The sequence below is a fragment of the Talpa europaea genome (genome assembly GCF_964194135.1).
Source record: "Talpa europaea genome assembly, chromosome: 8".
Classification (NCBI taxonomy): domain Eukaryota; kingdom Metazoa; phylum Chordata; class Mammalia; order Eulipotyphla; family Talpidae; genus Talpa; species Talpa europaea.
Genome location: NC_140075.1, coordinates 39836859 through 39908947, shown reverse-complemented (window position 1 = coordinate 39908947; position 72089 = coordinate 39836859). Strand labels below are relative to the sequence as shown.

The window sequence follows — 72089 nt, the reverse complement described above, 5'->3', positions numbered from 1 at the left end:
CCCCCCCAGGGGCGCACAGAATACCACACCGCCTTAGAGGGCCTCAGTGGGGTGGTATGCTTGGGAGGTCAGGACGAGTTTGGGCAGGAAAGCTGGGTAAGGTGTAGGACAAGTGGCCAGAGATGAGACAGGAAAGGTAGATGAAATGGGACTTTATATACCAAATTTAACTACTCAGATGTCTGACTGACTGCATGTTATTCTTGTAAAGTGGGTGACACACTCCTACATCCTTTCGAGTAATTAGTTGTTGATGTACTTTAAAGTGATTCTTCCAAGGGTTTCAGAAACCATGACCTGGAAGCCGTGCCCATCACATCTAGGAGGTCTTGATCTCTCTACAAAAAAGTATCCAAGTCAACAGTGGTTGAATTCATTTGAGTCTATTAAGTAACCCCAACATCACCACAGATGTCACCAAGCCTTCCTGCACACCAGAACTGCTTTCTGCCTGCCCTCCCCGACTCCAGCTCTCATTCCTCACTTGCCCAGACTCCATCAAACTCTTCTTTCCCAATCATCTTTCTGACTATCCCTTCTTTGTTTTTGCTGACCCATAACAACCCTGTTTTCGTGTCTGTTTTAATCACAGATCTCCCCAATGTCCGAGTGGGAGGATGTGGTTGGTATGCTCATGGGTGCTACCTCTGGACCATTATTCCTTTTTTCACTCAAAAACTGAAACCTTCTTAGGGTTCACACCATCAACCCACTTACTTTGTCTTTCTCCACCCCAACGTCCTAAGATAAATGTCTCTGTTGACTGTTCTAAGCAACACCCAGCTAGAGAGTTCCACAATGGCTGCACCCTCAGTGATCCTCTCCCTCCACCTGTGCCCATCTATGTGATGGGCACGGCTTCCAGGTCACGGTTTCTGAAACCCTTGGAAGAATCACTTTAAAGTACATCGACAACTAATTACTCGAAAGGATGTAGGAGTGTGTCACCTCCCAAGGGCATAGCTGGGACCTTGTGATTACTAGAAGATGCACCTCCTCTGAAATCTCATTCTCACCACCACCTTCCGACCAGATCTGCAATGGTCCCTCCACTTTCTCTATCCATGAACCGCCTCCGATCTTTTCTTCCTTCTGTATCTAACCTAGATGTCACAGTTCTTCCCACTGGGCTCTAAAAATAGTACTAGATCAATTGTGACTTCATGACTGTCCTGCCTGCAAAGCCCCCATGTCTTCATGTCTGTGCCTGAGTTATTCAAGACTAGAGAGTCTGACACATGGGACACGCTGGCATGCCTCAAACTTCTCCAACTTCGTTTGGCCCAGAAGTTTGACCTCCCACCGTGTTCTTGACAATCACAATTGCATTTCCTCTTCTGCAAGCATCCACTCTTATCTCCTTTCCATTCTGGCCTTTTACTTCACTTTGCAGAAACTGTTCTTGAAGGGGTTATGAAGAGTTTCCTTGTTTCATCCAATATAAAAATTTTGCCTTCATCTGACCTGAACTCTGTGCAGCCTTTAACACAGGTAACCGTATCCTCCTTCTTGAAACGTTCTCCTCTTGACCTTGGTGAGATATGCTATTGTAACCTCCTGTATGTATGCCTTCTGACTATTCTGTCTTAGGTTCTTTTGGCCATCACTTCTCCCAAATTCTAAATTCTTGAGTGTTTCTGGAACCACTCTCACACTGCCTTCTCTCTCCCTTGGCAATTTCAGTTTCTCCAAAGGCTTAAATACCATCTCTACCCTGGTGTGACCTTTCTGGAAATCTTAACCTTTTCTGTCATACAACCGTAATCAAGTATTTTGGGGGGTGGTACCTGTATATTGTATATTTTGGGTGGCACCCGCTAGAATAAATTCTATGATGCTGAGCAATGTCTTCTTTTTCACCACTTTCATAAGCCGCCGAGTCAGCCTACAAAAAAACATGACCAAGCGTCAACGCCCTGAGTTGCTCCGTAAGCCCACCCACCACCTGCCTAAGGAGAGCTGGAGCAGCTGCCTGCACAGGCTTATCGAATAATTCAAACTTGTCATCACAGTCGTTTCTCCAGATTCAAATACACAGCCATCTTTTCTTTGTTGCAAAACAGTAAGCCCAGCTATTTCTTTGATCAAAATGGGGGATCCTGTATTATTAATAATGCAACTAGCACTAAGGGGTGAATTCCATATTTTCTAAGCAGAGGAATAAGGTAAGCTGTGTATTTTGGAAAGCTGTCAGCAGTGAAGAATAGATAGATGTAAGGAGAGAATAGTGGCAGGGACAGTCATGTGATTCTGTTTTAGGAGCGTGCTGATAAAAGCCTTAGCTCACAGGTGGCAAGGAGAAGCTATAGCAAGCGGGAGAGATGAGCATTTCAGAGATAAGACAACTGAATGTGCAGGGAGGATGGTGGGCACTGAGTAGAGGATTTAGTACTTGGCCCATCTTCCTCTTCCGTGGCCCCCACATTCTGTTCTCTCTCCCCAGGACTGCCCCATACTGAGCTGCTGAGGATGCTATCCCTCCATCAAATTCTCTCTAGAACCCTCCTTGATTACTCAGGAAGAACAATTACTTGCTCACAGAATGCTGTTCCCTGGGGCAACGTGACTGCCAGATGTACACACACACACACACACACACACACAGGAGCTCAAGTAGTGACTTTATCAGGGTATTGTGTCAACAATGATGAAGAGGCTAGAACAGTTGGAAAAAACCATAATTGAAAGATTGAAAGAAATGTACTTACTGCCGTTACTGCCTTGACTTGTAATTAGTCAAAAGCATCTTTTTTTTTTTTTTTCTTTAGCAAAGGCCTGGTGGGGCGGGTTATTATTTTATTCTGGTAAGATTTATAGGGGGATTGTGGGTGATCCTGGCCTGCCCCTTCTATTAGTTTTGGGAGGAAACAATCTCTTAACTCTGGAGTAGTCGGAGACACCACCTCTGAGCTTCTAAATGATACTTACATCCTGAAAACCTATGATGGTCACACTCCAGCTCAGCTGGCTCCGGCTAACCTCTTCCCAGGCTGTGTGCTCAAGAATCGACCATGTAGCTTTATTCTTAGCCCACTGAAGGGCCTAATCCAAAAGGGCATTCTAGCGGGGCAACGAGGTGAAGGGTGGGCTGGGGTGGAGAGGAGGGGGCGCTGGAGGCTTACCAGCAAATCTTTGAGCTTTTTCTCCGGGCTCTCCCTGGCGTTCTCTCGTGGTCTTACCTCGTCTGTAGTCACGTGTCCTCCCAAAGCCACCTTTTTATCCCCGCCCCCTAGGCACAGCTGTGCGCACTGCACATGCGCACACACCCATGTCCAGGTGTCCACAATCAGGTGCTCATGCCCCACACCCTCGTACCTTACACATTGACAAGATCATGGCCACAGGTGATAGCCACGGAGGCCAATGGCATGAAAGGCTGAGCACCTTCTTTTACCCGACAGGTGAACTCATACACGCTCCTGGTGGACTTACACTGACTTCTTCATATTTAAGTACTCTTAAAATTTCCCAGCATTCCTGAAGTTAGCAGTGTTTTAGAACCAAAGGCTTCTTGAGTGAAAATACTCAAAACACTGAGCTCATGTCCTACACCATCACCAGGAGCCCTCTGCCATTCCGTCCCAGCAGAATCCTACTGAGGCCATGAGACCAGAAAGCCTACCTCCTTGGGAGACAGTGTCTGACTCCCATGTCCCGCCTCTGAGTTGTCAGCCCCTTTGTTGGGTCACCTTTATAATAGAATATGGGTGCATATTCTTCCTGTGGAGTTTTTAACATGAAGTCTTGATATTTTTATCTGTATTCATGCCTTTGTCTCTACCTGCATCATAAGCTCCTTAAAGGCTTATCTCCCTACCCCTTTTGCCCCCTGAACCCATGCTGGAACCCAAACACTGTGCTTTGTACTTAGGCGGTGTTTAGGGCTCTTGAAAAGTTAGTGAAGGGCCTCCCTGGTGGTGCAGCGGTTGAGTGCTGGGTTGCAATGCTGCCCGCAGCCTCTGCAGCGCCTGTTCGACCCCCGGCTGCTCCCCGGCCACCAGAGGAGGGTCCCACATGGCGCGCAGACCTCTCCTGCCACCCGCTGCTCCCCTCAGCAGTGTGCTTCGGTCCTTCTGCCTGCTCTGCTCCCCGCTCTGGCTCTGGTGAATTCTCTCACCCTCCCGCGCTTCTGACTGTACCCAGTGCCTGTATAAATAAATAAATAAATCTTTAAAAAAAAAGAAAAGTTAGTGAAGGAACGATAAACATAATTTGAGTCACTTGTCCCATGAGACTCGAGTCACCTGCCTTTGCCCAAATTTCAAGTCCTCACCCTCTTCTCTGCCCACTCCTGCTGGCTTCCTAGTATGGGGGTCAACCTCTAAAGAATTTTCTGATCTGCTGCCACCCTGGCACCTGCACCATCACTCCCTCCTTTGGTGCATTTTTAAAGCTGCTTAATGAGACTGGTTTTATTTGCTGACACTTCACTCAGAGAGCTGTCCTATCACGCTGCTGTTATCAGGGTGTCTCCATCCCCACCCCTAGCCCATAACAACTCTGTTAGAAAGCCTTAACACAGTCCTTTGGTGAAGGAGCTGTTTGTCCTGAACTAAAAGCAGTTATGTGCAGTGTCCAGTTCATGCCCTAAAATATCAAAATTGAGGACTAGAACACCCTGTGTTCTTACACCATCTATCTTTTCATGCAGATAGCTAGAATGCTGCAGCTACCTCCAGATTCAGAAACTCAAATCCACAAACTGACAGTCGTACAACACATATTGGAGACAGTAAACCTAAACCCTAACTCTTACTAGCAAGATTCTCTGGGTGCTTTCCCCACCCACCACCCCCTCTACTGACTGCACTCTGCTCTGAATGGTGGGACAGCAACACCATTAGCCCCATTTTACAGATGCACAATCTGGGGCTGGGAGAGAGATTTTGTGATTTTCCTAAACTGCCACAGCTTGTAAATGGTCGGGGCTGGTGAGGTATTTAACCCACAGCTTCCTAAGACCTTCCCACTTCCTTAAGCTTTTGTCAAATCTGTCATAAGCAGTTGCTTGCTGCAGTCCATACTGGTTCCTTGGACATTTAGTCACCCACTTAAATTGGATCCCCTATTTTTTTAATTTAAACTTTTCTAATTGAGTAAATCAGATTTACAGTTGAAAGAGAAAACTATTCTTATAGTCCCCTCAGTTTTTCTAAATCTTTGTAACAATGTCAATAGACCCAACTTTAGAGCCAATAGATTCTAGATACATATTGAACTCCTCCTCTGTTAGCCCTTCTGCTAGACACAGTGAATCGTGCGTGTGTGTGTGTGTGTGTGTGTGTGTGTGTGTGTAGATAGTGGGGAAGGAAGGTGGCAGGAGGACCTGGGATCCAGCCCCGGCTCTACTGAAGGGCCACCTTTTGCAGAGTTTATCCTGCCAAAGTGGGAGGCTTTTTAAAAATAATTCAAAGGTGTTGCACAGACTAACAGGGGTCCTCTTGGGAGGAAGATGGGGAGAGAGGGAGGAGAGCTTACAGTCTAAGTGGAGAGTTAAGCCACACGCTTGAAAAGCACCTGAATTGCACTAGAATCAAGATGTGCAGGAAATGTCCAAGTGCTGATTGTGATCCTGGGTGATAAAGGAAAACAAGAGCAAGGCGAGAGAGTAACTTGGAAGGCATGCAATCTGAGCTAACAGGAGGGAAACATAGTCCCATTCCCCAAAAGGGCCCCGGAGTCCTACCTAATGCCTACTCAGGGAGCTTCCAGTCCCTGGGAAGCAGGTAGACAATAAAATGTGAGCTACCCACCACAAAGGCGAGGAGATAGAGGAGAGCAAGAAGCACCAGAGAGGAGAAGCATTTCCCAGCCTGGATCTGAGTCCTGTCCTGTTCCACCACTCAGTAGCTGAGTAAATTACGCTCAAAGTGTTTAGAACAGTGCTTGACACAGAGTAAGTGCTCAATAAATGTTAGCTGTTATTATGATCACACAGACACAAGTTTATGTGTAGATTGACTGATATGTACACATATGTATGCAAGAAATGCCTACTGTGAGCCAAAGTACTATTAGAATCCACAGAATGATAGTTGGTATAATCTAAATGACACCAAGAAAAATCGGGGAAAGAGGACTTGACCTTCCTGCATTGCTGCTGTTTTCACAAGGATTAGCACCTGAAACAACATTTGGAGAAAAACGTTGCCATGAAAACACAACAGTTTGGGACTGACTTCATGCCCTGGCTCAGGCCAAGGCCTGTATGGATTCCTCATGCCATGACATGGAGACAAAGTTTCTATTAGCCACCAGCCTGAGCACCAACAGTCCTGGAACTTTTGGGCTGCCCAGAGGGGTTTGTGGTCCAGGCCCTGGGACTCATGGGTGATTAGTTTCATTGCTAAGGAAAATGTGCAGAGTGCCTCTCTTCAGCCTTGAAGAATCACCATCTGCTTTTCCCTACCATAGATTGAAGGGGACACACAGAGAGGGCAGCTATTAGGTCTGGCCCTGAAATGTAGTAAATTGGGGCTATCTTCACATTCCATACATGGTGAAATCTGGCCTCTCTGACAAGTTACTCAATCTCTCCAAGCCATATCTGTAAACTGGAGATAAGAATAAAATCTTTATGACACTGATTATGAGGTTTACATGTAATAAGGTCAAGCTTGGCATTCAGTAAGAGGTAGCCATCATGGTTGTGAATAGCTGAACTTCTGCAGCATTAATGCCACAGGCAGAGAAAATGGGGTGGCAGCTGCTAAAAACATACCTGAGACTTAAAACATAATCAAAGTGACTTGAAAATTTATTGTTCAAACCAGGGCACGTTTAAGAACAAAAAGAATGCTACTGATAATGGTGCTGAGACACCAGGTATAAAGGAGGGTTGTTTTGAGAAAATCAATGCCTGAGTCTCTACCAACAGCCCCCCCGCCGCTCCCTGCTCCCTGCATCTGTATGGCCAAACTGTTTGACTGCATCTCTTCAGAACGTAGTTCCAGTGGAATATTTTTCTCCTTCTTGACACCTTTGTCCTTTGAAGGCTATTTTTATTCCCATTAAAGCGAGCTAACACTTACTGGGGAATGAATGTGTTTGCCATTGTACTAGGTGTCCCAAAGGAAGTGAGCTCTAAAATCCTCCCAATAGTCTTGGGAAGTAGGTGCTACCTTCATTAAGCAGCTATGGAATCTGAGGCTCAGGGAGGTTAAGTAACTCGCCTGGTCAAGGTTACAGCATAATTGAGATTTATCATGTAGACCAAAGCCTATGACCTCCTTGGATTAAAATGCTAGCAGTAAACCATGGAAGATTTATGTGGAGCCCTCACTCCCACCCTCACTTGCTGGCCTTATGGGGTGGGTGCTAAGCGGCACATCTCCATGTACACACATACCAGATCCCAAACCCTAAGGTCAGAACTGGGATGAATAATCAGTAACCAGCTGCCCTTTGGTTCTCACAGAAACAGGTCGCTACACCCATTCCTGGTTTCTTTCTAAATGGAATCTTGAGTCGTCTTTCTAAGACTTAAAGATTGTGCAGTCGGTGCGGGGAGGGGGCTTGCAGATTTTATCCTTTTTCCTTTTCAGATCCTCCTAGGGTGGGGGTGGGGGGACTTGGAGAACAAGATCTCCTCCTGGATCAGCAGCACAGAAACACTTAATTGCAGGAGTGCTCACTTCCAAGTGAGCACTGCCAGGTGATACAGACACACAGTGCTTGAACTGCGAGGGTCTGTTGGTGGAAAACATGATCTCTGAATGTCCGGTTCCATGTGAGCCAAGCTAGGACTGCTATAAAACTTGGGGATCCAGTAAAAAGAAAAAAACAAAACTTGGGGGTGACTCAGAATTCAGCTGAACTATTTGGGCAACTTCATCATTTCTGGGGCCACAGGTTTCAGGAGGGTGGTTCGCACAGTATAAGAAAATCACTGTTCCCCATAGCAGGGCATGAGTTTGAGAGACTTCACACTTTACTCATCCACTGCTAGATCCATCAGATCTGTTACCTCCAGGGTGCTTGTCCACAAGTAATCTGCTTACTTACATCATCCTATGCAAGAGGAACAAGTGGAAGGTTTCCTCTTGCACAGCCTGACTGATTTCCTATGATTCTGGTGACAGCTTCTGTGTAGAACTTGGGATCAAGGGCAGGCAAGTCACAGCTTGCATGTTAACTAAACTTGGGTCCCGGGGACAGTTTCCACCAGGGAAGGTTAAGGACTTCCAAACTTTCAATAGTGAGGCTGATGCCAGTCCTGAGGAGTAGGAACTCCAGAAAGTCTTCCCACTTGCAGGCATAACAAACTGAAAAGGAAATCTCAAATACTCTGCAAAGATTCCTTTGAGTTACTTTAGTTGGGTTTTGTGGGGGAAAAAAAATGTCCTGTGTCATAATTGGCTTTACTAAGAAATTGGGGAGAACCCAAATGCACATGGGGCAAGAACCTCTTTTTACTCCCCCAACAGTGAGTCATGTGAAAGTTACAGGCTGGCTGCTCCAGGGAAATTCAGGACAAATAATGTCTGCCCCCAAAGATGGGAGGAATGATTGCACTCCCTCCCATATCTACTCCCTGGCCTAGAAAACACCTGCTGACTTTAACACTCAGCTTAAAGGACCCCTGACCTCATCAGAGTGATGTGGAAGCGGCTTTCTGTTACATTCTCCCACAGGATTCCACATATCCCTTTGATAAATCTGGACCCATTTTCATACTTACTAATTCAAGGCCTGCTTCGCTACTAGGTCATGAGCTCAGAGCACACTAGACTGTATATTTCCATTTTGTTCCTAAAATCCAGGGGCGTTAGAAGGGAACTCAGGCAGTAGTGCCTGCCATTTGTATCACATTAGAAAATTTCACAGATATTTGAGCTAAGTTATCTCAGGTTACTATTCTCTCCATTTTACTGGTGAGGAAACCGAAGGCTTAGAGTGGTGTAGTAACTTGCCCCAAGTCACAGAGTATTTTCAGAGCTGGAAAGGGAATTATTCCCCACTCTGATGCCACTACACTAACAACATAATGCCAGAAAAACTACAATAACGCTAATTATGTCTCCCAATTTCCAGTTGATCGCAAATCATTCAGAGCCTTTTCTGAAGAATACACCCATCGCCTCTTGTTAGTTTGCCCTGCCATGTAGAAATTTTAATTATTTTATGAGAATTCTTATACAGTCTCCCATGTTCTCCTCCACCCAGTCTCTGAGAAGCCATTTTTATTGCATTTGCTTCTTTTTCCTCCAGTTGGGTCACTGACTGCCATATTTAGCCAATATTACTTCTCCTGGGATCTCTTGTCAACATCTATCCCCTGATGCCTCCTTTGTTTATCATATCCAACACTGGGCCCATCCTTTGGGGAGTTCTAGAGCACCTCTGACATCCATGATGCTGCTTTATATCATATGACCAAACAGATGGCTTTCTCTGCCATCTAACTGCTCCCAGGTCAATGATAGCACCAAAATAGAGTCCTTTCTTTGGAGTTGCTTTCAGAAAACCTATGGCCCCTTATTTTTAATATCTTCAGTAAATTTCAGGTTGAAGATGGTGGATGAAACACATGTTACTGCCTATGTTACTCCAAACCTCTGGAATTGATCGAAAAGATCTAAGAAAAAGTCCAGCTATAAAAAAAAGAGGGGAGCTCTCCTTTGGCCAGAAATGCTGGTAGAAACTGATTATATCAGTGTGATAAAGGAAATAAAATGCACACAGGACAAATGAGCAGCACTAGAAAGGCAAGATGGAATCCAACAGGGCTCCACGCTTGGGAACACAGGATTAGGTGAGTAGGAGGAGACCCGGGCGACCAGCAGACTGGGGAACTTCAGGAGTCTCTATACATCTTCTTTCTCTTTCCACCAAGCAGCAACTGAAGTGGGGGTTCTACCCAAAGAAACTACTAGAGTTGAAGATGCAGCATGCACCCAAGCCCAAAAGTCTAACTGCTCCGATATTTTGACTTGCTGAGTGTCTTGCCTCTTCCCCGTTCTTACTGAAAACAGATGGAAGTACAGGCTGCAGCAGAGCATCATGCCTCTTCCTCCCCACAAAAGGCCAGCTGACTAGCAGGGAACTTCAGTCACAAAAATGAGCACGTAATTCAGATTTCCCAAACATCTGATGAATGCCAATACCATGGGAGGGCATCAGAAACTAAACAGAAGAGTTTACACCTGAGGAAATAGACTTCGCTGATGAATCAAAACAAGATGCTAAAGTACGTTGAATTAGCAGCAGTAGATGTGGCATCCATTAGAAAATTAAGACAACAGACATTAATATTTTGATTTTTGAAATAAATCTGTATGGATAGACTGAAAAACCAAATAACCGTTGAAGACCTGGGCGTTTCAGTCAAGGAGCGATCTCAGATGCAGCACAAAAAGATAAGCTACGGGAATATGAAGAAGCAGGCAAGAAAGATTAAGGATGAATCATAAAACCCAATATTTGTCTAAATGGTCATCAAGGAGGCAAAAAAAGAATGGAAGGGAGGTCATATTCAAAGACCTATTTGCCAAGAATACCCCAGACCTACAGAGGGCTGCCTGAATTCTCGACAACATAAAAAAGGCACAAGCAGATATCTCAGTGGGGCCAACTCTCCATGCACAAGACACACTTGATGTGGAAAGAAGTGATGGGTCGTCTGAAGCCAGGGGTGGTAGAAAAGACAGGATCAAATTCTGTTCTTATTGGCAATGAGATGTAAGTTAAATTATCAATAGATGTAAGTTTAAAAACATCATTTTTTTTTTTTTGGCCTCTACTGGCAGTTTAGTTAGTGGGATTTTCCATTTTCTCAAAACTTCTTTTGATTTCACTATATAGGAGAATATGTATGCTAGCTTCCTAGCACAGGAGCACACAGATTAGAAGCCAGGGGGTCAGAGAGCAAAGTGTGTCCTATGTGCTCCCTCATCACCTCCAACCATGCTTACAGTTCCATTCGCAGATATTCCTGGTTCCCAGTGGGACTTTTTGACATCTTCAGTCTCATTTTTCCCCAGTAACCTTACTCATTCCCACCAAGTGCTATGAAAGTCCTCTCCTCACCATCAAAACCTCAGCCACACTTCAAGGCCCCCAAAGTCCTTTCCCATGAAGGCTTCCTTGGCCATATCTCTATCCTGATCTCTTTGCACTCATCGACAGTATCTTATATACTGGTTTTTCTCTCCTGCCAGACTGCAGGCTCCCACAGAGCTGAGAGAGTGCCAAGCATTTCTTTCATGCCCTCCAAAGAACTGCCCCAGACACCTGTTAAAATATCCCCAGAAGGGAGAACGTGTTGAAGGATTAGCCCCTAGAGACTGACTAAATTTTTGGTGAGACAATTTTCTCTGGGGAGAAGAAAATGGATAAATAGGAAATGTGGGGAAATGACACAGAAAAGGAAGTGTGGGTGAAGAGGGCACTAGATGAACATGTCAACTATTCCATAATTCTGTGCAGGCCCCCTCAGCTCTCTCCCATGAACCCATATTCCCATGACAAAGGCTCAGAATCACTGACCTGCAGACCACCACAGGAGCTTTGAGATTACCCTGTTCTCTGTCCCCCTCAGAATACCCAAGAGGCATGGTGATGTTCCCAAAACACTTAACTCCCGAGCAACCCTGAGGGCACTGTTCCAGGCCAGAGAGGAGCCTCTGTTCCACCAGCTACTCCCAGAACTGCCCCTTCCACCTACACCCTTGTTTGGAGACAGATGAAAGACTAATAACATGTGTCTATGACATTTTTTCCTCATCGTTACCACATCACATAACGACACTATAGTTGACTGTTTTTCTGCTGAAGACAATGAGTTAGAGTTGCAGCAGTGACCATGCATGCACATGCATATGTGTGCACGCACACACACACACACAGTGATCTTGATGCCAAGAAAACAAAAGGGTGTGGGGAAGATGCAGGTGCAACTTTTCATTTCCCCTGTCCATTCTTTGCTCATTTGCTCAACGTGTAATGCCTCTCCCTCAACTCGATACCTGATAGAATAACGTGTCTTCTTTAAGACCTGCTGATGAAGCCACCCCCACTTTCCAGAATAATCACTTTCTACTCTCTTCCCATGGTTGTTTAGGGCTCTCGCTGAATACTTGTTACTGGACTTTTATTATTGTAACATGGTGCCACCTTCCAAACTAACTCCTTGAGGGCAAGGATCTCCTTTATTCATTGCTATATTCCTAGCGCCTAGAACAGTGGTTAGGACATTGCAGATACTAAATTTTTGGAGTGAACACATTAGCCTGCACATATCTGTGCTCTCTATGGTGGAAACCCTGAGAGCCCACGAGCCTAAATGTCCACTGGAGGGTTGAAAGGTAGCCACAGGCAGTGTGGTATGAGGTGGGCAGCAGATAGATTTCAGGGTGTCAGACATGTCTTTTGCTCTTCCTTTAAATTTTTCTCACTGTTTCCATTGGCTGCTTATCAATCCCCTTACCCTCAAGCCTTCACCTGTAGTTTTGGGATCCAGGTAATATGAAAAATGTCCAAAGGAAAATTCTTTTACTTTGAGCCGGGGAAGCACATTCTAATGGTCGGTGAAGGTGACTTTGGTCTGGAAAGAGCCTCTGGGACACTAGGAAAGTGAAGCCGAAGACGGAGAAAGGAACTGCACCCAGGAGTTAATTTGAGGTCTGCGATGAGCTGTATGGGGTAAAGAACCGAGAACTGTCTTTAAAGCAGAGCACGTTGATTCCAGAGTGTGCTTCTCCAGAGTGAGTTTCCATAAGGTTCTCAGAATGGGTCTGGGGCTCTACAGAGAATGAGAAGAGCTAGAAAGGTTGATGGAAGCTGGTCAATTACATTCCAGGCTCTCTGTCATCCCAATTTAGCCCTGGGCTTCTGGGCCTATCCACAGCACAAGCTTCCCTAAGGCAATAGTGCAGAAGTAAAGAAAGAGAAAAATGAAGACAAAAGGGAGGGAGAGGGCCAGAGGAATCACCACAATAAAAGGTGGGAATGCTGGACATCCGACATAGACTAGAGGAGTCATGTGCTCATGGTCCTTGTTTTTAGATAAGGAAATATGGGTCTAGAGAGGTTAAGTAACCCCAACATATGGGTCAATTAGTAGTCCTCTTGCAAGAGACTGGTCCTGCCCTAGGACATCTCTGTGACCTCATAGTTTGTTCATTAAACAACAGATAAGAAAGGCCAGTAATGTTGCTGTTATCTGACTGTTTGGGTGGTGGCTATGGGCTACTGCATTGCTGGGACTTGGCATTGGAACCACAGATAGGATGAGGAAAACATTTCTCTGGGGGTATGTGAAGGCAGGTCTGATATGCTTAACATGCTAACTTCATTCCTTCACTTCACCACTTACTGAGCACTTACTAGGGACAAGGCACAGCAGCCTCCATGGGACTACAGAGAGTAGTGACAGTGAGTCTTTGCAGTGGAGAACTTGAGCTGTGGTAATGATGAAAGACAGTTTCACTACAGAGGTAGTAGGTATTTGTGCAGGAGGCAGTCTTGTTACTGCCCTTACAAGAGCTTATCACACCTAGAGGAATGTGCCAAAGCAAGATCACTTGAGATAGCAGTGTTGTAGATCTTGGATGCCAAGGATCCAATGTATGGATGTGACTCTGCACTTTGCCACATGAAAGAGGTTCTGGCTGGTGGCATAAGGGATACCCCAAACAGCCCCACTTGGGCACTTTGCATCGCTGCTCCCCAAAGTCAAGGAATCACACAACTCTTGGTGCCACAGAGACTTTAAAGCCTGAGGAGCAACAGCCAATACACAGTATGTGGCTCCTGAGGTTTCACTGTGGTCCTCACCTCACCCCCGAGGTGGAGAAAACCCAAACCCCAGCCAGGGCTCAGGGAGGTCACAGGGCTCATTCGCCACAGAGCTGAGACTTAAACTCAGGTCCTCAAACCCAAGTCCAACTCCTGTGATGCTGTCATTTCTGCCTCTTCCTTCCTCAGGTGAAAAGTCAAAATTGGACTGAACCGTTCCACTAGTTTATTTCCCTCAGAGACCAAACAACATGTTAGGTCTTGTTAGATTGACCAGTGAAATGGCAGGAAACCTCTCAGAGAAAAGACTGCTATGTGAGAATGTTTGCCTGTGGGGCCCTTTGTCTCCTCCATGACATAAACCCAGCGTGTGAGTGAGAAAAACTGCCTGGGGTGTCTGGCAGTCCCTCTGCAGGAGGGGCCCTGGCACCACAGCACCCACACCCACTTTATCTGAACGGCCTCTAAGTGATCAAGATTCAGAAGGTTTGTCAGGGGATCACTGCTGACTGTACATTAAAGCAAACACTTGAAAGAGGTTATCAGATGGAGCCCGAATTGGAAAAACAATGGATTAGGTCTCTGAGGCACAGCAGGGACACGCGGATGAAGGTTGAGGTTAAAGGGAACCTACGTGTACTGGTGGTTGACCATTAAGCTACTGTGGAGAAGCATTTCTACAAACATGCACAGAAGTCATGCGACCTCAGTGATGAACAAGAGAAATCTTAGCCCTGTCTGATGCCCAAGAGGCTTGGGTGTGCATGCTCAGGCCAACTACAGTGTGGGTTTTGGCAGCCTGTGCACTGAAGAGGAGAACACGCCTTTAATATCTTCCCTGTCCCACTGGGTTGCTAGCAGCTGAGGTCTCTGGTGGCGCCCCAAAGGGGAGTCCAGGCCAATCACACAGTGTTTATCCCTTGGGTTCCTATTGGTTCCTATTGCGTCTCCAGACCCAGAATAAGAGAGTTCCCAGGACTCACTTGGAAGTGAGTGAGAGAACTCAGGGAAGGAAGGAAAGGGGTGCAAAGATCTCTCCCCAGAGGCTGCAGGGTAGACGTTGCTAAGGTGGGGAGCCAGGGGGACATGAGAGAGGAGGACTCAGCAGGCAGGCTATGAGCCAGGCGTCAGAGAGTGGGTGGAGAGTCAAGAAATGAGGCTGGAAGAGGATGAACTTGGAAGACCTGCAGTCAAGTGGAAGCAAAGAAGGGTTTTAGAAGGCTGATGTGAGAAAAGCTGGGTGGGAAAACAACCTGGCAGGGGTGTGCAGGATGAACTAAGAGACAGACTGAGAGCAATGGTCTCATTGAGGTGACAATGGGGAATAAAATCAGACAAATGTGAAAACTGTGCAAACCGGGCAACATGTTTGCAGAAAGCACCCAGAGAAAAGACCTGGATGCTGTTTTAGGAGCAGGATATAGTCACAAAGGAGACAGATACAGATCCCTGGCCTTGGGGAACTCACCTTCTAGAAGGGTAGGAAACAGAAGCAAGGAGAAGACTTTGAAGAATGAATGCCCCATCTTATTCTGGAAGAGACTTGAGGAAACTTACAAAAAATACATCCAACTCAGGAAAAGTAAATATAAATGATTTTATCTATGGTCCTGACAACACCTCTTTAGAGACAACAGTGATCCAGCTGTGGAGGGCTCAGAGTCACTCAGAGTCGTCTTCTGGCTTGGCACCAGAGCTCAACCACGCAGAGGCAGTTGCAGAAAGGACAGAGCTGGGTCCTTGAAGGTCGTGCCACTTGGTCCAGAACCTGAGTTAAAGCTGCAGATGGGCTGGACTCCAGAGTATGGCCACAACTATTTGTCTGCCTGACACTGTGAGAGGAGGGCTGTTGTCTCCTGTGAGCAACCAGTCCACCCACCCCTTCCACATTCAGGTCTCCGGGGCAGGATCCGAGCTTGGACTACCAAGAGTAAGGATCCGAGCTTGGACTACCAAGAGTGGGCCGTGGGCACTGCAGGAGTCCCCACTGGATTTCTGTGAGTTGTGAAACTCTACTGTGAAACAAACGTTCCTCGACTTTTGAAAACACTTGAATTTTAAGTGTTTGAGGTGATCTGGGCACCAGCATCTAGAAGGCACGTTTAAATTTGCCCTCCACTGACCACTGAGAATAAGCTTTGATCACAAGAGAGCAGAGTTCACAGTTACAGACGGTGAGGAAAATTAAGACATGGACCAGAAGATAAAGAAAACTCAGGGAACTAACTCCAAGGACAAAACATGCTTAAGGATTATCCCTAAAGCTCTGTGACTGGAATGGGGGATGGATCTGGTTAAGAAAGTAAGGGCAAGAAGTTAAACTGATTTAACACCAAGATTTTGAAGTGTAATGACTGGGGTAAAGAGGTGTAAGAAGGGTGAGGGGGAAGGAGGAGGAAGTGGATGGATTTGGTTTTAGACATCAATGAAGAGTGACAGAGAGACATGTATTTTTTTTAAAATATATGTATTTTTAAGATTATTTATTTATGCAAGCACTGGGTACAGTCAGAAGCGTGGGAGGGTGAGAGAATTCACCAGAGCAGGGAGCAGAACAGACAGACTGACAAAATACACTGCTGAGGGGAGCAGCGGGCGGCAGAAGAGGTCTGCGCGCCATGTGGGGGACCCTCGCCGGCAGCCAGGGATCGAACCGGCACTGCAGAGGCTGCGGGCAGCTTTGCAACCCAGCGCTCAACCGCTGCGCCACCGGGGATGCCCCGGTGAGACATTTAAATGGTGAAGTTCACTAGGCACTTGGGGCTTCAGAGACAAAGTTAGAGAGACCGGGACCAAGAAAAGAACAGCGGCCGAAGCACATAGGCTGCTGTTTGCAGCGGGACTTGAAGTTTCTCCCTCTATGCCTGACAAGCCATGAAACCCTCTGCTGTTCTTCCACTCCCAAGATCATTCCCCTTTATGTTCTTCTCAATGCAGCCAGAGAGATTTCAATTGTCAAAATGCAAATATGATTTTACTGACCCCTTGCTTAAAGTCCCTCGGTGGCTTCTTATTTCCATGAGGACAAATTCTGACATCTTTAATGTGTCCCTAAGGACTCTGCACAAATGTCCTCTCCCACCATCTCCAGCCCAGTGCACCCCACGCGCTGTTGAGCCCTCGGTCACTAGTCTCCTTTCTGTTCCTTGCTGATCTTTTCTGCCTGGCTTCATGTTCACCCCTGCCAACTCCTACCACCACAACCCCAATCCCAATAAGCAGCTGGGATATGCTGCTCCCTAGCCACAAGACTTCCTGCCCTCAACTGGAGGTTCATACCTCTTGCACAACCCTTCAATAAGGCAGTACCTAAATCCGGTGTATCAGTCCCTGAGGGCTGAGGTGACATCTATCAACAACCGCCAGAGGCAGCCTCCTCTGTGGGGTCCAATAGGAAGATTAGAAAAGAGAACCTAGCTGGGTGAGTCTTGTTTCTCCTGGAGTGGGGGTGTGACAGAGAGATAGGTCAGATGTGTAGAAAGGAATAAAGAGGGAGATAGAGTTTTGCATTTGGCTCTCTGACACAAGGTCATCTCTGCTGGACGGAAGACCCCATGCTGCAAGGTAGGATTTGGCACCTTCTGGCCAGGTCAGACTGTACTTCTATTGTCCCAGCCTGCAGAAGGTCATCCCTCCTGGCACTGTCCTCTAGGTCCCGAGGGGTCTGCTATGACCCTAGTGGGCTTGGTCTCAGTCCAGACTGGGTACTCTAAGGAGGACTGGCATTTCCTTACCCTCAGATTAGTGGAGGTGTCAGAATGCTTGTGTCTCCACACTGCACAGGAGCATAAGCCTCGTTCCAGGTGGCCCAAGTCCTATTGGGTCCCAGGCCCACAGGGGGATATCCCAGCAAGTTGTGAGTGGAGAGCAGCCTGCAAATAAGTACCTGGAGACTCAGGCATTTAAAATGGCTTTTGAAGACAGTTTGAGGGCCATGGGTGTGCACAGGTGTATTTGTGAGTGAAGGAAGAGTCTTCCTGATACAGAGGCTATATAAGCAACCACTATGAAGTTCTAGGGCCTTCCTACATTCTCATACCATATGTAAAGGCCTCTTTTCACCCCGTTAATGTGGCCCACCAGAGTATTCTACTGACAGGAAAAGCAACGCAAAAGGAAGAGAGACTAATTCAAAAGATCTTTCCAGCTGTGGCATTCAGAAACCTGAGTAGCTTATTTCTTTAAAGGAAATAATCTGAAGAGCCTAGGAATGAACAGACATGACTGAAATACTCCTAAATACAGGACCAAATGAATCCATAAAAAAAGCAGTTAAGTGGCAGAATTAAGAGCATGGGCTTCAGGGCCTCCCCAGTGGTGCAGCTGGTTGAGTGCCATGCTATGAAGCTGGCCGCAGCCTCAGGATTCAATCCAGGCCAGCGAGAATCCCACATGGTGCCGCAGACCTCTCCTGTTGCGCCCACTACTCCCCTCAGCAGTGTATTTCTGTCGTCTGCCTGTTCTGCTCCCCACTCTGTCTCTGGTGAGTCCTCTCACCCTCCCGCACCTCTGGCCTATGCCCCAGCTCTTCTATCAAAATGAGTTAATCTTTAAGAAAAAAAAAAAGAGCATGGGCTTCAGCAACAGAGCACGTGGACTACAACAAACAAGCTGGGACACCTAGGGCAAGCCACATACCTGTAACAGGGTGGTCCCCAGGAAAGGGGGAGGTTTCAGGTTCCCTGCCCCAACCAAATGGAGGGTGGAGCTGAGCAGGGTGAGAAGAAGCTGCAGAGGAGACTGAGGAAGGAAGGAAGCAGGATGGAGCCAGAGGGAGACCTGGAAGAGGTGCATGGAGCCTAGAGACACGTGAAGAAACTGAGCTTGTCTTTTGGTCCACCCGTGGGGAGGTGACAATGGCAGCTTTTATCTTGATGTTGATTTTGCTCTTTTCCTTCTGGGCTTGTCTGGTTGATTCTGACCCTTTTCTGTGTGTGCTTTAGACTTGGGGCAGGCTTTGGTCTGGAGTGGGGGTGGAGTCCACAAAGCCTGTATGGAATTAGCTTTAGGACATCCTTTTCCCCCTAACATCCCCACACTTCAGTTTCCCCATCTGTAAAAGAGGGATAATCATACTTAGCTTATAGGATGAATGGCTTAATATTTCTAAAGTTTGAAACAATGTCTGACACATCACAAATACCTTGATAAGTGTTTAAAAAAATTCTCATCCTATTGGGACCTTAAAGGGTGCTTTGGGGGGGTCTCTAGAACATATTTCTGAGGAAGATCAGGAACCAGGCTTCTTAGTGCCTTTAAGCATTTAGACATGCCGGCAGCCTTCCCTCTGCACTGTGGTGCAGGACCTTGAAAATGACTATGCAAGCTGAAACTGCACAGCAATTTTAAAAATCAAGAGAAAGTTACAACTGCTTCATGACTTTTAAAATTTTGGTCAAAACATTAAACATTTCCTCGCTGTTTTAATTGTAAGAGGTTTTTGTAAAATAGTAAGATAGGTAATCTCATCTACTATAATTTGAAACACTAGAAACACTGCAATTCTTTAAGTGTTTTCCTTCTTTGCAAAAAACATCAAGTATTTAAACAGTTAGGGTCTGCATATAACTTACCTTTCGGAAGCAGAGACTTCTCTGTGCTGTGGAGGGTGGTCGTGCGCCTTCATAAATGTGTGTCAGCTTCTAATATTTTATCCTTTGTGTTTTCAATGTTGGGAAATGTTTCATATGAAGTTTTTCGTTGGCATCACTTCCTCTGGAACATCTTCCTTTGTAAATTTCTTCATTTATGCTTTTAACAGTGGTTGCAGGTTTCATCAACAGAAACAGAAACCTCGAGGGTCCTTTCTGTCAGAGTCACAAAGAACTGATTCGGCTCGGCCTGTTCAAAGCAGCAGTTACTGACTAGAGTAACTGGAGGAGCTAGGAGATAAAAGACACACTGATGACACTTCCGTTTCAAACTTTATATATAAAAAACATGTTTTATATGTATGTATATTTAAATGCCTAAAAATCAGGCATTTTCAGTGCCTTGAATTCAACTGTTCATAGTTACTCAAATTGGTAGAACAGTAGAGTGAATCAGGCAACTGCATGAATTCACTTATATTGTAAAATTTCTGCAGTTGCCCAAAATGGATCTTTAGTACCAAGTCAGACCCAGTCAAGGTCTATTTCAGAACTCTGCGAGTCCTAGAAACTTGGGGTGCTTTCCATGGGAAGGTACCCCGGGGAGTTAGCAGTCAGCTGCCCCTGGGAACTGCATTCGATGGGCTGCTCTCTGCTCAGTTTACAAGTCTTTTCAATCCAGGTCTCCTCAACAAATCACCATCCCGGAAACTCTCTCGTGAGGGTGCAGGCATTACAAAACCTTACTGAAAAAAACAGACTCAACATTACATGGTGGTGAAAAACGTCAACAGAACCAGCAAATCAAACTGAAATTGTCTTGCGCGGGAGGTTGGCTGCTGTGGGGAGTGAAGCTGCTGGAGGGCACCTGAGACCAATGCGAGTGGCTTTCTTGGTCCTCTCTTCTCTGTACCTTCCCCATCCCTTGCCTTTCTTTTCTCCCTCTAGTCTTTCTCGCCTGATCTACTTCTGATGCTGACCCCTATGGTCACTGCTTACTCCAGTCCAAGTCCAAGAGATTTTAGAACCTCAATCAATAAAAAATAATTGTCCTGGGTGAGTTGCATTGAATTTAGTAGACAACCTAATGGGAGATTGAGAGTGACTCAACAATGCACAAAGAACACCTTGCTGGAGAAGCTTGTTATTTTGGGGGAAGTAATTTTGAGCAAGAAAGCTGGTTGGGGATTGCATTTTTTAAAAATTGATTGGACTTCAGGGGGGAAAAAAAAATGCCTAAACAAAATATTCTGATGAAGTCATGAAACGACTCCACCTCTGGAATGTGCTTCATTTTCTTGTATTTTGGTAAGAAATCTGGCTCTTAATTGGGAATTCAGTCACTCTACCCACTCAAGGGCAAGATGATAAGGTTCTATCAGACCAAGAGTCTAAACGAACCTGAGACTCTACCAAGGTCAGAAATGCTGCACTTCAGGCCAAAAGATTTCTCTTGGGCTTGCTTGTTTTGACTTGTAACCACAAATTTGTCTTGTCATTGTGGCCAATCACAGTACAAAATGAAGCACCAATCACTACAGAAAGCATCCTCTGAAGCAAGAGGAGTCCCTGATGTAGCTATGAGAGGATGCGCTCATTCTTCCTGCCCCTTTGATTTCCACAGGACTTTACATTTCTTTCCCTGGAATCCAAGATTACAAGATGGTTTTGGAAATGCTGAACCCAACTCACTATAACATCACCAGCATGGTGCCCGAAGTCATGCCGGCGGCCACTATGCCCATCCTGCTGCTCACCGGCTTTCTCCTCCTGGTTTGGAATTATGAGGGCACATCCTCAATACCAGGTGAGTCAGTATTTAGTCCTAGGAGGTTGCTGACTTACGCATCTGGTCCATGAGGGTAAAGAATAACATTGCGATGGCAATATAGCATTTGCTACAACTAAAATTTTTATACCAATTCTCTGCCCACTTTATTTTATTTTTTTTAAGATTTATTTATTCATACATAAAAGAACCAGGGTACAGGCCAGAGGTGTGGGAGGGTGAGAGGATTCACCAGAGACAGAGTGGGGAAAAGAACAGGCAGGCTGAGTGAAATACACTGCTGAGGGGAGCAGTGGGCAAGACAGGAGAGGTCTGCTGTGCCATGTGGGATTCTTTTTTTTTTTTTAAAGATTTGTTTATTTATTTATACAAGCACTGGGTACAAGCACAAGTATACAAGCACAAGTATACAAGCACAAGAGGGTGAGAGAATTCAGCAGAGCCAGAGCGGGGAGCAGAGCAGGCAGAAGGACCGAAGTACACTGCTGAGGGGAGCAGCGGGCAGCCGGAGAGGTCTGCGCGCCATGTGGGATCCTCCTCCGATGGCCGGGGAGCAGCCGGGGATCGAACCAGCGCAGCAAAGGCTGCGGGCAGCTTCGCAACCCAGCGCTCAACCGCTGCGCCACCGGGGAGGCCCCCCATGTGGGATTCTTGCCGGCCAGCCAGGATCGAACCTGCTCTGCAGAGGCTGCGGACAGCTTCACAGCGCAGAGCTCAACTGCCTGCGCCACCAAGGGAGGCCCTCTCTGCCCACTTTAAATGAGAGTATTTTAAAACTAGCTTAGATAATCCCTTCCAATCTGCATTTAACTTCGTTAGACTTGACATAAATACCCTTTAAAGTAAACCTGAGGTGGGATGGAGTAAGGTGAAATTCCAGGAGGGTTTTATGATTATTATTCAAATTCATTTCAATTTTGCTCTGAAGGTGAGAATGTCTCAGAAATGCCTTCTATACTCCTTTTCTTCTTCCTTCCATGTTTCCTCATCCATGCCTGCTCCCTTTCTTGAACTTATATTTATTGTCCTTATTCTACTCTTCTTTTATTCTTGAGGGAACCACCATAAGGGCTGGATGAGACCTGGGCTGTGGAAGAAGAAGGGGGAACACTAAGGTTCCCTTTGACTATCACCCCCTGACAGGATCTTCAGTGTGGTCTGTGGGTGAAAAAATGTAGAATAGAATTATACAGTTAATTCCAGCAGAAATCACTTGCCACTCTATGACTATCAGATTAATTCAGAATTATCGGAAATACGCGACTGTTCCTTTAGTTTCTTGTAGTTTAGTTTCAGTTTGAATTCCTCAAGGCAAGTTTCTGTCCCCAGTCTGCCCCCGTAAGGCTTTATTTCAAGAGCATAGTCATTATATACTTTAAGTTTTGTGAGCCCATCACAACTTGGGAGGGGGGTGGCGGGGGAGAGTGGGGCTGATAAAAAATGCCCAGTCTGGATCTTTTAAAATTTTCCCGAGAATTACCTGCCTCTCTGTCTGATTCAGTCTTGAATTTTAGGTTACTTTAATGTGCAATTTAAGGAAATTTTAGATATTTTTGTTCCCTATTCCTTCAGAGGGCTGATGGAAGACTCTTCCACGGTCTTCACCTTGACCCCTTCCCCACCACTACCTCTTCTTCACCAGGTTTCTCCTGCACCTAGCAGGTTCCCAGGTCACCAGCCATGAATGCTGGGGTGCTTTGAACAAGTCCCCCCAGATGTCTGTGTTGCAAGTGGTGGTAAAACTCTACTAAGCCCTGGAGTGAGGAGGTCAGCCTACAGGGGCAAGTGTGAGAACTGGAACCCTGGAGCTCTGCATTAGGGGGCTAGCTGGCAGGCCACTGTGCCTACCACTCCTGGGCTGGGTACATCATCATGCTGTCACTCACTGATGGATAGATCACATGGCACAGTGGTTCTCAGCCCTGTCCATATGGGAACCCCATCATGTAGGTTGGTTTTTGGTTTTTTTTTTTTTTTTCAAATCTCCCCAGATGCTATTTCATGGCAACTAGGGCTGAGAGGCACAGATAGGAACCCAACTGCTTGTTTGGCAGAAAGGGAAACTGAGCATGAGATGGATGATCTGTGTTGCCAGGCAAACCATGATGCCAAGTTTGAGAAACCATGGAGTTCAACTCTTCATTTGACAGAGAAGGGAAATGGCTTGTGAGCTCCCCAGCTGTGCGGTGTGTGTGTGTGTGTGTCTATAGCAACCAGGAAATTGTACCTCTTAACTTGGTGGTCATCTTGCTTCCCAGGGAGTTTCCAGTTCCACGTTTTCCCCCTGAAAATGTGAGTTCTGGTCAGAGTGGTACAGACTCTGAGACCCTATGAGTCCTGGTTGGAGAAGGGACTGTGAAGAAATGGATCTCGTGGAGAGGCTCTTACTGACCAGTGCATCTGTATTCCTTTTGAATAATCTGAGGGAATAGAGTACTCAGTTCACTTCTCTGAGTTCTGAGTTCTCAGTGTTACAGGTTTGGGGATGCTAAGAGGCAGTAGAAGCTGAAGGGAGCTAAGAAATGTATGACTTAAAGCCCTGAAGTAAGTTATAATTTACAAAGCACTTTCATCAGTATTGTCTCTGAACCTCTCTGGTAGGTGTGTTTATGCTTGTCTTGCAAGGGAAGAACTGAGATTTAAAGAGGGTAGACATACCACAGCTCATAAGTGATGAACTTGGCCTCAGATCCTAAACTTCCTCAACCCCTATTTCCTGAGAGGCCCTGCTCTATCATGTGCGAGGGGGCTGTGGAAGGGATGTGCAAAGAAGACATACATTCGTAGATGACTTAGCACACGGAGGACTCTTAAGAGGCAGTGGGAGGAAGGACTCATCCTGGCTTCTGCAGTCTGCAGTTCCAGGACAGTGGCCCAAGTTCACTGTTCTTCCTCCAGGCAGTTACCTGGCCCTTGGTAGCGTTCCCTACACAAGGACACACGCCGCCCCCAACCGCTCTCCCAGAGCCTCACCTCTGCCTGGGCATCATTCCCTGACAGGGTGGCAGTGTGAAAAGAACTTGAGATCACATGTAGGGTTAAATATTACACAGAACAGTGTACAAAGATGTCATCGCCTTCCATGATGACAGAGTGCGAGCAGTGTTCCCAGATGCCTCTGTGTCTTTTCACACTTGATCTTAGCCAGAAAGCCCAGAAGCAACCCTCCTCTGTGCCTTTTCAACTATACCCAACTATATCTCTCTTCTTTCTATGTGAACTCTCTTCTGGATTTGGTGACAATTACTTCCCTGCCTTTTCATTGTTTAACCACCTAATTTCACATCCCCAAATAATACAGTTTAATTTTTGTCTGGTTTTAAACATTTTAGCAAGCGAATCCTACATTACTCTTCTATCTAGTCTCTTTTGGTAAGTAGTATAGTTTTAAGCTTCATCCACACTGAAGCTGCAGTTCAGATGATACTCAGTTATATGAACGGCTCGTGGTTTCACTGTCAATTCTACCGTTGACAAACTGGGTGTCTCCAGTTTGGGGCTATGGTGAACAGCGTTGCTATGAACATTCTTGTGCACAGGTTTCTCAGTACCGAGCATGGACTGCAACAGCTTCCTGATTAGCACAGCTGTTGAAGCATCCCAGCTGCTTGGCTTCAGGGAAGGCTGTATCTGCACAAAAAATGCAGTGAAGTATTTACTGTTCTTCTTAGGGTGTGAAAGAGGCTCCTGCGATCACTGCATGCCTAGATAAGCATTCTCAAATCTGAGAAGCAGAGACAACTTAATGCTTTTGCAACCAAAACATTTTTCTAATATGCTATCAAAGAGTTCCCCTCCTAGAGTATTCATCTGTCCAGCTGGACTCTTAGGGGATCTGGTTGTGGTTATCATACCATCTCCAATCTTAACTTGGAGCTAGTCTCTCAATTAGGATCTCTGTGTTAGAGAGATAAAGCTGACATAACAATCGCTAAAGACCTGAAACTGATTCGGCTCTGCTCCGGCTAGGACACCCAGGTTCTTTGTATGTCTCTCTTTCGCATGGGCCTTGCACATTGAGTAAGTGCTGAACTGGGGAGAAAAACTGGATTTCACTGACTTTATGCTCCTTACAATTATACCATCTGTACAAGCAAAAACATGAATGTTTTCCAGTAAACCTACATTACTGGACTCAAACTCGGGCTGGACACTAACCAGATTCATGGTCTAATTCCCTACTTCTTAGCTTTATTTTGCCCAGTGAAAATTAGCTTAAGATTCTTTTCTTAAACTGAGTCCTTTTTAAAAGAAAAAAAGGGATGCTACTTACACGAAGGTGGACATTGACCTTGCAGATGTTTCTCTCAGTTAAAAAGACACTAACACTGTGCTCTTAATTCTAACCCACCCACACTGTCAAGCAGCACTTCAAACCAAAGTTTTCAGACAAAGCTAGGCAGCCAAACAGATCTGTCAGCTGGTCACTTGTGCTGGTATACATTCTTTTTATCAGATGATGTGAAAAACTGGATTTTGAGGCTTACTGACATTGTTTAACATGGCAAGACATATATCCTGGTTTATTCGGACTGGAAAGGTCCAGACCAAATGGAACAAGTGTGGTGCGCATTCTGAACTAACTTTTGCTCAAAGAGGAGTGAAGAGCCTCATGTTAAGCTTGTTGGGTTTTTCAAAAATCATTTTTAAGAGTTTTACCGCTATGTAACAGCTATAAAAGAACTTTTACATATAAAAGGACAAGAACAGGGATAACTCAGAGCAGTCGCTCTTTTTGTGTGGCTAAAATGCTGATTGTGATTCAATGACTGACTTCCCTAGGTCCTGGCTATTGCATGGGAATTGGGCCCCTCATTTCCCACGGCAGGTTCCTGTGGATGGGGATTGGCAGTGCCTGCAACTACTACAACCAGATGTACGGAGAATTCATGAGAGTCTGGATAAGAGGAGAGGAAACACTCATTATCAGCAAGTGAGTCTGTTCCTAACCAGAGACCTATTTTTAAAATCAAGGCTGGGGGATTTCCTTTAAAAATAAACTTACGTAGATGTCTTTATTTCTCAGGCAATATTTTTACTACTTAAATGAAAGCGAGTGATTCCCAGGTAAAAATCTAACACTACAGACAAGTGTTAGAAAATTGGGCTTTGCTTGAAGCCAAAGATAACTAGATAAAAGATTCTGGAAGGTGGGGAAAGTATTCAAAATCTGAGCAGTGAATGTGGAAAGTCAGAATCCAGATGATTTGGTATAAGTAAAATGTACTTCAGAAGCATTATCTTTTCTGCTTTCCCAAGATTTTCGTTTTATCCCACAAGCATTAAAAAAATAATAATAATAATTTAAAAAAAGGGAAAAAAAGAAGAGGGTCTCCCCTAAGCGCAGGTGGTTGAGCGCAGCGCTGTGAAGCTTTACGCAGCCTCTGCAGCGCCGGTTCGATTCCAGCCGGCCAGTGAGGGTCCCACATAGCGCGCAGACCTCTCCTGCTGCCCGCTGCTCCCCTCAGCAGTGTATTTTGTTCTGATATTCTGTATTTTGTTCTGTTCTGATCCCTGCTCTATCTCTGGTGAATCCTCTCACCGTCCCGCGCATCTGGCCTGTACCCTGGTTCTTGTATAAATAAATAAATAAATAAATCTTAAAAAAAAAAAAAAAGAAGAAGAAACAACCTCTTGAGACAAAGAAATCTGACTGTACCAACTTATTAATGTGCTTCCAAGGCCAGGCTGGAGGGTGCTTCTTGTGGGTGGACTGCAGAAGCAGTACCCATTCACAGACCCGGGAGCTATGTCTGACTGGGTGCCAGGGTCCCTGCTGGGTGATACAAAATAAGTCAGCAGCAATATTGCCTGTTAAAAGAAATGATGCCTGCCTCCCCTGCCACATCCTCTGCAGTGCTGGAGTTTCTGAATAACTTTAGCAGACTGAAGTTCCTCAGGGTTAACCAATTATGCCTCTACTGAGAATTAACTGTGTGAAACTGTAGTTTTCTTTTTTATTGATCATAAAAAGTTGAGAATTTCAAAAACAGCCTATCTACACTAGACTTCCAGCTATCTTTACTAGATTTTTAGCAAAGCTATCTGCCAGTACTACGTCACTAATGAGTTTTAATATTCATAACCCCCGACAGGGTTTCACCTACAAGGACTGATCAAAGTGTTTACTGAGTAGAATTTTTCATTCAAATACACAGATTATTGTCCAGAAGTTAGTGAAGCATTATTGGAAACTACACTGATTTTTTTTAAGCCAAGATTATACATACTATTTCATGAAATCCTATGTATCCTCAGAGTGCAGTTCTTTGAACTAAACACCTAGAAGAAGAGAGTGGGGTAGAAAAATGTATTATCTTTCTAAATATTTTAAACTATCCTATAATGTTATTTTGGACCAATCTAGTACCTTAATTTCTGAGTGGGCTTTTTACTGTTTCATCCAGTTCGGTGTTGTAGCAACTGTAAGAGTAGTTAGGAATAGTTAGGGCATGCCATGTTTATACAACTAAGCATAAGTAGCTCCTGGTGGAAATGTCATTTCACTAAGTTTGTCCTAAAACCACTCTAGTGCAGTGGTCCTCAAAATTTGGTCCCCTGGCCAGCAGCATCAGCGTACCTGGGAACTGGTTAAAACCATACCCTTGAGTCTTACCCTGGCCTACTAAACAAGAAAGTCTGGGGCCTCCCTGGTGGCACAAGGGGTTAAGCACCTCACTATGAAGCTGTCCACAGCCTCTGCAGCTCGAGTTCAATCTCCAGCCGGCTAGGGAGCATCCCACATGGCGAGACAGACCTCTCCTGACGCGCCTGCTGCTGCTCCCCTCAGCAGTGTATTTCAGTCAATCTGCCTGTTCTGTTCCCCACTCTGTCTCTGGTGGATCCTACTCCCTCCCTCCTACCCACCCCCACCCCCACATCTCTTGTATGCATAAATAAATAAATCTTTAAAAAAAAAAGAAAAGAAAGTCTGGACGCAGGGTCTGATGAGCTGTCAAAGGAACTCTCAGATGATTGTGATGCACACTCAAATTTGAGAACCATGGCTAGACTGTAATTATTCTTTGACTTTACTTCTCCTGGTCTGTTTAGCTCTGATCAGTCAAATCTAAATCACTTTGATTTGTTCTCATTTTAAAACTCAATATTTTGCTTGTTTTTGCAACTAACTGCAGTCTTAAAAATGACCTGGATTTATGACTTTTGAGCCTGGGACACTTGGACATTTGTTCCTGCTCTCTTACCCTCTCTCATTCACCCCAACAGAGCAAGGTAGTACCTTCCAGCCCTCCACAGTTAAACATCTGCCTTCCCTGCCACCTATTTCCCTTAGTAGACAGGTGAGGGATGAGGAGGAAGTGACCCCAAAGAGTAACTGCAGTTCAAGATGTAGAGCAGTGCTTCACTCTGCAGCTACACATTAAATATACCCAAGAAGATTTAAAAACCCCCAGTACCCAAGCCACACCTCAACTTCTAGAGTCTCTAGCAGGGACCACAGCATCAGTAGTGTTTAGAGCTCCCCAGGTATCTCCAAATGTGCAGAGCTCCAGAGAGAAGGGGGGCTTTTCCCTGGGGCAAGAGAAACAGCCAGTGGTTGTGTCTTACTGTCTTACCCTGAAGTCTAACTCCAGTGGCGGCAGCACCCCGTGATGGCTGGAGCATGTAAAAGAGGCCCAAACCTGAAACTTCCCGGAGATATGAGACACTTAGATCACCAGACAGAGTCTCTGGGAGCTTAAAGCCTACTTCATGGTCCTCATGATGGTGAGCGGTGGCTGCTGGCCTCTGCACTTAATTGGGAGAGTGAATTGAGCCACCAGGGCCAGATCAGGCACTGATTCACCCAGAAGACATGGACTTAAGAGACAGCTGTCCCTCCCCCCAGCTCCGCAAGTTGTTTTCTTGTCCTGGCCTCACAGGCTTTCTCCGGTTGGAGTCTTTGTGTTCTCTTTAATTGCCTCCCAGCCACTCAATTTTGTTGTTAAGGGCTGAGCTCCCTGGGAATAGGACATGTTTGTCCCCATTTCCTTCCCTTGTCTGCTCTTCAGGTACCTTCCAGAACTGCCCGTTCCTCTTGAAAAGACCCCACTGGACCTCAGAAAGCTTTTTATTTCTTATTTGAATTATTTACCAGATTTTTTTTTTCTTTTGAAATTTTGAGATCTGTAGTCATCACAGCTGTGTAGAGATTATAGCCCAACTTTTCCAACTCGCTGATTCCTGAAGTGGTGGGGGCTGCAGAACTTGAAGGGAAGGAAAGGAGGCCTGCGTGCCACATAGGGCTGAAGCCTAAACCAGCTGGGCCTTCGGGGAAGGTCTGTCTGGTTGTCTGTGATGAAGCATGTATAGCTTCCTGGGCAGGACATGCTGAACTAAGCAGGGACTACAGATGTTGTATATAACAACATACTACAGATGTTGTATATAACACCACAGATGTTGTATACATGCATTTTTGTCACAAATATGAAATTTAAAATAAGAATATGGGGCTCCTGGTGGCCTAGGGGTTAAATCTCAGTGCTACTTACGATGACGTCCCACCACAGCAGCCTGAGTTCGATCCCCAGCCAGGGAGCTACCCACATGGCACAGCAGACCTCTCCTGTCTCGCCTGCTGCTCCCCTCAACAGTGTACTTCAGTCAGTCTGTCTGTTCTGCTCCCCACTCTGTCTCTGGTGAATCTTCATACTTCTGGCCTGCACCTTAGTTCTATGCAAAATAAATAAAATAAATAAAAATCTTTTTAAAAAAAGATTATGGATAGTACCCATAAATAGGAATTAGAAATTAGCATGCTAATGAGGGTCATATTTGTACAGCTCTTTTTATTATGTGTAAATTCACAAGAGATTCATTCATATATTCTTTCAGCATATATTTATTATTTACCATATGGTCCTAACACATCATAGTCATTGGCTCTTCATTAAATATTGAAAACTTGTAAGTGACCAAACAGGGTCTTTTGCTTGCCACTCAGGAAGCCAAGCTCTGAACCACAAGAGTGTCTCCACACAGGGGTTACCAAGCGTAGCTCCTTGAGCAGCAGATAGGACAAGGCTGAGAATCTGGGGTTCCATGGTGCTTGAGGGGCTTTCAGGGATGAAGGGAAAGGCTTAGAAAGGGGTTAGAAAGACTGAACTAGCTTATACTTACTGTGGTAAGGTACTATTGACTTGAATCTGCCTGTCAACACCTATAAATTCTACTTACTACATTTTGGCTATTTTTTTAAGATTTATTTTTATTTATTTATGCAGACAAGAACTGGGGTGTAGGCGCGAGGTATGTGGCGGGGGGTGGGGTGGGGGAGAGGGTGAGAGAATTCACCAGAGACAGAGTGGGGAGCAGAACAGGAGGATCGACTGAAATACACTGCTGAGGGGAGCAGCGGGCAAAACAGGAGAGGTCTGCTGTGCTGTGTGGGTGGGTTAGTTCCCTGGCAGGGGATGAAACTCATGCTGCAGTGGCTTGTGATAGCTTGTTAGAGCTGAGACTTTAACCCCTGCGCCATGAGGGAGGTCCCTTAATACATTCTGAATTCAGTTGATAAACGGAGCTGTAACTGTAAGCAACCAACCAGGTCTTTGGCTCACCTCCCATAAAGGTCTTGTAACAAGAAGGTCTGCTACCAAAGGAGTTTTATTCGAGGTGGCCGCGAGGGAGCCAGCGGGGTTGACAATCTATAAACTGGCTGCCCGAATGGTGGGAGTGCTGTGATTATACAAGCGGGAAGGAAAGTGAGGGAATAAAGGAGGCTAAGGGAGTGGGGAGCTTCCCATTTCTAGGTCCCAGGAGAATCATGAGTCCCGGCATTTGGCTGATTGCCTGTAGCAATCAGCAGGTGTTTGCTTTTGATGGTACTGTCAACCTCAAAGAGGCACCATAGAGATGTAACAATTAAATTTTCAAGTTGCCTGGAACTTAACTGGCAAGAAAGACACTAGATTTGAGTTAAAGGTTAAAATCACAAGGGTGGTGGGGAGGGGGGGAGGGCTTATGGGGAGGAGAGAACAAAGGGTGGGGACAGAATTTAATTCTTAATCCTAATTTTTGGTCCAGGGGAGCTTCTATCTCAAAATGGAGGGGGTTTGGCTTCCAAGTTACTATACACAACCAAATCAGCACCAAATCCTTGCTCTCATGGAGAAATATATTTTTAATATACCAACAATAAACAAGTAAGATGTGTAGTCTATCAGTCAGATGACCAATGGTCTGGTCAGTTTGCCTGGATGACAGAGTTTCCCAGGATGTGGGGGTTCAGTGCTAGCTGGGACAGTTCAGGCGCACCAGGACGATGGCTCGCACTCTGATCAGGCAGATGTAGCTATAAAGAGAGTTAAAGCAGAGAAAGGGGATGAGGAGGGACAGTTACAGGGATGGTGTGACTGTAAATAGTGGTCCAGGCAGGCCTCATTGAAAAGACAGCATTTGAATAAAGACCTAAGACAGTGAAGAGGTGAGTCATGAGAAATCTAAAGGAAAAGCATCCCCAACAGAGGACAGCAAGTGCAAAGTCACAAGAACAAAACCAGAGGAGCTGACTTTAGAGAGGACACTAGGATGCCCAATCATGTTGGGCCTTGCAGGCCAATTTAACAACGTTGGTTTTTACCAACCACACGAGCTGAGAAGCTGTTGAGGAGCCTGGACAGGAAAGTGACAAATCTGACTTATTTGCATCTCAGCAGGGTCATTTCCAACAAGGGATGAGTGCAGCAAGAGCAGCTGAATGAGATATGATGGTGGCCAGGCGGGTGAGAGCAGTAGAAGTGATAATATGAAGTGACATTCTGAGCGTATTTGGAAGACAAAGCCATTGATGCCAACAGACTGGATGTTGGCAAGGAGAGTCACGTAGGTCAGTGAGAGTCACTGAGGATCATGCCATTTTTTTGCCTTGAACACTTGGGAGAATGTGGTCATTGTCTAACTGGCATGCGTGGAGCAAGTGTGGGTAGGGGAGAAACCAGGGTTCCATTCAGTTATTTTGACTAGTAGACAGCTGCCAAGGAGAAAAGTCTGTCTCAGCCCCTCCCCTGCAGTCAGAAACTAATAAAGGAGACTGAGAATGACAGCCAGGCAGAGAAGGGAAAGCCAGCAGAACAAGGTAAACTGAAAACCAAGTGACACATGCACAGAAGGAGAATGGAGCTGTCAACCATGCCAGATTCTGCAGTGTGAATGGACAGAGAATTGAGTGTTGCATTTAGCTAAAGGGAGGTCAGGGGTAACCCCCGTAAGAGCAGTGTCAAAGGTGTAGCGGGGGCAAAAGTCTGACTGGAGTAGAGACTGAGGAAGAAGAAATGGAGGCAGCAGGTGTAGACAACTCTTCCAGGTAGTTTGCCATGAAAGAGGCAGAGAAGCAGAACAGAACCAGATCAAGGAGTTTTATTTTTTAAGATAGGAGAAATTACAGCATATGTGTTGTAAGGGAATGAATGATCAACTATAGAGAAAAATTTGGGGTGGAGGAGAACAAAGCCGCATGCCGGGTAATATGAAGGGGTCCGGGAGAAAAGTGGCAGTGACCTTGAACAGGGACATGGAAGTTCCTCCACAGCAACAGGAGGAAAGAGTGGATATAGGGCTCCAGGTCCTGGTGGTTAGCGTTTTCTGGGATTCTCTTTCTAGTTGCTTCAATTACCTCAGTAAAGCAGGAAATAACCATCTTTAAGTGAAACCGAGAAGGGAGCAGGGGAACACATCAGGACACAGAAGGCAGGATAGAATAGTCACCCGGCAGAGTGACGGAGGGAATGGACTAGGAAAATGTAGTGGCACGGCTAGCTGCTCTAAGGGCCCAGGTGAACCTAATAGACCTGTCAATGTGTGCATGTGTGTGTGTACACACCCACTTGTTCACATACTTGTGCACAATAAACGGCCATGAGCACATGAGTTTCCCCCCAATTTCATTCAGGTTGCCAGGGACAAGCAGAGAGTAAGCTAAGCGTTGGATCTGGCCAGAACTGCGGTTTCACCCAGTAACTGTGGGTCAAGGGAGTTGAGGATACATCAAAAGGAGTGATTTTAATGACTGACAATACAATGTTTTTTCCAGGTTTCTACCGAAAAATGTTCAGATCCTCAGGCAGGTTGAAAGAGCATCCCTCCTACTTTGTCCTTCATGACAATGACCTAAAGAGACCTGGTCTTAGAGGATGTCCCACATTCTGATTTTCTCTCATTATGGTGCCATTGAACATATGTTTCATTAAGAGAGAATCTCCTCTAGTCCCTGTATTTCTTATAACCTGGAAATGGGGTCTGAAGAGTCAACTGTACTCTGGTTAAACACTTCTGTAATAACACTTCCTGGGTAGCACTAGACCTCTCACATCACATCACATCAGGCGACAAGGAAAGACAGTCCTGCCACCAGTGTTAGTAATTCTGAGCATTTGTTTAGTCACGGTCAGCTCTCATTTTTCTCTTACAGTGACCTTAGGATTTGAGCTGGGTAAGAGAAGACAACGGTGGGGAGAGGACAGTGAAAAGGCACTCGGAAGGATGGAACGGAAGTCTGAGGCACAGCACAAGTTTACACACAGGGCAGATGCTTTTAAACGTTTGGTACCAATTATTCTATTAATCGCCTCCTGCATATTTTAGTGCTCATCACTCCTGAGCCTGATCATACCTGTGTGAGTCCTCTCAACTCAAAACTGGCTACTTTTTATTTTGTATGGAAAATAGGTTTGCCTTCTTTAGAGAAGTTGTTAGACTTCAGTCATATTTAAAGAGCAGATGACCCCAGCGAGCAGACAACTTACACTATCCATGTTGCTTCTGAGCTGGGGGGAATCACTTGGTCCCCACTCAGTGGTGAGAGATCCTTACTCTGCCAAACTGTCAATCTAACACCTCCCTCAACTAGTGTCAGAGATGGTCCAGGCACCAGGTGTGAGGTCTCCACTTTCCTGCTTCACTCAGGGTAAAGCAAGCCAGCCTGCTTTGGAAAAATAGCTTTTTTAAAAATTGCTAGTCCACACCCAGTCATACTTTGCTTGCTGGACCGCCTCTGTCTTGCTGACTTTGTGCTTTGGCAATTTGAGCCTGACTCGAAATAGCTGAGATGTTGGCGCCCCCTACCTAAAACTTTGATTTTTAAAGTTAGCCTTTTATTGACTAAATTTTAATTAGGTTTGTTTTTAAGCTTGGAGTTTCCTGTTCTTTTTTAAAGAGTGATTTGTAATTCCTCAAAATAAATGGACAGGGTAACGTGAACGTGGATAAAGCAGGAGACAGAAGCCTAGTGGTCAGAGCAGAAAAAGTGTAATGTTTGTCCTCTAAGTACTCAATATTTCTAGATATTAGTTTGTGAAGAAAGAGTATACAAATTACTAGCTTCCTGCTTTAAATACATAATGAGATAGCAGAAGGAAAGAAAAGTTAGAGTTCTCAAATCTGTTAGCAATAATTTTAGATTTTTTTGTAGCATGACTTCGCTTTATCGAGTAACATTTTAGTTTTTGTCAGCCAAATTAAATTCCCTGGGTACAAATAGAAGCAACTGGATTGCTGTTTTTGTTTTTGTTGCTAGGAAGAGGAAAACTTGCCCAACACTTGTTATCATTTGATGACTATTACATGGAATCAAATTAAGAGAATATTTGACTTGAAAGTTTGGTTTTGAAAAGATTTTTTCCCAATATAAATGTCAATACATAATTTATTCCTATAATAATTCTGTTTTCATTTCTTGACACTACCATTATCTCAGGGACTTTTTTTTTAATGAACTATGAAATCCATCAGAAATGTAAGGGTTTGGTTAAAAGTTGGCCTGCAGTCTCGTCTAGTCAGCCAGAGCAAAGTTCTCTCAGTTCAGTGTCTTCTACAGGAATGTTTTCACAGACATTAACTGAACAAGCTCATTAAGGCAAAGTCATACTTTCAGGAGCCAAATGTCAACTTTGAGAGGGAGGAGCAAGTGATAAGATTCCACTCCAGCCCAGTGTAAGAACCAGTTGCATATGGTAGCCACTCCATGTCTTTGAGGGTTATGTGTTCAGAAAACCCTACAGTTGGAGAATTTACCGTAGAGGAACAAAATTTCAGTGAAGTGGGAAGTTGTAGTGAAGTTGTACAACTGAAGTTGTAGTGAAGACTTGAAAATTTATATAAAAACTAAGTTTATCCCCCCAAAAATCCATCTAAAATAAAGATCACATCAGTGATATTTCACACCTTAAAGGTACAGCTTGCAACTGTTCCCCATCATGTATCTCCCGCACACCAGAAGATGCTCAAGTTTTCCCTCCTGTGCAGTAGCAAAGAGATATTTTAAATATATTTTGCTTTTCTGCAATAAGGTACACAAGCTTTCTTTCTAGTCCTCTGCTCAAATGTTTATCCCCTTTCTAATTTTATCATGGCTTGCTCTGAACTCCACCCTGGTACTGGAGACAGATGATTTCTAATCCTTGCTTGGAAAAAGCTCGTGGGTAGGGACTCTAGTTCAACTTCCCTAGCAGATCTAAGCAGCTTAGTCTTCTAGCCTCAAGGACAAGGCTTACGTCACTCTAGGGCTGCCTATGGAAGATCCCATTGGAAACAGATGGTGGGTGACTTTTATACGTGGCCTGGCCCCTGCCCTGTTGAAACAGCCCAAATACAGACCAATGGCGGTTACCCTGCCTCAGCTATAGAGGTGCTGGAGAAAACCTCTACTAACCACTCTGCCCCTCTTTTTAATTTCCAAACCTTTCTCCTTTTTTTCTCATTATCTCTAAGAAAATAAGCTATCGATTTGAATAGACTCAGATGGGGATTTTTTTTGAAGTTGCAGGAAAATATGCTGAGAGCAGTAATCTGCCAATGCTTACATTTTACTAAGGTGAAATTACATTTGGTCCTGTTGTCCACATAGAAATGCTATGACATAGACCTTTAATGTGAACAGGCTGTGGTCATGCCCTGCAGAGGAGTCTGGGGAAAATACTTGTTAGCAGGAGGAGACACAGGTGACCAGCGAGACCCTGGAGACCTTGGTTGTGTCTGGCACAGACTCTGTGTTCCCCTGTGGTCCTGTTGTCTACTCAGTAGCACAGGAAGCAGAGGACCCCTGGCCCAGTGGACAGGATCCACTTTTATGGAGGCAGGTGGTTGAGGTGTGACCTTTGTTTCTTCACTGAACCATAACTGTGCAGCTCTGTGGGAGAGGATTTTGGGATCTGAATGCCTGTAACTACCTCTGTCCTGTTCCATGAAATATCACAGTGCTGTTTAGTATTCTCTATCTTCTGAAAAACAATATCCCATTTGTCTTCCTGCACCCATCACCTTGCTCACCATATGCAGGGTTAGCCACACAACTTATTAACTCATGACATCTTAGTCTTCTGGTTTCCCCTCCCACGTTCTTTCTGGCCACAGTCATCACTTAGCCCTTTGCCAGGCAGCCTGCTTCCCTCCCAGCCCTGTGATAACCTACTTCCCAAACTTGGCCCCTTTCCAGAGGAAATGCAGTCACTTATAGCATTTCTTAATTTTTCTCTAGTAGGTGAAAAAGAACGTATTCCATCCATCCCACAATTCTCAACTTCATAAATTCCTAAAAGATTTCTTTCCTCCCCAAATCCTACTTTTGCTGAGCAATGAACCAGGAGTCCTCTCCTCCCCAAATCCTTAACACACAAAATACTCACCCCAACTCTTTTTCCTCTTCTCTCCCCTGTGCCTGCGTTCACTGTCCAATAAACCTACTTCTGCCCTTTATCCTGAAGAGACTAATATTCTCTTATCCATTATCCTTTCAATGTTTAAATTATTTAAATTATCCATTGATCCTTCCAATGCCATGGGCTAACTTATAAGCAGCCGCACTACACATCTTCTCAACAAAAATGAGCCTGTCTCTACAGAATTCTGTACTTGCTATTCTAACAAGACACCATTCCCCCACATGTGCAGGCCCCCTATAATTTCTTCAGCTAGAATTTTACAGCATTTTATAACTCTCAGTTCCTCATCAGGCCCAAACTGAAGAGATGTGGGGGCAGGAAGCAGCTCCTAGAGGAAAAAATGAGCTGGGACAGGAGAGACAGAGGAGCTGCCTCCTCCTTCAAAGTTTTTCTGAAGGTTCTAAGGCTTTCAAAGCTGGGCATGGTGGTGGGGATAGAAGCAGAACAGTGGAGGAGGAGCCCGGAATTTCAAGGAAGTCTGAATTATTAGCAAAGTCCCAGGCTGGCCAGGTCAAGGGATAACTGAAGTCTCATTTACAAAATCCTGAGAGAACTCTATCCCTGGAGAGCTGGAGGCACCATGATGGAATGCAGAGCCCCAAGATAGTTCTGTCACCACCACAGAGATGGCCTGGGTGCAGCCCAGCCAGCCAAGCCGAAGGCCAGAGGAAGTGCTCAGAAGATGTCCTTCAAGAAGAGAATGATACCCACTGCAGGGTCTGGTTGGACACTCTGGGGATGAGTGATACTAGGTATAACTGCTGGTGCAAACTAAAGAAGTGAGACTTCAGCAATTCCAGCCATTCCCAACTGGGAAGCTCACTCCTCCTGGGGTGGCACTATCTGCAGTGTGATTGGAGGGTTAGTTTATTAAAGTCCTACAGCTCTAATCCCAGGAGTAGGTAGTATTTAGGCAATTTGGAATTAGAGAAGAAAGGGAAATAAGGAATGGTGTGTGTGTGTGCGTGCGCGCGTGCACGTGTGTGTACACGCGTGTGTGTGTGTGTGTGTGTGCACACGCTCTATCTTTGGTGGTGGTCAAACAGGAAATTAGTAGGTAGAAGTGGCTCAACTGGAGCAGGGTATTTTTTTTAATTACTTTTTTACACCATTGGTCCTTTTTGTACAATATTTGATTTCTCCCCTCAGGTGTTGTCTCCAAAATTCTCCCACCACCACATCACCTGTAACCATCACTGTAGTCCCTTGTGCTCTTCCCTCCCCTACTTGACTCCCCCCCTCCCTCCTCGTTCCCTGATGGATGCCTCAGGTCTATGGCTTGCCTACAAGTTTGCCTTTTTTCTGACCCTTTGTTCAGTTTCCCTATATTCCACCTATTCAGTGAAACCATTTGATACTTTTCTTTTTCCTTCTGATTTATTTCACTGAGCATAATCGCTTCTATGGAGCAGGACATTCTTCGGTTAATAAAAGTGCTCAATCAATCTGAATACTGGAAATCAACACCTTAAAAAATTAACACCAAGGTTTGCTTTCTCTTCAGGTCCTCCAGCATGTGCCACGTGATGAAGCACAGTCACTACAACTCCCGGTTTGGGAGCAAGCTTGGCCTGCAGTGCGTCGGCATGCATGAGAACGGCCTCATATTTAACAACAACCCTGACCTCTGGAAATGTTTACGGCCTTTCTTTATGAAAGGTAATCAGGCGCCTAGACACATTCTGCTTCTTTATCTATGAGTGTGGTTGGAGGGTTCAGTTTCTTTAAGTCTGAACTTTTTAAAAACATCATTTAATAATTCTATTACTACACAGGTTTGAAATAATACTAATGAAATATATAATATTTACTGTCTACTAGGTAATGTTTTAAGGACCTGGTATTTTAATCCCACAGACCCTCATGTGGAAAATACGCTTATCGCCTACATTTTTACAACTGATAAAAATGAGTCATGAAGAGATTAAGTAACTTGCCCAAAGCTCCCACATTAGAAAATGGTAACAGGTCATGACCCCAGAGTCTACATTTTCACCACCACAAATTCTGCTCTTCCTATTAATGCACAAAGCAATTCCAAGCACATGAAGAAGTGATGGGGATCTCTAGATGGGTCTTTTCACTTAAGAGCTCAGTGTGCCGGCCACATCTTTGATTTAAACGTAGGCAAACCATGTGTTTGCTAAATCACTGACATATCAGATATTTTAACAGAAAGCAATTTGTGGATAAAATTAGAGAACTTTAGAACTAAAAAGGACTGTGTATGTTGTCTCATGCAGCCTCTGCATTTTATAGTTGAGGAAATACAGTGTTAGAGAGTCAGTGATTTTTGCCCAGGCAACATGTCAAGTAACGGATGAGCAGAGACCTGATCCCAAGCCTCCTTATCTACTGATTCCCCCTTTACTGTGTCCGGCTGGAAATGGAACTGCTGGGGAAACACACGGTAAGTCTCTGACATTCAGCATCGAGGGAAATGTTCATGGTCTGGGAAGTCCAGAAAGAGAAGGAATCTGGGCATAATAGGTCTGGCCATGTACCGATGATATTCTTCCCTCCACTCAGCCTCTCCAGTGAGCCTAGATGCCTCTTGCATGGCAGCTGAGACAGAGAAAACTAAGGCCTCTTCCAGATGAGTGTTGGTCCCCGCTACAGAACTGCCTGTGGCCACAACTCAGCACAACTCTATTGCAGATGCCATGGTGTTAGCTTCCAATGCTGCTGTACAAACACTTCCACAAGCTTAGTGACTTAAAACAACACACTGGCTACCTTTCAATTCTGTAGGTCAAAAGTCTGATGTGGGTCTCAGTGGGCTAAAAGAGGGGCAAGGTCAGGACGGTGTTCCTTTCTGGAGGTTCTAGGGGAGAATGTGTTCCCTTGCCTTTCCAGCTTCTAGAGGCTGCCCGTAATCCTTGGCCCAGGGCCCTTTCAATGATGTAACATTTTGCTTATATGTTTGAAATGTGGCTTTAAGCTCTTATACATTGCACATCAGCCTCGAAGCCATATTCAAATCCAACCTTTCCACGCAAAGGGCTGACTCATTAAGGAATTAAGGATGGAATGACATCCTGCCTTTTCATATCTGCCAAGTTCTTCCCACAGTCAGAAAATATGCTACCAACCCAACCTTCCTTTTTTTATATATAAGTAGAAATCTTAGGAGTCTAGGGTCAATCACCAGGCCTCTTATTTGCAAAATTTGCCTTGGGGGGTGAAGGTGGGGTTCTGCAGCACAAATGATGTGTATAGGTTTTTGTCCATTGTGTTTCTGGGACTCTGACTTTACCAGCAAATCTGAATAATAAAAGACATTAAAGAGAGAGTTTAGTCCTAAAGAAAGCTTAAAGAAAGTAGAACAAAGGAAAGGGGGGACTTCAAAAGTTAAACTCTCAGGATAGACCAACTACCACAGCTGCTCAGACCCTTAGGTTCGGAGCAAAAGTTGAGAAAAGAGACAGGTCACACTATCTGATTTCATTCATTCATTCATTCATTCATTGATACGACAGTTATGTATTGAGGGCCACTAGTTATTATGGACTGGTAGGACAATGCTAATAGGAGATTGTCACTGTTTTAAAAGAATTGCCAGTACGATGGGAAATACTGCCGAGCAAACGTCCTTGCTTAGCTGTTAAGACATTGGTTGAATAAAATAAACCTGGAAGTAGTTTGAGGAGAAAACAAAGTAAAGAGAAGGTAAATTATAAGATTAGCATTTAATACACATAACCTGCAATTAACAGGAAGTATCTTAGGTCAGATTTGACTGGTTATATAGCAGGATCCTGCCACCAGTTAAAACATAAAATTAATAACACCCTGGGCAAATCCATTGCTCTTGTTTAAACCTTTAGAGGGAAATATGTCCATAAATATGAAAGATCATTAATGTGCAATTTATGACCACAAGTACTAAATGTTTCATTTGCAATCTCTTAAATGACATACTGTAGCATGAAAAAAGCCTAATTTTGAATAGTTTGATATTTATTTTTTCATTCATTCTTAACCATAATGGTAGAACATTCCTTGTAGAAAATTAGGAGAACACAGAAAAGTATAAAGAGAAATGTGGACATTTCCACTCAAGCAGAGACAAGAAAATTGTGAATGAGTAGCTCCAAACACAAAAGGTCTACGTCACCTGATGTGTGCCATGGATGCAGGGCAGCTCACTGTCTGATGTGTCCTCTTCAGCTCTGTCGGGCCCGGGGCTTGTGCGTATGGTGAACTTCTGTGTTGACTCCGTCGTGACTCATCTGGACAGGCTGAAGGAGTTCACCAGCAAGACGGGCTCCGTGGACGTTATAAAATTCATGCGGTGCATCACGCTGGACACCTCCAACGAGCTCTTCCTGGGGATCCCCATCGACGGTACCAAAATTTTCATTCTCCTGACTTGACATTCTCCTGATTTTTTGAGTAAGGGGATGAGAGGGACAGCAGAGTCAAGTAATCATATGTTACTTTGTGCATTGCTCTTGTTTGAATATTTCTACGTGTTCCAGGATTTTTTTCCCTAGGGTATCTGCCTTACTCACTTAGAAAATATAAATTCCATAAAGTAAGAGAGCATCTTCTATTTCTTGTTCTAAGAGTCTTACCCACAGTCAAAACTTAACAAACGTGATTAGTTCATTTGGTCATTAATGTCTTAACATCAACCAAACTGATGTATGAACCATTTCCAACCATTCTTTTGGACATGATGTATATGTCTGTATACATGTATATGTATGTATGTATAACATGCACATTATCTGGCTTTACACACAAACACATGATCTCTCCCTTATATAAATATACATACATAACCCTTCCTCAAAACTATTAAGCATGAAAATTGTGACTCTATATGATGATAATGGAGCTGCTGCTGTTGTGTAGGATACTATGTGCCAAGTGGCTTTACACATGGCTTGTCATTTACAACGAGATTTCATATTCAAAAAGCCACTTTCCTCACTACACTGCAGTAATGAATATTAAAGCACATACATGCAATTCTACTACCACCAAAAAAAAAATAATCCTCTGTATTATTTCCTTTCTGCTACTGACATTACATCTAGCTTGATGCAATTTTTTTTTTGAACTGATTTACAGCAGAGTGCATTGATTCACCCATTCATTAAGCAACTATTTGCTGACTGTCCATGTCAAGCCATGTGCTGTTCCTGCTTCTGGGAACAGAGCAGTGAACATAACAGATAAAGTGCTTCGCTTTGAGGAGTTTACGTCTAGTGGGGAAATGAAACAAGAGCAAGAAAATATCTGGTAATATATTAGGTAACAATATGTGCCTTGAAGGAAAAGCAAAGCGGGGCAAGAGGCTAGACAGTGCAGGGGGAGGTGACTGGCAGTGGACAAGGCCTCTGTGGAGGGGACAGCCAAACCTAAGCCTAAGTGAAGTGAAGCCGCAAGTCAAATACAGGGGTGAGGGAAGAACATCACAAGCATAAGAACAAGGTCTTGTAACTCTTGACCAAACCAACGGAGCGAAAACACCTGCTGTCTGATTTCCCACATGTGGGCGAGTTGATAAACCCTCCCGTTCTCTTTTCCATCTCTCCTTGCCCCATCTCCCCTGCTCTTTCATTTCTGCTTACAAGAGCCCTGGAAACTCCTCTGGTTGCCATTTGGATGGGAGTCCTCTGGGGGTTTTCAGTCATATTCTCTTGCCTGATCCCCCTTCAGACAGAAACTGCAATCCCAGCTCGCCTGGCCCACCCACATCTCTCCTGAGGTTAGGCAGGTACCGATCTCGCCCGCTGTCTGAAAGCAGAGTACCCCTCTGGAACCCTTCATAGTGGACATGAAGCGAAAACACAATTACCATTCATTCATTCACATGGGAGAAAAGTTTAAGTATACCAAGGCCCCCAAAATACCCTACCCAATGACACCAAATAAAACATAAAACCTAAACTCACACTAACACAGAACAAGAGCAGGAAGAATATGACAAGCCCACAGCTGCGGAAAGCAGTCCCCAGGCAAGGAGCCTGGCGGGGGGCTACTCTTGCTGCTCAGCATGCAGCTGCCTCTCCAACTGCTGCTCCAAGCCAATGCGGAAAGCTCCCTGTCTTTTGTCATAAAAGCAAAAATCCCCTTTGGCTTGCCTTCAGTTGGTGAAAAGAGGTATCAATGTAGAGCTTTCGTAAACATAAAGCAGCATAACACGAAAAGCAAGGACTACCTCCATAGGGCAGGTCCTCAGATAACATGCCATGCAGCACTTTTTCCTTGTAACATTGACGAGAGAAAAGAAATCCTGGCCTGTTGAATGAAATAACGTAATGGGAGGACCTAGTTTCATCAAACATAGTTTTGCTTAAAGTTGACTTTCTCAGGAACCTAGCCACACGTTAGGTGCTTACTGGACAAATTTTGTAAGTCCCTGCACCTTGGTTCTCCACTAGCTTTGATTCACAGGAAAGCTCACACAAAATTATGTTTCTTTTCCTTCTCCTCATTGGGTCCTTGTTAAACTCTCAATTTACCTAAGAGACCCAATGTGACAAAGAGGAAAGGACATTGTACTGAGGTCCAATAAAACAGGGCTCTTGTCGCAGGGCCTGCCCACCACCCTGACTATATGGTGTTGAGCAAGCTTCTGAATTTCTATGAACTGTGGTTTCTTCATCTGCAAAATGGTTAACGCTATTACTCCCCTTGCAAGATTGTAAGGATTAAATGAAGTCCTATCAAGAAGTTTCAAGAATCTATTCCTTTCTCTTTTGTATAATTTGAGGGAAAAAGAGATTTCCTTTCCCTTAGTATGCAATTAAAGACCATTCAATGAAATTTAATTTTAGTCTTTTAATTAAAGACCATTTATTTACTAAGAGTAGACCATGCTTGCGGTTCAGGACAAGGCACTGAAAATACTACGATGAATTCCATACTCTGGACCAATTACACATGTGAAAGCTATGTGATAAGTGCTATGAAAAAAAAATATATGAATAAAGAACTACAATGTAAGAATGCAAGCAAGAGCTATTAATTAGTTATATAACCTAAACAGATTATCCACTTACTGGCTCTACTTATCCAGCACCAAATGAAGTTAAAATGCAACTGCTGGCTGCCTACCTGGAGAGTGGCATGGCTTTTTGCCCTCCTAGGGGGTAGAACTGAGGTCAGAACATTCATAATTACTTGTGCCCTTCTTATTTCCCATCGTCCAGAAAAACAGGAAGGAGTGGAGGCTCAGGTAAAGAGGGGCATGTGAGACTCTAGGCTGTGTCTCAAACACAAACTTAAAAACTCAAAGGTTCGGCGTGGTAAAGGAAAGGATAGCCAGGCTAAATTTCTCAAAGTGGGGGAAAATTTATTGCACCCCTGGGCGGGATTCACTGACCCAAGGTGGGGGTCAGTGAAGTTGTGCACATTGCCAGGTGGAGGCAGGTTTTTATAGGGTAAGGAGAGGTCAGGTGGGAAACTGGGTTTGCAGGACGGTGGGGGGTAAAAAGTTTATAGGGTGCGAAAAGATTTGAAGGGCAGGAAGAGGCTTATTGTCTGAATTTTCTAGGTGGGCTTCCTGGTGGGCTTTTGCATTCCGACCTCCTGCATGACCTTTCAAAAACAGATAAATCTCTGGTTAACATGATCGACTGAGATGCAAAGCAGAATAAATTGTGCTTGTTTTGCCCAGTGGCACTCATGTGGCTTAAAATGCCCGCTCAAACTGGAAACATGGCCAGCCAAGAACACCAGTCTAGTAGGACAATATACAGGGGATGGTCTCTGATCATGATACCCTCCTTTGGCTCACAGTTTTGCTCAACTGCTCTTTTTTTTTTTTGTAATTTCTTCAGAAATGGCCATCGTGGTTAAAATCCAGGATTATTTTATTGCATGGCAAGCTCTCCTTCTCAAACCAGACATCTTCTTTAAGGTTTCCTGGCTCTACAGAAAGTATGAAAAGTCTGTGTAAGTAACACAACTTGGGGAAATTTGTTGGTGAGACTGGGTTCATTTTTGGTTTTGTTTTTCATTTGTGTCTTTGTTATTTTTGGTCTCCCCTAAAAGTTTTCTGCTCTCCAGATCTCATGAGGGAGCAGTGGATTAAGTTGCTGATGAAACACTTCTTACAGCAATTTGGCCACATGTGGCCAGACCAAAGAGTAAAAGAAGCCTTTGACTGGGGTTATTTCTCAGCAAGGAGGCCAAGTGGGTTGTCTCAGAGCCCATCCCTGGAAGCAGAATACTGGCCTGTATCTGGAGTTGAAGAGAAGGGCTGGCTGAACTTACCATTTGTTATGTCAAAATTCTCTTTCTCCATTTTGCTTCCAAAATGGAAACATGGAATCATTTTATGCTTGTGTTGCTTTTAAATGAATTTCAACACAATTCAATTTGTAGGAATTGATGGTAGTTTGAATTTTTTCATGGTGAAATTAATGAATTTTAACTCAATGTGTCTTTTTTTAGTTACATATTTTAAGTCATTGGGGAATCCAAAACTGTCATTAAATGGATTTAAAATAGTCCACTGAAAGACTGAACTAATATCTAATGGCCTATAGGCTGATCTGTGGGTTTTAGAGTGTTACAACCACTAAAAATGGCCACCTCTAGCCACTAGTGGAATCTAGGGGACAGACAGATTTGGTCTGTATCCTGTCTCTACCATTTAGTAATTAAATCACCTTCAGAAGTTAAAGTAAAATATACCCTACCCCCAAGAGTGGGAATATAAGCTTAAGAGGTTATATATAGAGTGCAATTAGCACAGAGCATGGTACATAGTAGGCATTAAATATGGTCGTTTCCCCATTCTTAACTCTCCATCTTTAAAAGTTCCCAAACTTGTCTGAAGACACAACTCTATCCAATTTTTAGGTTTTGAAATTCAATATTAAGTTTCCAGAAAAGCAACCAACTTGATGTTGCTTTATATATATAGTCTCAAGTGGTTGATGAGTATTAGGTGGATGATTTGGATACTTGGTTCTTTATAGATTTCATTTGTGGATTTGGTTCTTTGAACATTTAGTTTTGGAACATTTCTGTGGTATAGTGGTTATCACATTCACCTCAAACATTTAACTTCGTTTCCACCAGATCTTATTGTGTCTTCAATCAATGGCATAAAGGAATCATCTCTTCACTGTGGTCAGATCTGGTGGTGGCCTGTATAGTTCCTGGTCATTAATTTAGCTTCAGTCTTGGCCAACAGACTCATAGAAACTTATTACATGAGATTATAAAACGGTTTCTCTTAGGTTTCTACAGTAATTAATCCAGCAATATTCCCTTTCTACATATCATTTGCCAATGGTCACTGCACTGGTTTATATCTCCTATATTATAGAAAAGTAGAGGTCTAGAGAATTTGTTAAAATATCCCCCCCATGCTTTTAATAATATTGATACATTTAAAAGACATTTATGGAATGGATTCAGGGATGTCTACCTTTACCTCTATTTATTCGGTTTCATATTTTTGCCTTTTTATTACCAGTATTATAGTGGTGCTGCTTTGTACATTTTTCTGGGTCAATTTTAAGGCCTCTCAGCCACAGAATACCTTAAGTGGTTGTTTGTGACCTAGACTGGTAACCTAGCCACCAGTGTTCTGCTGTAAAATATATTCAGAGTTCCAACAACAAACTCACAGATGCATCCTTTTATTTTTATTTTATTTTATTTTATTTTTTATTTTATTTATACAAGCACTGGGTACAGTCAGAAGCGTGGGAGGGTGAGAGACTCCACCAGAGCCAGAGTGGGGAACAGAACAGGCAGACTGACTGAAATACACTGCTGAGGGGAGCAGTGGGCGCGGCAGGAGAGGTCTACGCGCTACATGGGACCCTGCTGGTGGCCGGGGATCGAACTGGCGCTGCATAGACTGTGGGCAGCTTCACAGCCCAGCGCTCAACCACTGCGCCACCAGGGGAGGCCCCAGATGCATCCTTTTAATACACATTTTTAAGTCAGAGAATTCCTACTACCTGAAAACTGTCATTGAACTCAGTTTTCCCAGATTTTAAGGGCACATACATTTAGATGTATGCATTTATGTATGACCCTAATGGGAGGAAACGCAAAGACACTTCCTTTAGTTTTTCCTGTGGAACTGGAGTTCCTGTGGAACGTAGAGGTTATGTTTGTCAACAGCATCAATAGGCTATGTAAGTGTATAGGTGCCCATATCAATAAGAATTTGAAAGATTTATTGTACACTGAAAGTAATGTGGAATACTGTTTCCCTAAGATCGGGAAGCAATACATTTCTACATGAACTCATATATTTAAAGACAAAGGACTTGTCTAAATTCTAAACAGAATTTAGATCTCAAGGTGCCTTTTTGTTGATCTAGTCTGAACTCTTCACTTTAAAAGAGACATAAGACTTAGAGACTTGGGCCTCCCCGGTGGCGCAGCGGTTGAGCACTGGGCTGCGAAGCTGCCCGCAGCCTCTGCAGCGCCAGTTCAATCCCCGGCCGCCAGCGAGGGCGCGCAGACCTCTCCTGCTGCCCCGCTGCTCCCCTCAGCAGTGTATTTCGTCAGTCTGTCTGTTCTGTTCCCCGCTCTGGCTCTGGTGAATTCTCTCACCTCCCTCGCTTCTGATTGTACCCCAGTGCTTGTATAAATAAATAAATAAAGACTTAGAGACTTAAAGCAGGTTATGTAGAAAGAGAACCATCTGGACTTGACCCTCTAGCCAGAGTCTTCCCTCAGACATACTGTCAAAATGTCTAAGCACATTTTTTTTGCAGCCAGCTATTCACTCAACAAATATTTGCTTAATTTTAACAATGTGACAGAAACTACAAGGTACAAAAATAAGTAAGAAGACTAATACGCCATCGTTTGAGTTTGCCGTCCAGAACTGAAGTCTCAAATTCCACAGACTTCAGGAGTAGGTAAATGAAAGCTAACTGGGTGGCTATAAGGCAACGGGAAACAGAGGTGGCCATGGCATGACCCCACTGAAGGTTTCTGCTGGTTTTTCTTTTTGAACATAAATACTGTCCTGGTCAAATGAAAAATCAGAAACCATGATTGGATTTAGTATTTAGGTACCAGTTTTTAAACATTAACTAGAAGTTGCATCCTTGATTTTGCTACCAATACCTAGAAACTCAACCAACTCTGACTCCTTAACATGAAGTATGTAATGTGCATTTAATTTAAGAATATTTATGAAGATATAAGATATAAATTCACTTACTCATGAGTACTAATGGTTTCAATTTAGGCAGGTCATTTTGTTTAAACAAATGGCAAGTGACGGTGGTGTTCTAGATAGCTTAAGTGAATACAGAAAGATTATGTTCTGACTTTTTTTTTCCAGCAAGGATTTGAAAGATGTCCTGGAAGTTATGATAGAAGAAAAAAGGTGCAGAATTTCCACAGCAGACAAACTGGAAGACAATATAGATTTTGCCACTGAGCTGATTTTGGCCGAGGTATTGAGCCAGACCAACCATAATTCCCACATATGTGTATGACTGTTTGGTGTGTAAAATTTTCCTATTTCTGCTTTAATTTTCTCTAGTTCTTCTACAACTCCTTTGCCCACTCAGTAGACATTCTGGTAGTACTTTGGACTGAAATTAACCTGTCTACACACTACACTGAAAACAGCAGTGTCCAAAGACACAAAATACATCAGTCATTGGTTAAATTGTGCTGCTTTCAGCTACAGATGGTCATGAAAAATGTTCATAGTCAATTACAGAGATCTGACATTTCTATGATTTCCTTTTGTTGAGAGGTTGTTGATCCATGACTGTCACCTCCCATCCCTTTTTGAAACTTTGATTCACTTTGCCAATGGTTCTTCTCTCTTTTAATTACTGAGAAACGTGGCGACCTGACAAAGGAGAATGTGAACCAGTGCATACTGGAAATTCTGATTGCAGCACCGGACACCATGTCTGTCTCTGTGTTCTTCATGCTACTTCTCATTGCAAAGCATCCTAAGGTTGAAGAGGAGATGATGAAGGAAATCAAGACTATTATTGGTAAGCCTTAATTAAATAAATAAAAAGTCTTATGAAGCAATTCCTTTTAAATGTCAACTATGTCCTAAGCATCTAATGTCAAACATTAGAGAACAATAGAACATAACTTTGTCACCCTTTTTTTTTTCCTTACATCGTTGGCTTTTTTTTTTTTTGGTATGATATTTGATATATCCTGTCACATTTTGATTATGCCAGAGCAGTTGAAAAGAAAATTATGGGTTTTTTTAGGATATAAAAATAGCACATATTAATTTTAAAAAATGAAATAGAAAGACATTCAAAGTGGAAAAGTGACATCCAATCCCTTCCACTGTAGTAGGCTTGTTCTTATTCTCCAGGGAGAACCACTGGTTTTTGTTGTATATTCTTCAAGCTCTTTTTTTTGGGGGGTGAGGGGTGCGCACATAAACACATACACATGGTTGTATTTTTTTAAATCAACAGCATGGGATCAAATACAATGTTTTGTCTGCATTATCAGACAAAAGATGTGTGGGTCCACACTGGGAAATGGCTGACATTTGTAGCAGTTTCTGGATCTCGAGCAGTTCATCCACAAATGAACTTCCGTTTGATTGCAAAAGGAAGAAGAGAGGCTGAGAGCAAAGGCAGGGGAGTGATCAGTTTCCTTCTCCCAAAATTCATCTTCCCACTGTCCTCTCCTCCTCCTTTGCAGGGGAGCCCCTAGATTCTGCCTCAGCTCTCCCATCCGCCACACCACCTCTTCCCTGCTTTACCTTTGCTTCAGCATCATTCTGCCCGCTGCTCCTGATGTTACTACCTTTCCAGAAAAACATGCTACTTTTAGAAAAAATCAGAATTGCCCTCTGCAAGAAAACAGAATTCCTTATTTGGAGTACTTTTCACCTGGACAGTCTTTTAAGGAACACATTTCTGACATGTGCAAAGAGATAGCCGCATTGGTGCAGACTTTTCTCTTGACTCTATGCAATCCCTGCAAAACAAATAGTTTGGTTGTGATAAGGCACCATCTTTTTAAAATCATTTGAATGCTACTTGAAACAGTTAACAATTGTAGGAAATTTCATGGAGGGCAATTGTCTGGGAGGCAGGTGGGAGAGTTGCCTCAACAAGCAAATTCAGTGGAATGAAGAGAATCACGGAGATGGAGTCCGGGGAGGGTGGTTTATCTTGAGATCATAAGACTTTAAATACAATTTTAACACAACTTCTTTGAGAGATGAAAAGTGTTTGTGCTACAAGATGGCCCCTTGACACTTCAACAGACCTCTGCCAAGTAGAAAAGCAGCAGAACCCCTGGCACATGTAGCTGTGACACACACACACTGTAATTCCTTCCTAGTGAAAGCTTTTGATTAGCTTCTTGGTCATCTTCCCTCTAGCTCCTCACCCCAGACAAACACACCTCATCAGACCCTTGAGTGTACAAAGAGAAGTATGTGAGTTTTCTGACCAGATGAGGCTCTTCCTGGAGGGCTTATCTGTACAGAAAAGGGTTGCCTCAGGATGTTGGGCACCAAGTAGCTCAACTGAGGATGCTGTGAAGCTTTGCCAAATGTGGGAGTAATCTGAGCATCTCTGACTAGTGTCAAGGAAACAGTGGATGTGCTGTCCTGGGGCTGATCTGAGGCACCCATTTTCTTGTAGTGAAGTAGGGGGTTCTTGCTATTTTACTGCAATAGATTGTTCTTAATTAGATGGAGAAACTGTCAGTAACATGTTCTGTGCTGATGACTACATAGGTAACCAGAGGAGAAAATTTCATTGAAACTGGTTAAATGTCCTTTCTCACTTTGACTAGAAAAGGAATGACTTTTTCATAGAATTCAGGGTGAGGGACAAAACTCAAACCCTTCAGAGGCCAGGGAGATAAATGTTGAAAGTGAGTTGAGTAGGTCTATAAGGGACTGCAGAGCAAATGCCCCTCAAAATCTCACTGGCTACTCAACATGCTGTTATGTGGGGATGTGGGTCCAGTATTACCAGGCTTTCATATTTTTCTAGAAGTCCAAGCTTTTCTATGAAATCCCTCAGGTTTAAAGATATTTAGGTTTCAATGTGGCTCAAACAAAATGTATTTGACTCAGGTCGATGATTTACATTAGAATTATAGATATAAAATGTTTTTAACCAAAACAAATTGTTCTGTGAAAGCTCTAGCAGTTGTAATGCCATCACACATTGAAATTAATATTACCTTCCTTGTCCTTTTTATCTATTTTCACAGGTGAAAGAGAGATAAGGATTGATGACATACAAAAATTAAAAGTGATGGAAAATTTCATTTACGAGAGCATGCGCTACCAGCCAGTTGTAGATGTGGTCATGCGCAAAGCCTTAGAAGATGATGTCATCGACGGCTACCCAGTGAAAAAGGGGACTAACATCATCCTGAATATTGGAAGAATGCATAGACTCGAGTTTTTCCCCAGGCCCAATGAATTTACTCTTGAAAACTTTGAAAAGAATGTAAGAACACTTTTTTAAAACAGAGTGTGCCACTTTTGAAAATGTCAACCATTGGACATCATTCTGGTTCTGTGTTTCCACTATGCACATCCCATTCTATTTACTCGCTCCCTTCTGCTCCCTTACACCAGGCACACACACCTCGCCTAGCGTGCAATGAGACTTCTATATTCGTCCTCAAGTGAAGGATGCTGGATCTCCAGCACTAGGAAGTGTCTCTGGTGGCCACACAATGGATTAAAATGTGCAACAGCCAGGCCCTCGATTTAACTAAAACAAACAAATTTTGTTTAACCCACCACCTTTCTTTTCCATTTAAACTTACCGCTTTGTCATTTTGACGAATTTTATCAAAATGATAGATTTTGCTGCAGGATCATCTACACAAAGGAAGTCCACTTTTGCTTTAAGTGGAAATCCTATGAGATAAAAGATTTGTCTTCTGCCATTCTGTCTTTCACTGAATGACCCACGAGCACTACATTCCATTCTAAACGGGGCTCAGTAATTAAAGAGCTTCAACTCTTTCTATCATTGAAATATGCTGGAGATTCTACTCCCATTATGTCAAATTTTAGGCAATGATGGTTCTTAACCTGAATTATCCAAATAATAGTTTCCTCGGTGCCCTTAACTTTACATTTGTATAGTCTATAGTGGAGAAACATGATCGTAATTAATCCAGTCCTCTATTCATTCTGTTTCTATATGAGCAACTCTTGCCATGCCAGCAATTCATCCACAAAAACTTAAGCATCACTATGTCCTCAGCACTATGTAAGTCCAAAAAAAGGACAAGACAGACAGATGTGGTGCCAGTTAATTTTTTGCATAGCTAAGAATATTTTGGTTCTTTGGCACCAAGAGGCCAAGAATCTGCATCTTTGCCTAAATTTATCCTCTGTCATCAAATTATGTACTACCGTACAAACACAAGCTCTGCCTAGATGAAACTGCAGAACAGTAGCAGAGTGGTGTCCATCCTCCAGAGCTACTTGAGCGTTTTATGAAAAGCAAAACCGGGGACCATCCAAGTCTGGGAGTGGAGCACAAAGGGTCCATCAAACTGACTGGAGCAAAGGTTAACCTGAGGGACAGTTACTCACCTCAGTGCTGGGGCAGTATGGCTGAGACCCGGGAACAGAGCGTTCGGACTGACCAGTGTTTTCAGGGTGAGCTCAGCAGAGAGGTGTATGGCTCTAGCCTTTACTGCTTTGGCTAACTGTCTGATCATTTTCACAGGTTCCTTTCAGGTATTATCAGCCATTTGGTTTTGGGCCCCGTGGCTGTGCAGGAAAGTACATCGCCATGGTGATGATGAAAACCATACTGGTTACTTTTTTGAAACGATTCCACGTGAAGGCATTGCAAGGAATGTGTGTTGAAAACATTGACAAAAAAAATGACTTGTCCCTCCACCCTGATGAGACCAGAGGTATCATAGAAATGGCTTTTGTCCCGCGAAATTCAGACTAGTGCCTCCAACACGAAAGAAGGTTGGTCACAGTGGACTAGGGTGGAGGACTGTGGGTGCCTTGGTGAGGGTGTGGGGTGGTGACAGGCATCTGAGGAGGTGTGAACCTAGACCTGTGAATCACATACAGTGTTGTTAATCAATATTACCTCAATTCAAAAAATTAAAAGGTACTAATAAATAAATACATAAACAGCCACTGTAGATAGAGGATTTCCCTAATACCTCCCAGAAAACTTCCGGGATGAATTCTGATTGCTCAGTTTGGTTTTCATGTCCACGTCGTAAATGATGGTGGTGGCCAATGGTATAGGCAGCATGACCTGTTGGCTCTAGACCATGCACCTACTGATGTGGCTGTGGTGACAAGTCAGTGTTGGTCCCATCCTAACTATGGCAGGGCGGGAGGAGAGGTGGTGAAGCTCACAGTCTAGAGGCATAGGTTCAGTTCTCGGGAAGTTGGGATGGGAAATTGATCCAAGTGGGCATTCAGCCGTTAGTGAACCTAAACCACTAGAGCCATTGTATTTGCACCTGCTATTCCGCTTCACACAGGTCTCTGAACCAGCAGTCCCTTCAATAAAAGTTTGAAATGAAAACCACACCCAAAAAGGTTGATCAGTACCTACTGGTGCATTTCTCCTAAGCAATTCTCCTGGACACCATTCACCTTTGCCAGACAGCCTCACCCTCACAGCGGACATTTGGTGCCTATGGTATTTTGCAGGCATCCTTCCTTACGGGCTGACAGCAAGCCAGGAGACAGTAGCCATCTGATCTTGTCCAAACCCGAGAACCAGACTGCAAGAGAAAACACCGAGGCCAAGAATGTGTGGTCACTGAAGAAACTGCAGCCCTAAATGCCCAATCTCACAAAATGTGCTATGGAAATGATAGGCCACCAGCAAAACTTATATCTGGCTCCCCTGGGCTGCCCACAGAAACCAATAGAAGAAAAGGCTCTGCCCAGAGAATATTTTAATGTCTGAGGCAGAAGCACAGTAGATAGAAAGGCCAGGCTGATGTCTGGGTACCTGGGGCCAAATGCACCTGCTAGTATGAAAAAAAGCTGCTTTAACTTGGTTTTCAGTGGTTTGGGACTAGAATGTTCATAGTCTTTGGAGGAATGCCTACACATTCAGCACTTGATGCTCCCTATGAATTACAATAATTAACTCTTGTTTATCCACATGTGACTTATCTGTCACAAAAATTAAATGGGAAACTATCCTTTCCCAGTTTCTTAATTCATGCAATTCAGAAACTTGCTATAGATTCAGATGATACAGATAATTTAGTAATAGCCCAACAAAATATAATTAGAACCATGTATCTGCTGCAGAGGAAAATCATTACACAATGCATTTCAAGTTCAAATAAAAATTCTTTTTATCATGTGTGCATTGTTGTTCAGCTCCATCAGTGCAATGATCTGGGGGTGGGGAAGTCCTCCAACTCCATATCTAATTCTACAGCCCTGTGGGTTTAAAGCTCTAAGGAAGGCCCCCCATTCCATTATCCTTCTCACTCAATACTTTCTTTCTTTCCGAAACCACAAAAGTGGAGGGCAATAGGTCAGTGGAGGATGTGGTCAGGATAGAACCCATAACCATATTTTATCCTACCTCAGATTTAACAGTCACCTCGTTTATGGTATCACTAAATACAGTCATGCACACCTTGGAATTAGTTTTCTAGAGGGAATCATTTAGATGAATTCACTTTCCCAACATCAATTTACTTGTGTAATCTTAGCCAATATGACTATATCTACTTGGAGACCATTTCAAAACTGAAAGATTTAACTGGTACAACTACATGTTTGCCATTGACTCAGCCACCATCACAACATTTGCATAGTCTCTTCATCCTATTGTTGGGCAACAGGGCAACAGCTGAGTATAAAATGAAATGTAAGCTTCTTGAGAGCAGGAGCTCTTGCCTTTCTTTGGTAATTTATCCCCAACACCCACTCAGATTCTCCATTTTGACTGTCAGCAACAGTCCTGAATAGACACTCTTGCTCACAAGACACTGAAATGACCCCAAAAGCCAATGAAAGTAAAAGGCAGGTATTCCAAGAATTCAAGGATGGACATGAGTGAAAAAGGAAGTATTTGACCTTGGAATTATTTGGATCATCCACATAACCTAAACATACATGAAAACATGTCTGTGTGCCTGGAAATGTCCACCTGGTAGGGATTAGACAATCATCTGAATAATCTGGATCTCTGAAAGCAAGTCCAAGATTTTAGATTTAAAGAGTAGATCCAAGTTAATCCACTTGGCAATTACTAATACACAGTTTACTTTGCTCTGACTGGAGGTGCAGAAAGGAAAACAGACTTTGAATCAGTGTACTTTATCCAATTCCCTTGGAACAGCCACTGTATTTTATGTGAATATGTGTGCCAAGGCCCATGTCTAGACAGTCAAAACAAAATGGGAAGGTGATGTAGTTGTATGTAGGTAACACAGAAACTATGCTAGGGGAAAACAGGCAATGGTGTGTGGGGGCGGGGGTGGGGGTGGGGGCGGGGGGTGGGGGGGAGGCAGGAAGAGCATGAGAAAAGGGGAGTACTGGCTTGGATGAGCTGAGAAAACTTCCCCAGAATCTAATTATTTGGGTAACTGTGCAACTTTGTACTCTGCTTAGATTGTACCGACAAACTTCATGTGTTTGTACAGACCTAGTCTAAAGAATTTGGAATATGTAAGATAATGGAAAACAAATATTGGTCTCTGCCCCTGGCTTCTGAAGCCCTTGTAATTTCCTGGGTGATAGAGGTATCTTTTGTTCTAATGAGGAAACTATGGCTGGGCGTCTGGCTGGCTCCTGGATGGGGGAATGGTCACCAGAAAGCAATCCATGATTACAGACCTGCAATTTTAAGCCTCCCTTCCATTCCTATGAGAAGGTAGAAGGGTTAGAAATGCCTCCATGATTGGGCATCCATAAAAATCCCAATAGTAAGGGTTCTAGGAGTTTCCAGGTTAGTGAACACCTCCACACCAGGAGATAACACACCCCAACTCCTCAAGGACAGAAGCTCCAGCATTGAGAACCCCTCCCAGACCTCACCCTCTGTGTCACTTCGTCTGACTATTTATCTGTATCCTTTATCATATTCTTTAATAAACTGGTAAATGTAAATAAGCGTTTCTCTGAATCCTGTGAACTGCTCAAGCATATTGACTGCAGCTGAGGAGGGTACCCAAAAAGCTCGGTTTTGTTGACATGTCAGAGGTTGTGGATAACCTGGGGACCAGCTACTCACGCTTGGCATGTGAAATGGGGTGGGGACAGTTTTGTGGGCCTGAGTGCTAATCCTGTGGGATCCGATGCCATCTGTAGGTAGGTAGCGTCAGAAATGAGTTGAATTGTAGGATACCCAGGTGGTGTTACAATTACTTGTGGAGGGGAAACGCCTTCTTATGTTTGGCCTCCAGGAGTGTCAGAAATAAAACGTCCAGTGTGACAGTAAAGGAGAAGGACAGGGAAAAAACAGGGCAGAGATGAGTTTCTGGGCTTTTCCTTTATAGAACAGCATTGACTTTTCAATAGATTGATGAACATGTATCTGAAAATCCTGCTTCTATATTCAAAATTCATCAGAATTTTGCCTCATTGTTAAATACTTAGTTGTCAGTCTTGAATGTGCTGTGGCTTCTGCTTTCACTGCTCCCAAAGATGGGCTCTGTAAATTATCAGGGAAAAGCACGCATATATGGGCTCTGTCACTGGCAGCTTGTGAGGACAACTATACTCTCCTATCCTCAGGGGTGCCCGACATTCCTCTCTGCCTTCACCGACATCCCACTTTCCCCTCTTCCAAGTGGAAAAGAATCACATTGAGAAAGTCCTGGATATTGCTAAACGCCAGTTGGAAGCTTTCATTTCTTATTTTCTACGCAGCACCTTTCTCTGTGCTAATATTCCAGACAAGTGTGTGGCTCTGGCCCACTGGACAGAATGCTAGCTGGACCCTCCTATCTCCTGTATCAGTTCAACTCTGGGACTGGATCTCTCAGACATACTCGCAGAAACATATGCTAAATTAAACTTTGTCAAAGTAATTAGCTGACTGGAATTTGCAAAATTCCAGTTGGACTTGGCTCAAGAAGCTAAGTCTGGGCTGAATCCTCTAGGGCTCAACCCAGACAGGGCTTACCCAAGTGAACTCCTTTGTGCCCTTCCTGCAGCCTCTGGCAGGTGCTGGTCTAAGGCATCAAGGGCCAATACCCTGTTTCCACCAGGTCAGCAAGACGCACAGGGGCCCTCAGACAGCCCAACCTGTTAGGTATACCTCCCCCTTTCTTCTCTCAAGAAAGCATTTCAAAGTACAAAACAAGAATCATTCTAAGAATTACTGTAAATATATTTAATTTACTTGAACCATAATCAAAAGTCAATGTTTCACAAACGACAGTATTTTGATTAGTAAAAAAAAAAAAATTTGCAACGAAGGTCTTAAGTTAATGAGACATGTGGCCCAGGTGATTTTTAAAGCTCCTCTCAGTTCTGCGAGTCTATATAAGTAAAGGAGGCAGTGAAGCCTTGAATCCGGGCTTAGCCTTACTTAAGTATGTACTTTGGGAACCTGTGTAATATTCCATACCTCAGTCCAACAAAGATGATAATAATTACCGCACAAGGTTGCTGTGAGGATTGCAAGGGATAATTTATGTGGGGCTTTCAGCATGGCATAGGCAACCTCTCAATAAGCTCTGAGCAATAAGCTTTGAGCATGCTGTGGCTGACTCATGTCACCCTCAAGCCTATTTTCACCCAGTAGAGGGCCAGATGTGCCGGATGCTTCCACAACCCTGATCTCATTTTAAGCATCATGAAACGCTCACCTTAGTATGATTGCCCTAGGAAGCCCTCTCTCCACATCCCCCCGGTATATCAATGAGAAGACAGAGGTCCACGGAGTTTGGGGGACTTCCCATCAAGCAATCAGCCAGCAAAGGAGAAGGCTGGGGTCTAGTCGGCCTCTCCTTCCTGCCATCTCTGCAGCAGGACTCACTGCTGCAAGGCTGAGGAGGTCAGGCTGGGTTTCCTAGTTCCCGCTGTGTGATGCCAGGTCACCCCCCTTCAGAGCGTGTTCATTCCCTACCTCAGTACCCTAGGAAATTGGGGCAGGGCATATCTCTCAGTTTCTTCATCCATAAAACCTGTAGGATTCTACCTGCCTTAACTACCCCTAGTACGTACAGACGATCTTTCTCAAAAGATAGTGTAAGAGAGAGTCCTGTAAAAATTCACCCGCTCTAAGGTGGTATTTAATGTGTCGATTCCATCAGCTGCCTCAACAGGAAATTTTAAGTTTCCAATAGGCCATTATCTAACCACAAGGAATATTTCTAGTTTGGCACAATTTCAATTCATTTCAGATGTGGAACATTAAATAAAAAGTGCTAAGAAAAAGTTATTATTTTCTATAATCACATAGTGGATAACCCACACTTATGATGGCCATAAAATTGCCTCCATTTTGGCTGATTGTGATGGGCAGCTAATAGGCATTTCTTCATTTGGCAAGGATGCCAGATATGAATGAAGTATTCAGTCCCGCATATAGTTATTTTCAAGTGATCAGGTGTTTGGCATGGAGGAGACACAGCCAGACAATGAGAACATAAGCTTCGTCATCGAGCCCAGTGCAGCGCGGATGGATGAGTAGCGGAGAACACATCACCCATCTGCCTCTTTCCCATTCCAGTTTCTGAGGAAAGTGATGATTCTTTTAGATCAAGAAAACAATAATAACTGTAGTTACTTTCTTATTGAGCCCTTCACGTAGCCATTTCATTTGCCTCTGCCAACACCACCACCGGGGCAGTATTCTCCTCATGGGAGAGACAAATTCCCCCAGCCACCTATCACTCACATTCCCTTGCTACCTGTTGGCCGAGTTTCCCTCTCCTACCCACACATGCCCCAAAACACACGGTCAGTGTCTCAGGTTCATCCATCAAAACCTGTTGTCATAGTTTTTTAATCTGCCAACTTATCTACTCAAGTTATAAAGTGTAACTGAGACTCAAAATGTTATCCCCCTTTCCAACACAGATTTTTGCTTTTTTTTTTCCCCCAGGAAACTGTACAAAAGAATTACAGGCATCAGCAAGCTGGGCTTGTGGGAGGGGGATGAGGGGGGTGGGCAGGAAGATGGTGGTGCCTTCCAATACCCCTGAAGTGATGATATAACCTACTCCAGCATCTCATGAAACAGGTTCTACCTATGAAAAGTGTAAGGTTTCTCAAATCAGAACATCTAGAGGAGTCAGGGAGGTAATCAAATGATCTGGCAGGCTGGAAACAGAGTTCATGGAGCCGGGGTGGGGAGGAGAGTCCCTGACATAAAGGCATTTGAGTTCAATACTCTTAACACACAGCGCCTACCAAGCCATAGTCATCCTTAAGCTGGATTGGGTCTGGGGTTTAAAGTCTTCAGTCCCTTTCACATCCATCATTCCATTTCTAACCCCTGCCCTACCCTCTTGAGGGAGGCAGAGAATACTTCATTTCACTGACAAAGAAACTGAAGTACAGGGAGGTCAAATGCTTTGTCCAATGCCACACAGTTAGGTGCCTGGTCTAGGATTTCCCTCCAGGGATCCCAGTTCCAAGTCCAATAGCTGTTTGGTTTCACCCAGCCTAACTTCCCTTCATAGCTGTGCATATTCTGAAGATTATTTTGGTGTCCTCTCACTGATGTGAACCTTAGCAGACTCCTCTGCAAATATGGATTACACCAGAGGAGCTCTATGGTCATTTCTGATGCTTTCATTCTGTTACTGTTTTGCTTCATAAACATAACACCATTTCTCCCATTCGACCACAGCCCTAATAACAAACTGACTGTATGAAGTAACCCTACTTTCAGAGCAGATGTGCAACTTGGTCGTGAATGAACAATGTGGGCATCCATTGCACATCAACTGGCAGACTGCAAGACCTAAAACACTAACATGTCTGTGTGTAGCCCTAACTTACTGTGGAGGGCCATGGCGATATTCATGAAACACATTTCACCCACAGATAATCACTTTATGCCCTGCTTGAACTTGCAAGCAATCCACTGGATTTGCAGAAGCAAATGACCTTCTTTAGAGTGACCTTCATGTCTTATGCAAAACAACTGGATCATTAAGAACTCAGTAGCACCTTCTTTCCCTGCTGAAAGTAACATTTTCCTTGACTAACAAGACTTTCCCCAACTTCCATATTACCTTCCAAAATGAAGCTCACTGCTTTTACCACTCAAATAGCTCTAGAAACCACCAAGATCAAGCAAAGAGAAATGAACTCCTTTTGGAGAAATTCCTTCCTGTGATAACACAGGAGTGGCTGACATTTCTTTGAGTGGGATCCGGGAAGCAAGTGTAAAGAGGAAAGAATTGTTGTAATCATTAAGGTGCAACAACCAATAGCTACCCAAGGGCTTATCACAAGTTATCTCATTTACACCTCCCAAAATGCATGCAAGGTAGAGATTATGCTGCATTTCACAGGTGTTAAATCTTTGTTTCAAAATAACTTTTAAATACTCACTTAGCTAGAAAATTGAACCCCCTGGCTTATCCCAAAGTCTATGATCTTTCCTGTTTGTTCCCTAAAAGTGGGATTTGATCCTTGGTAAAATAATAAATGGCTACAAATTTTAATTGGCATGGGTATTACATGGAGGGGGAGGAGAGTAGTGGTGGCCAAAAATCAGGTATTTAAAAGTAGTGATAAATGTTTGCTCCTCTCTTAGCTCTGATCAGTCATGCCCGTATGGGAATAAAGTCAAAAACAATGACTAAGAACTCAGGTCTGTCTCTCCAAACACCAGCCAAGGTTGGGTAAAACAAGCTGTATTGATTGGCTATATTAAGGAATCAGAATAAGTGGATCAATGTTTTCCCTAGCCACCTATGTTTTATTCATCTGCAGCTGACACACAACATGAACACAATGCCTTTGTGGTGGATGAGTGAGGGAAGAATTTTCAGTTCAATAAGAGAAGCAGGTTTTATTAGATTTATCACATGGCATCACATGTACATGCTAACATGTAGTCTTTGAAGTGTCAAAATGTCATTTACCAGCCTTAGACAGTGAACGGTCGTGCTACACATTTAAACAATAAAACACAGTCAAACAGGGAGAGTTAGCTACTACTGGACCAGGGGTGCTGGGGAGTGTTGCCCATCAGGGCTGAGGCTACCAGAAGTGGTAAATAAAGCAGGCAAGGGGCACAATGGACTATGGTGGAAGAATATGGGTACCTTGGTGGTAGATGAGGTGTGGTGACATACATCTGAGGAAGTGAGAACCCTAAATCAGACACAGAGTTGTAAACCAATGTTACCTTAATATCACACACACATACACACACACACACACACACACAGAGCTTACGGCTCAGTCCACCCCATCTTCAGTCTGGCCAGTGTAGAAGCTAAGGCCTAGGGAAGTTGGATGGCTTGCCCATGCATAAACAGAGAGATGATAGGGAAGGAGTGTAGAGGGATGCTGGCTCCTTGTTCACTGTTGTTCCTACTACAAAGAAAGCTTGAGCAATCGTGAACGCAGAAGACTCAACTTGTCATTCTTTGGTTGAAACCAATATGATAATGCAGGAAATTTTTACAAACTATCCATACATCACTAAACAATTATAACTTAGGACTGTCATTACTTATGTTTACCCTGAGCTTGAACTTCAGCTGTCCCTTGCCCTGTCCCCTTGGTACAGTTTGCCTCCTTGGCTAACTCATTTGTGTCGTAGTCTACATGACCAGAGAGGGAACATTTCTGAGACAAGTGGTGGGTCCAGGCCCTTAATGAACAGGATCATCTCAACCTTTTTGAGGTCCAGTGTAGACTTAGTTCATACATTTTCTTCTTGACAACCTACTAGGGTATTTTCAGCTTTCTGGCTCACTATCAGTGCTTTCAACTGGAGCATGTCCTGCTTGGCACTCTCTGCAGCCTTTATGAGCATATGCCCTACAAGACCATTGCATTAGAAGCATTTAACACAGTAGATTAAGAAACTGCTCTTAGAAGAACTAAAAAGACATTTCTCCAAAAAGAAATGCAAGTGGTCAACGGGTATATGAAAAAATGTTAAACATTACTAGTTATTAGGGAAATGCAAATCAAAACCACAATGAGATACCACCTCACTCCAGTAAGAATAGCCCACATTAAAAAACAACAACAACAACAACAACAAAAAAAAACACAACCAGAAACAAATGCTGGCAAGGATGTAGAGATATAGGAACCCTCTTACACTGTTGGTGGAATGCAAACTGGTCCAGTCACTATGGAAAGCTGCGCGGGGATTCCTCAAATTACTAAAAATGGAGCTACTATATGACCTAGCAATTCCACTCCTAGGAATATGCCCAAAGGACACAAAAAAACACTGATTTGAAAGGAAACCTGCACTCATATGTTTACTGCAGCACTATTTACAAAGGTCAACATATGGAAACAACTCAAATGCCCCAAAAGAGACGAATGAATCAAAAAGTTGTGGTATTTTTATACAATGGAATCTTACTCAGCAATCAAAAAAAGGCAAACTCATGCCATTTGCAGCAACATGGATGGAGCTGAAAGGGATTATGCTAGCCAAAATAAGTCAGAAGGAAAAAGATAAATACCAGATGGTTTCTCTTGTATGTGGAATATAGAGAAACCAAACAAAAGGTCAAAAACTGGCAAGGTGACCACAAAACTAATGCACACAGCAAAGGAGGTGGCAGGAGGGGCTGCAAAACAGGGGAGGGATGAACGCAGGGAACATGGTGATGGTTCACAGGTGATATGGCAGTGGAAGGACTGTGGGGACCATAACAATGTAAGAAAAAAATTAAATTAATAAAAAATTCAAAAAAAAAATAAACTGCTCTTGGGGCCTCCCTGCTGGCACAAGGGGTTAAGCACCGCACTATGAAGCAATCCACAGCCTCTGCAGCACGAGTTCGATCCCCGGCCGGCCAGGGAGCAACCCACACGGTGCATCAGACCTCTCCTGTTGCACCCGCTACTCCCCTCAGCAGTGTATTTCAGTCAGTCTGTCTGTTCTGGTCCCCACTCTCTGTCTGAAAATTCTCTCACCCCCGAGCATCTCTCACCCCCAGCTCTTGTATGCATAAATAAATAAATCTTAAAAAAAAAAAAAAAAAAGAAACAGCCTGCTTTTTGCTCCTCTCAGGAAGATGTACCCTCAATGCTAATAGTTTCTCAAAGCTTCTGGTCACTTATGATACAAATGCAGATCATTCAAAAATCACAATTAAAGCAATCAAAGAAATTTCTCGCTTAATCACAGGAAACTAAACAAAACAAAGGTTAATCAACTCACCCACTTCACAAGACCTTGCAATTATATATCATGGGAAAAAAAGAGACTTAAGTTCATTAGCATGAAATAATTGCATCTTTTCTTGTTAGAAATAAGTCTGATCTCAAGGTTTCAGGAGAAACTGAGTACAATTTTTCTTTTCTCAGAGATCCATGGAATGTTATTGCTGGAGCAGATGCAACCCACTATCTACAAACCCTGCAGGCTTAGAGGTTAAGTACTTTGCCTGAGGCCTGAGACAGCAAAACAAGGACAAAACTCAGTCTCAGCACACTTACTAAATTCTCATTTTCCCCTCAAACTGTCCATTTGTTAAAATTTACTGTCTCTATGGTAGTTATTAAGATTGATTTTATCTCCAGAGAATGCAGAAGTAAAAATATGCACGCTGTTTGGGGTTTGTGATGCTATACCACACATACAGAGTATCAGCATTTATAAATTTTAGAGCAATGTATGACACCTTCACCTCATTTGAGCACATGATCAGAGGACTTATGTCACTGAAGAAAGCAGAAATTGGTCTGGGTGACTCTGTTTCATTTTCCAGTATTTTATTCTTTTGTATATTTTCAAAGTATCAGTCCATGATGGAGTGAAATTAAGAAAAATGATTGGTCACCCCAGACCCTATGTGTGTGAACTCCAAAGTAAATAACAAAAATTCTCTGGAAACTGGTATCCCCAGATAACACCAGGGTTGAACATGAGGTCATGTAAATATAATAGCAATAGCCTTATCCAGCTGGCTTTAACTTCTTGAAGAAGCACTTGCAAGAAACTGGGAGAAGGCCTTGCTATCCTCATATTTGCCAAGAGAGGGCAGACATGGAAAAGGTTTGTGAGTTTTAAAGTCTGGCCGTTCCCAGCAGAGGGCAGCCTGCAGGGTTCCCGGAATGGGCTCTCACTCAACTGGGGCCCAGCCAGGGACCAGCAGTAAAAGTCCGTCTGGTTGGTTTTACGGTCTAATAAAATGAAAATACTTATAAATGCCCATTTACTCTCTGCTTCATTCCACTAAGGATAGTGGAATAGTTAAACTGGCTGACTCCAGGTTGGCACTTAGGTTAAAATCATCACCTGGACATAGAGGAGCTGTGAGCTTGGGGCTCTAATGCTTAAAAAACTCTTATATTTGAATATGCGGACACTTGAATATGAGGGAACCAGAGTGGGCACCTATGGGGTTTGTTGAATAGCACAAATTAGAAATTGCCTGCCAGATGTTAAGTACATTCAGTGTGTATTAGCCAGCAGCTAATAATAATTTTACTTTATTAATTTAACCCAGTATTTACTGAGCACCTACTATGCGTAACAGCCCAAACCAGGTATTAGATGGTAGAATAGTGAGTAACAAAAGCCATGAAAAACATCACAATCACCGCCTTTTATCTACTTTTATCTTTCATCTATCATCTTAACAGCAGTAACCCTATCTCTTTGATTTATTTTCCTTGTTAGGAGGAAGCTAAGCACTGAATCTGAAGGCCAGGTTTGGATGCTGTTGTTTTCCTTATGGCCAGCAGATTTGCATTATTCTTTTTGATTGATTCTCATATTCTATTTACATTCCTATTTTACTACGTGACCCTATAAACCTTTGAGCTGACCTGCTTTGTTTAGGGGTGCTGGCTCGCTGCCTAGCTGACAGGAAGCACTTTGAGAAAAGGAGGCTAGCAGCCTGAATAAAGTATTTTTATAGGTAAGGAAGTGACAAATGGGGCCAAAGGGGAAGAGATTAACAGAGCTGCAAAATCAAAACACCTCTGAGAAACACAGGACAGTAATTCGGCCGAAGAAAGAGAAAAGCAGGTGAATATGAAGACAGTGCCGGGAGTCACCACCCGGGATGGGCAGAGAAAGGGAGGGCAGGCGGGGGAGGTGTGTACTGAAAAGCACAAGCTAGGAGAGCAATTGCTTTACCTCCTTTCAGGAAGGGACCCAGCTAGCAACACATTCCCCATCAAGAGAAAAAGAGCAAGAGGCAGAAATCACTGCCTCGGGAGTAGCAAACAGTCAAGCGCCCAAAGGGGACAGGTCCTGGGGTCAGCTGGTGGCACAGCCCATCTCCACTTTCCCCACAATTGTGAGACTTAAAAGTCAGTCTTAGGTCACTGATGCTCAGTCTTAGGTCACTCCCTACTCCCCCATCCCCACTCTGATGAACCAGGGGGCACATAGGAACCAGTCACCACACATGTTAAAGATGAAGTGAGGCTGCCATCGGCCTTGTTCAGCGCAAGGTGAAAAGGCCTACAGATGGGTTGGCATTCTTGATTTGAACTGTCAGGAGTGTCCACCCATCTGTCTTTTGAAAGAAAAAGAAAAATTGCTGATTGCGGCAAAGGAGAAGCTGGCTAACTGAGAAGAAAATGTCTTGGTTAATGAAATAGAATTGAGAGACCAGAAATAAATCCACAAATATATGTACAGTTAACCTATGACAAAGGAGCCAAAAGCATACACTGGACCAAGAATAGTCTCTTCAATAAATGGTTTTGGGAAAACTAGTCAGCGGCATGCAAAAGAATGAAACTAGACCACGATCTCACACCGTACACAATAATCAATTCAAAATGGGTAAATGACTTGGAAGTAATACCTGAAACCATAAAATACATAGAAAGAAAGAAAGGCAAAAACATTTCATGACATAAGTTCTAGTGATGGCTTCAGGGACTCAACACCAACAACAAGGACAACAAAAGAAAACATAAACAGCTGGTACTACATCCAACTAAAAAGCTTCTGTACAGCAAAAGAAAGCATAACTCAAAAAAAAAAAAAATACACCCTACTGAATGGGAGAAAATATATTCACACCATACAGCAGACAAAGATATACAAAGAAATCATAAAATGCTGCCAAAATAACAAACAACCCAATCAAAATATGGGCAAAAGGACTTAACAGACACTTATCCAAAGAAGACATACAGATGGCGCATGAAAAAAAGTGCATCATCACTTCTCATCAGGGAAATTCAAGTCAAAACCACAATGAGAGACTACCTCACACCTGTGAGAAGGGCCCATATTAAAAAAATGAGAAACAAGTGCTAAAGAAGATGTAGAGAAAAAGGAAGCCTCCTACACTGCTGGTGGGAATGTAGACTGGTTCAGCTCCTATGGAAAGCTGTGTGGAGCTTCCTCAAAAGACTAAAAATGAATCTTCCATATGACCCAGCAATTCTACTCCTAAGAATATACCCAAGGAACACAAAAATACTAATTCAAAAGAAAACCTGCATTTCTCTGTTTATTGCAGAACTTTTAATAATAGCTAAGATATGGATACAATCTAAGTGCCCCAAAACAGATGACTGGATCAAAAAGATGTGGTCTATATGCACAACGGAATACTACTCAGCAGTCAAAAAGATAATCTCATGATATTTGCAGCAACATGGACGGAAGAGATTATGCTCAGTGAAATAAGCCAGAAGGCAAAAGATAAATATCAGATGGTGTCGTTTATATGTGGAATACAGAGAAACCAAACAAAAACAAACTTTAAAACCAACCCTTGAAAACTGACCATAGATTTGAGGCATCTAAGAGGGGAAGGGAAGCAGGAGGAGTGGGTGGGGAGTAGGGGCGCTCAAGTGGCTGAGTTGGAGACTACAGGTGCTTGAGTGGTGGAAGAGCTACGCTGGCCATACCTGATGGGAGAAATCCTCCATTGTCAAGGTATTAACAAAGATGTAAAACAATGTTATGTTATTAATTTAAAAAAAAACACGCATAAAGGAAGGAGAGAGGGAGAGAGGGAGGAAGGAAATCATGCTTTTATTTTCACTTTCTCCTCTAACACACAGGAAGGAGACACATTCAGATTTGTGACCTGGGGTTTCCTAAGGAAGGTCCACTCTTTGCTCCACTGAAAGCTGCTACCAGGAGGTCAGGTGACCCTCACCGGCAGGCATGAGGCCAAAGGCCCCAAGTTTGGCCTTGTGTTCTGTTTCCTGGTGAAGGTTGGTGAGGACAGCAGAAGGCAGGCTGGACCTTGGAAGGAACTCTAGCCAGCCTGAAAACAAGTAATGGTGAATGGGAGGGAGTCTAGCAGAGGCAAGGCTGCAGGCACTGCCTTAGGCTGCCTAGTGGTTCAGGGGGGCTGCAGAACAACCATCACCACTGCCACCCAATCTAACAGGAGGCATATATACTAGATCTTAAAAAGTTGGGGTTTAAGGATTTTTTTTCTATTTCCTAGTTCTGTGGCCTTGACAAGTTCTTCAAACTCCCCAGGTTTTCATTTTTTTCCTCTTCAAAATGTGGGTAATACCATAGTGCTTATCTCTCTGGTGGAAGGAGAGATAGGTAAAGTAGTTGATATATGTCAAATTCTTAGCACCATTTCTGTTGTTAGATGCAATAAATGACAGCTATTTGCAATGTTATTGTCAATGCGAGATCCAGCAACTCCTGGTGGAAGACGCAATGAGGAAATGCAGGTGGATCTAGGCTTTTGACCACTATTTATCACTATTTTTTTCCTTGACATAAGAGTCATTATATTGAAATATAACCCTATCTAAGTCAAGTTCTCATTAATTTCTCAAAACAAGGAGTAAATACCTTACAATTTGAACAAAGGTGAATAAAGGTTTTATTTTAAGAGAAAAAGTAGTTAGGGGTGGGAATAATAATGACTGGCATTTATTGAGCACTTGCTATCCAGCAGGCCTAGTTCCTGTGGATTAGCACTTTCACTCTTCATGACAAACTCCAGAGGTGGGAAGTGCTTGCTCCCTTTTTCAGCTGGGAAGTGAAATGGGGCTGGGATTTAAACCTGGGCCAAGATAATTAACCCCACTCTGTACAGAGCAGCCAAGGAGGTTGTGATCCTAGATCCTCAGGTGTGAGGGTGTATCTAGAACCATGAGGCTGAGGTGCAGCAGGACCTCCAGGTGGCACTGTCCAACAGAAGCTAAGACCTAGGACCTATGCAAGGGAGTGGTCAGATCTTTTTTCATTCAAAAAACAATCAGTAGGGCCTCCTGGTGGCACAGCGGTTGAGCGCTGGGTTGCGAAGCTGCCCGCAGCCTCTTCAGCGCCAGTTCAATCCCCGGCAGCCGGGTGAGTGTCCCACATGGCACGCAGACCTCTCCTGCCGCCCACTGCTCCCCTCAGCAGTGTACTTTGTCAGTCTGCCAGTTATAAATAAATCTTTAACAAAAAAATTCAGTATTTCTTGAGCGCCTATTTGAAGCTCTCAGGCACTGTTCTCATTAGCTGAAATTCCAGTGGGGTCCGTCACATAGACAACATAAATAACATACACATAGCATGTTAGATTGGGTAAGTGCTATAGAGAAAACTAAAGAAGAGAAAAAGGATATGGAGAGGCAGGAGTAGGGTGACGGAGGCAAATTTATTTTATGTGTTCAGGGAAGGCCTCACCTGGCGCATTTGTGTAAAACCTGAAATTAGGCTGAGGTATGCAGCTCTCTGGCAGAAGAGTGTTCCAGACAGAAGGAGGGGCAGTGCCAAGGCCCTGCAGTGAGAGGTTCTTGGCATATCTGAGGAATGATGGGAGGGCCCTGTGGCTGGACCAGAGCATACAAGGGCAAGCATGCCAGAGATCAAGCTGGACCACGTAGGCCTTTTGTGCCGAGGCCACAGGAGTGGGTCTGAAAAGGACAATGACAGCTGACCTCTTGAAGGGTGCAGACCTACCTCCCCGCTTCAGCACAGTCAAAAGTTTGAGTATAACTTTTGACTCCCCCAAAGCTCAAGCACTAATAGCCTGCTGCTGACCAGAAACCTTACCGATGACATAGTCAATTAACACATAATTGCACATGTATGCAATGTGCATTATACACTATTCTTATAATAAAGTAATCCAGAGGAAAGAAAATATTAAGAAAATCATTAAAAATTATTTAAAAAATTATTTAAAAAACTATAAAAAATTATATTAACAGTAACGTACTACATTTAGCAATACCATAGGTGAATGTCATTTATTTATAAGAAAACCCCCATATATGTGGGCATGTACAGTTCAAACCTGAGTTGTTCAAGGATCAACTATATTTTCAAAGAAACACTTTGGCCACCCGTGGCTGATGAAATGTGGCAGGGCAGGGAGAAGGAGGACAATTACCAGACGCCAACTGTAGTAATTCAGATGAGCTGATGCTAGGCTAGGACAGCAGTAAGGCGCCATGGTTGGACATGGCTGGATTCTGGACACACAGAGCAATGGGACTTGGGAATCTTAGTGACCTTTGAGTCCATCCTCTAAGGATTCTTCCAGTGTGGGCCCTGACCCCACTTACCTTTCTTGGAAAGCTCTCTCTTGGTGTCTCAGGATAGCAGAGCACATCAACCATGGAAAGAATCCCTCCTGGCCTTTGCCAAGTATCAGGGACTGTGCCAGCCTTGCCTCTGCTCATCCCACCCCTGGACTCAGGGCCATCTCTGAGATGTAGACAGTAGCAGCAGGGACTGAGAATCTCAAGTCCCTCTATTTCCCTTCATATTTCTCTCCAGATTGAGGAGAGCAAGGTTCCAGTTCCTATTTCTCATTAAAAACCACCCCAAAACTTAGTGACATAAGATATTATGCTTTCAGATTTTTGGATGACTTGTCTCTACCCCATTACATCAGCTGGGAAAACTCAACCACTGGGGGAGCTGGAATCATCTGGAGTTGTCCTCACTCCCATTCTGGTGGTTGGCTGCGGCTGAGTTAGTCTGGGGGTCACATCTGCACATGGCCTTTCCCTGTGGAGCACGGCACAGTTTGGCTCCCGCACAGTGATGGGAGTTACACTGGCATGTATGTAGGTGCACAAGGCCTACACCCACAACTGCCACCCTGTAAGGAAAGGAGAGCCCTGAAAATAAAGTCAGCACATTCAGGATGAGAAAGCAGAGATGGAAACAACTGGAACCACTGATTGAACCTGGACCACTCTACCTCAAACTTGCTGTTCAGTGAAATTTTCCTGTTCAGTATTGCCTAAACCAGTTTGAACGGAGGTTTGTCATTAGAGGAAAAAGTGATGAAGGTTTCTAATCTGCCACTTCTCTGAAGAACGACAAAGTCCTGGGAAGGGAGCAAGGTCTAGAGTCACCTCCAGACCTTTTTTTTTTTTTTGTACCAGCAAATAGCTGCAGCCTCCCAGAGCAGCTGGACCCAGAGCTGCAGCCTTTATGCCATGAGCCTCCAAGACATGATGCTCTGAGCTTCTGTCTTAAGGCAAGGAATCGATTACTTGCAATTATCAAGAACTTAAAACCACTATGTTGCATCCTATATAAAATTCAAACAAAATTGATTAAAGACTTGAAGGTAAGATCTGAAACTAAAAAGAAGAAAACATACATAGAAGAAAACACAGTGATAAGCTCTTCTACATCAGCTCATCTCTAATAGCCAGGAAAACAAAAGAGAATATAAATGGACTATACCAAACTAAAAAGCTTCTGTGTAGAAACTATCGTTAAAATGAAAAGGCAGCCTACTGAATGGAAAGAGATATTTGCAAACCCTATGTCAGACAATGGGATAATGGTCAAATGAAGCTGTCCTTGGTGGCACAGGAGTTAAAGTCTCAGCAATATGAAGCCATCACCAGCCACTGCAGCAAGAGTTCGATCCCAGGCCAGGGAGCTGACCCACATGGTGCAGCAGACCTCTCCTGTCTCACCTGCTGCTCCCCTCAGCAGTGTATTTCAGTAGATCTGCCTGTTCTGCTCCCCACTCGGTGTCTGGGAAATCCTCTCACCCCCTGCACCTCTGGCTACACCCCAGTTCTTATATGCATAAATAAATAAATAAAAATTGTCAAATGATATAAACAACTCAACAACAACCCAATTTAAAAAGTGGGCAGAAGATCTAGATAGGAATTTCACCAAAGAAGATAGAGAGATGACCAACAGACACATAAGCTGTTCTGCACCATTTATCATCTGGGAAACGCAAGTCAAAACCACAATGAGATTTCACCTCACCCTGGTTAGAACGGCTAATATAAAAGTCAAGAAACAATAAGTGTTGGCGAGGATGTGGAAAAAAAAGAACTTTCTACAGGGTTGGTGGGAATGTAAATTGAGGCAGCCACTATGGAAAACAGGATGGTGGTTTTTCAAAAAATTAAAATAGAACTACCATATGAACCAGTAATTCTGCTTCTGGGTATTTACCCAAAGATGATGAAAATGCCTATGTAGAAGGCCATATGCACCCCATTCTCTGTCGCACCATTCACAATAGCCAATATGGAAATAACCCAAGTGCCCAACACAGATGAATGGAGAAAGAGATAAAGAACATGTGGCTTATATACACAACAGAATACTTCTCAAGTTCATATATAAAAATCTTGCCAGATGCAATTTTGAGCAAGATGATCTTGCAACTAATTATGCTGAGTGAAGTAAGTCAGAAGAAGAAAAGCAAATATCATGATTTCACTCATTTGTGGAATATACAGAAACAAAGTAAATAGACAAACAAAAGAAAAACAAACCCCTAGACTCTGGCAACAGAACGGTGATGACTAGAGGGGTATGTGTAACTAGCAAAGTGGGTGGACTGGATGGCAGTGGGTGCTGACTAGACGTGTCATGGTGGGCATGGTGTGCCATCTGTAGTTGAGGAAGTGTTAAGCTGTATTTCTGAGATTTAAACCATGCTGCCAATCAATATTACCTCAATAAAAAAATTTCAATTAAAAAACCTTACACCTAGGGAAGAAAGGAGAGTAGTTCTGATATGGGACAACAGGATGGTGGTAAACAGAATACTCCAAAGGGAAGAAGCCCTTTTAGATGTGGGCCCATCACTGACGCCCAGGGGGCTGCTTGCCTCAAGCCAATTGTTTGATGAGAGCAGCTGCTTTCTGCTTTCCATTCCCACATGCATCCCTTGGACCTTCCAGTGTACTCCATCCAATCTCAAATTGCCAGTCTCTGTATGCCTGTGCTTGGGGCTTTCCAGAACTATGACAAACCCTCTGCTCACATGCAAAGAAGTTCCCAAATTGCCAGGAATTATCAACCCACCTCCACCACCACCACCCCCCACCCC

At 43.8% G+C, this 72089-nt stretch overlaps 1 protein-coding gene across 1 annotated transcript; it reads left to right on the top strand.

Annotated features, from left to right (window-relative positions):
- Positions 1 to 20990: 20990 nt before the first annotated feature.
- CYP19A1 (cytochrome P450 family 19 subfamily A member 1) lies at positions 20991 to 52663 on the top strand (the record flags this gene model as incomplete). The annotated part of the gene is made up of 9 exons (XM_084239658.1): positions 20991 to 21135; positions 25900 to 26050; positions 38281 to 38435; positions 40947 to 41123; positions 44573 to 44687; positions 48061 to 48175; positions 48571 to 48733; positions 50946 to 51187; positions 52430 to 52663. 9 exons carry the CDS (start codon positions 20991 to 20993, stop codon positions 52661 to 52663), a joined length of 1497 nt encoding a protein of 498 aa, XP_084095784.1.
- Between the last annotated feature and the right edge of the window lie 19426 nt (positions 52664 to 72089).